Source organism: Miscanthus floridulus, chromosome 6 (genome assembly GCF_019320115.1).
Source record: "Miscanthus floridulus cultivar M001 chromosome 6, ASM1932011v1, whole genome shotgun sequence".
Classification (NCBI taxonomy): domain Eukaryota; kingdom Viridiplantae; phylum Streptophyta; class Magnoliopsida; order Poales; family Poaceae; genus Miscanthus; species Miscanthus floridulus.
In genome coordinates, this window is record NC_089585.1 from 142,254,689 (window position 1) to 142,315,636 (window position 60,948).

At 47.8% G+C, this 60,948-nt stretch overlaps 4 protein-coding genes across 6 annotated transcripts; 1 reads left to right on the forward strand and 3 right to left on the reverse strand.

Annotated features, from left to right (window-relative positions):
- Positions 1-7,115: 7,115 nt before the first annotated feature.
- LOC136459980 (uncharacterized) lies at positions 7,116-8,363 on the reverse strand. Its single transcript, XM_066459827.1, has one exon. It carries the CDS (start codon positions 8,114-8,116, stop codon positions 7,511-7,513), a length of 606 nt encoding a protein of 201 aa, XP_066315924.1. The 5' UTR covers positions 8,117-8,363; the 3' UTR covers positions 7,116-7,510.
- A 490-nt stretch (positions 8,364-8,853) lies between these two features.
- LOC136459981 (uncharacterized) lies at positions 8,854-10,923 on the reverse strand. Of its 2 annotated transcripts, XM_066459828.1 has the most exons (6): positions 10,552-10,922; positions 10,153-10,236; positions 9,972-10,011; positions 9,784-9,852; positions 9,478-9,587; positions 8,854-9,315 (listed from the first exon to the last, which is right to left on the reverse strand). In XM_066459828.1, the coding sequence occupies exons 1-6, from the start codon at positions 10,749-10,751 to the stop codon at positions 9,132-9,134; spliced, it is 687 nt and encodes a 228-aa protein (XP_066315925.1). In that variant the 5' UTR covers positions 10,752-10,922; the 3' UTR covers positions 8,854-9,131. The 2 variants fall into 2 exon arrangements, with proteins under 2 accessions (XP_066315925.1, XP_066315926.1); XM_066459829.1 differs by lacking the exon at positions 10,153-10,236 and having other exon boundaries at positions 10,552-10,923.
- Positions 10,924-20,374: 9,451 nt separating this feature from the next.
- LOC136461400 (ABC transporter D family member 1-like) lies at positions 20,375-37,983 on the forward strand. The gene is made up of 40 exons (XM_066460710.1): positions 20,375-21,759; positions 21,896-22,178; positions 22,563-22,787; positions 23,258-23,455; positions 23,632-24,086; positions 24,958-25,096; positions 25,174-25,252; positions 26,091-26,329; positions 26,463-26,767; positions 26,857-26,968; positions 27,056-27,220; positions 27,448-27,547; positions 27,674-27,782; positions 27,955-28,045; positions 28,676-28,800; positions 28,884-29,033; positions 29,126-29,198; positions 29,478-29,658; positions 29,785-29,943; positions 30,120-30,266; positions 30,361-30,564; positions 30,647-30,801; positions 30,915-30,967; positions 31,048-31,126; positions 31,259-31,339; positions 32,058-32,191; positions 32,289-32,439; positions 32,843-33,202; positions 33,300-33,506; positions 33,631-33,927; positions 34,029-34,196; positions 34,701-34,868; positions 34,988-35,068; positions 35,185-35,251; positions 35,473-35,570; positions 36,870-36,942; positions 37,035-37,105; positions 37,198-37,247; positions 37,337-37,449; positions 37,557-37,983. Exons 1-40 carry the CDS (start codon positions 21,698-21,700, stop codon positions 37,601-37,603), a joined length of 6,054 nt encoding a protein of 2,017 aa, XP_066316807.1. The 5' UTR covers positions 20,375-21,697; the 3' UTR covers positions 37,604-37,983.
- On the reverse strand, positions 31,907-32,912 carry LOC136457187 (ylmG homolog protein 1-1, chloroplastic-like). Of its 2 annotated transcripts, none has more exons than XM_066457230.1 (2): positions 32,732-32,912; positions 31,907-32,615 (listed from the first exon to the last, which is right to left on the reverse strand). In XM_066457230.1, exons 1-2 carry the CDS (start codon positions 32,855-32,857, stop codon positions 32,064-32,066), a joined length of 678 nt encoding a protein of 225 aa, XP_066313327.1. In that variant the 5' UTR covers positions 32,858-32,912; the 3' UTR covers positions 31,907-32,063. The 2 variants fall into 2 exon arrangements, with proteins under 2 accessions (XP_066313327.1, XP_066313325.1); XM_066457228.1 differs by having other exon boundaries at positions 31,907-32,618.
- Positions 37,984-60,948: the final 22,965 nt, after the last annotated feature.

Genomic DNA, 60,948 nt, shown 5'->3' on the forward strand with positions numbered 1-60,948 from the left:
GGTATAGCATTGAGATAGAAATGGAAATAGAAAAGGGGAAATAAACAGAAAGGCCAAAGCAGCCCAGCCAGCTCCGCGGCCTAGCCCCGCTCCCACGCGCGCACCGTTGCCAGCTCAGTAGTGGCCCACACCACGCCTGGCCACGTCGCGATGCACCATCGTCGTCTTCTCCCCTACCGCTAACAGCCCAGACCCGCCTGTCATCCCCAACCCCCGCCCTTCCTCTGCTTTTCCAAAAGCATAGCACCGGCGACCGGGGGGAATCTCGTGGTCCCTCGTACGCCCTGGCCGTCCACACCCCTAGCCATTGCGCTCCAATACGCGGATGCGCTCCACGATCGTAGCCCTAGTGTGCCTCGCCTCCCAGCCGGCGTCGCGACGTGCATGACATCGCCGCGGACCCACGCCCCCTGACACCGCCCGTCCTCGCCTTGACCACCAGGGATTCGAAATTGGAGGCGCCTGCGCCCACGCAACCACCACGTGCTCCCAAAACCCTAAGCCGGAGCCCTTGATCGCCCTCCACATACCCCCTCCCCTCCATCCACCATTCACTGGGCGCCATGGTCGAGCTCGGGCTATAGAAGCCCCGAGCCGATGCCCTAGAGCTTTTCTGTCCACCCCGCCGCCATTGGTGGCTTCACCAACCACGCGCTAAGACTGAGAATAGAAGGGACAAGGGAGGAGAAGGAAGGAGAAGGAGGGAGGGAGGAGCCCCGAGCCACCGGAGAGCCGCTAGAGCGGAGGACACCGCCCCGATCGGCTACACCAACATCACGGTTCTCCCTGCACCGCCCTGACTCGCCACGGCCTCGACTCACCACCACACCCCTAGCCTATCTACCCTACCACCGTCGGTGAGCACCCGAAGCCTCCATGCTCGCCGCCATGGACACACCATGCAGCGCGGCTGTGTTCTCCCCTTGGGAGGGCCAAAGGCCGACCTTTTTTGTTGTTGTGTTGCTCTGCACACACACACACACGCACACAAGCCAAGGCTTGGCCTTGCCGAGCCACTGGTGCTTGGGAACGCCGGCGCCAACACAGCGCATCTGCCGTGGTCGCCATGGTCGGCGTCCGCCGTGTCACCGCCTCGTTCCGGCCACCTCATGCTGGTAGAGTCAAGAGGGATGCCTCGGCAAGCTTCACCTCATCGAGGCACATGTCGTGCGCTAGATGGAAGAAGAAGAAGAGAAGCCCGGAGGGCCGCTGGTCATGTTCGCCTTGTAGGGCCGCCACGTGCCCATGTCACCGCCGTGTCGGGGATAATCCGGCCAACTCCGGCACCTCACGTGACGAGATTTGGACGTTGATGTTCGCCGTGACCCCGCACACCTCACCGTGTAGCTAGTTGAACGAAAAGCCCCTGCCTTGCCTTTTTGGCCGTAGCCGCAAGCTCGCTGGAGCTCTGTCGCGCACCTCGCCGCGGTGTGGACTCCGCCGCACTTTTTGGTCACCGCCGGTAGGCCGATCAGCTTCCCCACGACCCAATTGAAGGAAAAGAGCCACTTTTGGCTCTGATCGGGGCCACAGCCACCTCGCCGTAGCCCGCCATCGTCGTCGAGCCGCTGTCGTCGTGGCCAACCTCACCGGAGCCCCTAGAGCTTCATCTAGTGCCCTAGTCGTGCTCACTAGAGCACTAGGAAGCTGAAGGACCCTCGTGCGGAGCCTTGCCAAGCCCCAGACGCCTTCACCGCCGTTCCCGTGCTGTCATCCGCTGCCACGGCGTCCTTGCCGGCCACCTAGGACCCCAAGCCGTCGCCTTTAGCCCTTTGGCGAGTTCGTCGTGAGCCCACGAAGCCGTAGCGCCTTCTAGCAGCCCCGTCGAGTCACCCTAGCGCGACAACGTGCGAGCTCGCCGTTGGTGAGGAGCGCCGTCATGAGACAGAGAGAGAGAGAGTCGCTGCGCCGCTGCCGCCCCGTGCACCCGGCGCATCGTGAGCTAGAGAGAGGAGAGGGAGGAGTGGACAAGGTCCACCACAGACCGTGCCTACGTCCGTGGACCCGCACCGCGCTGCCCACCATGGACCAGCCCCATGGACCCGAGCCTAGCAGCAGCCCACTTGCACCATGTGGTCGCCTGCCTACGCGACATGTGTCCGGGCCAGGCCGACCCAACCCGGCCCAACTCGGCCCGTTATCTGGCCCGCTAAGCCCAGTCCGAGCCCGATCAATGCTGGCCGTTGACTCGATACCACCTATCAGTGGCTCGCGCCACTTCGACCAATCCCGTGCTGCCACGTTTCAAGCCCTGGATTTTCCATTTCTTTTCTTTTTGAAAATAAGATTTAAACTTCGAAAATTCATAGAAAATTCAAATGACTTCAGAAAAATATAAAACCAGAGTCGAAATTTTTTCTAAAAATGAACTCTACATCATAGGCTTATGTTTGAGTACATTTGGATCTTTTAAATTTCTATTGCTTCTTTACGATCATCTATAGGATTCGCTTATTACGGCTATATGTCTCATTTGACAGACCCAGAGGAGCCGCAGACTGACGACTGAGGAGCTTGGAGACGACCTACCAGGTGCCATGTCCCACCCAACCTCGTAGAATCCTATTAGACAAGCTATAATGTAGATGCTAGTGCTTTATTTTATGCAAATGATCTATGATAGGTTGCATGGTAGAATTGCTTGTGAGCCATTACCTTGTCGCAACCTATACCCCTGCACACCCGCTGTTAGGCTAGATGCTCGTTTACTTACTTGCTATTGCTTCTACTATGCATTATATCTGTGATGTGATGCTTGGTGGAGGGTTGTTTGTGAGTGGTTAAGGCACTTGGTGCCGATAATGTGGTAACAACCAGGGAGATCTTGACGTGAGTCTTGGGTGTGTGTTGAGGGTTGAGTCGATCAGGCAGGATCTTACGACGAGTCATTCGACGAGTCTTTTCGGAGGGTGCGACCTAGACATCCCCTATGAGAGGTACCTATGGCAGGTGCATGTGAGATAAGGAGATCCCAGGGTGGAGTGTCTTTGTGGGATGAAGCCCCGGGATGGAGGTTGTGAGGTTGAGATGGCGGACTAGAGGGAGGGTGAATAGTCCTTTCTAAAATTAATCGCGTCGACTAACCGAAACAAGTGCGGAATTAAAACTATCGGTCTAGCCAAGATTACACCCATTTATTTATGTTCTCTATCACCTTCCAAAGATACTAATTAAGCAACAAAGGTACCGGGCTAGCTAGAGCTTACCTAACCAATTCTAGAAGCAATGTCATACAAACCTATGCCACTAGTACTTCAAGCAACAAGGGAGCTCTTACACAAGCTAGTAAGCAAAAGCACAAAGCCACCTAAGCTCACTAGCAATACTCAATAACAAAGCAACCAATGCCAAATTAGATAGCGCAATTACTTAGCTACACAAACTAAGTAATGTGACTAGCAAGGTTACACAAACTAAATTAGCCACGTAAGAGAGCTACTTCTATGCTACACAAGCAAGAAGGTAACTAGTAAGCTATATAAGCTAACTAATTACAAGAGCAACTACACAAGCACAATGTATATGAAATATAAATATAAGCTTGTGAAAGGGGATTGCAAACCAACGGGAAGAACAAGGTTAACACGGTGATTTTTATCCCGAGGTTCACGTGCTTGCCAACACGCTAGTCCCCGTTGTGTCGACCGCTCACTTGGTGGTTCGGCGGCTAATTGGCATCACCCGCCAAGCCCGCACGTCGGGCACCGCAAGAACCTACCCCGAAAGTGAGGGTAGCTCAATGACACGCTCAACTAGAGTTGCTCTTCGTGGCTCCCGCGGGGCGAGCACAATGCCCCTCACAAAGCTCTTCTCCGGAGCACCGCATAAGCTTCTTGCGGGCTTCGACAGAGACCACCACCAAGCCATCTAGGAGGTGGCAACCTCCAAGAGTAACAAGCACCACCGACTTGCAACTTGATCACCTAGTGCCACTCGATGCAACCTCACAATGTAATCGCACTAGAATCGCTTTCTCACACAATCGGATGATCACTATCAAGCATATGTGAGATGGAGGGTTCCTAAGCACTCACAAGCAAGGACACAAAGTCCCCTGAGGTGCTCTCTCTTAGCCATGGCTGAGACCACCTTCTATTTATAGCCCCATGGGCTAAACTAGCCGTTACCCCTTCACTGGGCAAATTTCGGGACGACCGGACGCTCCGATCAGATCGACCGCACGCAGGACCTCAGCGTCCGGTCAACGGATGCTCGCCATGTGTCGCCTCCATTCAATCTCAGTCACTTGATCTCAACGGTCAAGTGATGACCGGACACAGCTGCTTAAACTGATCGGACGTAACACCCCCAACGTCTGGTCGTTTCCAGTAAGGTACCAGTCGCGACCGGACGCATCCGGTCGGTCACGATCGGACGCAGCGTCAGCATCTGGTCCTTGTCCAACTTTTCTGTGTCACCTACATCACTGTATGTCAGCCTAACCGGATGCACCTTGCCAGCGTCCGGTCACTTTCAGCGCCAGCGTCCGGTCGAAGACCGACGCCAGCACGCTCTTGGTCGCCACTGACCGGATGCAGGACCCCAGCATCTGGTCACCACATGACTAGCGTCCGGTCCACTCTGTGAGACCCTGTCTTTTCTGTATAGGGCGCCAGTGGCACCGTCGGACTGTCCGCACTCTACGGGCGGACACTCCGCCGGTGGAGTTTCGAACCCTTCTCACCTCCGTTCTATCGCCGAGTTGATCCACATCAACTCCAACTTCATCTCCTTTATAAATGTGCTAACACCACCAAGTGTACACCACTATGTGTATGTGTGTTAGCATTTTCATAATCATTTTTCAAAGGATTAGCCACTCAACTTGCCACGCCACTCAATCCTAGTGATGATGCAAAGTTAGATCACTCGAGTGGCACTAGATGACCGATATACAAACAAGTTTGCCCCTCTTGATAGTACGACCATCTATCCTAAACCCGGTCATCAACTTCTCTACACACCTATGACCGGTGAAATGAAATGCCCTAGGTTATACCTTTGCCTTGCGCATTCAATTCTATCTCCTCCAATATCGATGCAACACATGCACCAACATGATCAACAATGATATGATCCACTTCATATCATTACGTGATCATATTGGTTCATCGATCTTGACTTCACTTGTTTTTCACTGTTGCCTTCGTCCATCGGCGCCAAGTCTTGCTTAAGCTTCACCGCCACGTGGTCCATCTCTCTAAAGCCTCCGACTTACCCTTCACTTTTACAACCGATCCATCAAGCCAAGTCTTGTCTTGATCTTCTCCACCTTGATCACATGACTCAATATCATATCTCATGTGCAGTGAGCTCCTTCATCATCACATGTGTGAGCTTTGCAACATCTCCAAGCTATTTTCACCTTCACGGCATATGTTGCTCACACATATGTACTTATGGATTAATCACCTGTGTATCTCACATAAACACAATTAGTCCACCTAGGGTTGTCACTCAATTACCAAAACCAAACAAGGACCTTTCAATCTCCTTCTTTTTGGTAATTGATGACAACTCTATAAAGATATGAAAACTAAGCTCTTTTGGATTCATGTTGCTTGCCCAAGCAAGTTTGGTTCATGAAGATGGAGTCGATGCCCGCTGTCGTTCTACTTGATGTTGTTCTAGTTATTGCATGCTCTGAGTGATTCCGTCAAGTGACGATGTAATAATGAGTAAATCTTGCTATTTGTACTCTCTTTAAGATAGGTATTCAATGTATGACTATGATATCGACTATCAATGGATAATGTGATGGAATGATCGTCTAGGACTATCATGTTATACTTTGAATCTATGAATTTCCCTTTGAGGAAATCGGGATCGTTTAAGAACTATTTTTAGTTTAAGGTAGATAATTTCTCACCCGGCCTGAGAAAATCTCTGAACCTCATGCCCCGCCCACACACAGGGGCCCCGCTCGATGAGAGGGTCGATCCATTTTAAGGTTTTTTTTCATACCGCCGACCAAAAATTCGTCCGACCAAGGATTCGAACTCTAGTCACGAAGGACGTCATCCGAAGGCTTGACCAACTGGTCTAGCAACCATAGGCTTATAGTCCTAAATTTATATAAGTGCTCAAATGAATTTGCACCCGAGACACAATATCATATATACATGTGTGTATGTATGTGATGTGAACGTACACACTTAGGTTGGATAACGAGCTGGCTCGACTCGGCTCGTTCTGGCTCGTTAAGATAACGAGCTAGCTCGGCTCGGCTCGTTATCCTAACGAGCCAGAAAGCTAGCTCAGCTGGCTCGTTAAAAGCTCGAGCTGGCTCGTTAAGCTCGCGAGCCAGGTATAAAAAATACACAAAATATAATATTTGCATTTATCTAAAGTTTGAGAATAATAATAATATAAAAGAAATACATCTAGACTAGTTACCAGTCAATTTATAGGGTCTAGATCAGTTACCAGTCAATTGTAAAGTGCAAGATATGAAGTAATACAAAAACGAATATAAATTTTGATATTTTTTTTCCTAGAAGCTTGACTCGTTTAGTTCGCGAGCGGCTCGCGAGCTGGCTCGAGATGGCTCGTTATAGCTGACGAGCTAAAATTTTGGCTCGGCTCGGCTCGTTATCATAACGAGCCGAGCCGAGCCAAGTCGAGCCAGCCACGAGCTGTGCGAGCTAACGAGGTTCGAGTTTTTGTCCAGCCTTAGTACACACACGCTCGGAAGTGGGTCCAATGCCAAATGCATGGCCCGCACGCCAGGGAGCAGGAGTCATCTTGAGCGACCTGGTCACTCCATGAGGCATGCGTGAACTACTCAGCTCTCGAGTGAAGAAGAGGATTAAAGTGACCGCGGACCAGACCAGACCTGTGTGTGTTGCCTCAGTGTCTGTGAAAGCAAAAGGCCGGCCGGTCAACAAAGACTAGGTCTATCGACAAAGTGGAGTAAATACACTTAATTAGCTGCAAACCTACACGTCAATGCATTTGCTATGCTCGCCCAGTTAACTTTGACCGATGGCAACTTTGGAAGCAAATCGATCCGATCCACAGAAGGTGTGTGTGAGAGAGAGAGCAGCAGCAGCAGCAGCTAGCAGCCGGTGCTGGAATCTGAAGGAGACAGAGAGAAGGAAGTCAGGGAACAGACGAGAGAATTTCAGAGACGACAACAACAACAGAGATGTTGCTGCCTGCTGCCTGCTGGTCGACTTGTCTTGGCTTTTTATTATTGCAGAAAATGCATGGCTTGTTTGATTGCTCGCCAGATAACCCATAACCTTGCCTGACACAAGCAGCATTTCGATTGTGAATAGTGCTTGACAGTGGACTATAGCAGGAGCAAAACTAAGTTGGTAGCCTAAAGATGAAGATTAGAGCTAAATGGCAGCAACATCTTGTGAATTTGTGAGGCTGATCGCATCACGGTACAAAAAAAAAAAAAAATTTTAGCTGTATGCACCTACATGGCACCATGCGTGCTAATGGCGTCATCTAATCTAATTCTAATGTAACAAGGCACAGCGACAAACGAAGAAGGGCGACGTCAGTGGGTCAGTTGGATCGGAGCGGCGTACGCGGTGGCTCCGTTGTTGCCACCGTCGCCCGCACGCGGCGGCGACGTCGGCGGCGTGTAGAACGGCGTCTCCGTCTCTTGCCCGTCTCCGGCGCCCGCGGGCTCCTCCTCCTCCTCCTCGTCGTGCTCCTCGTAGATGGTGTAGAGCGCCCGCGAGACGGGGCCGCCGAACCACCGCTCCCGCCACGCCGCCACCTCCTCCTCCAGCACCGCCGTGGATGTGGACGACGGCGGCGGCGCGTGGCCGGCCGCCGCCACCGCGTCGGCCGGATACGGCGGGTCCGTCGGCGTCGTTCGGGAGCCCGGCGGCGCGGCGGCCGGCTCGACGCGCGCGCGGAGGCGGCGGTGGCGGCCCGAGCAGAGCAGCAGGAGGAGGGCGAGGTGGTGGCGCCAGCCCTTGGAGGTGGTGGTGGGCGCGCGGGGCGTCGAGAGCGGGAGCTCGGGCGCCGCGGGCCGCTTGATGATGCTGCTCCCCCGGCGGCGGCGGTCTCGGCAGAGGGCGAGGAAGAGGACGAGGGCGGCGGCCGCGGCGCCGGCGATGAGGAGGGCGAGCGCGGCGACCTCGAGGCGTCTCATCGACTGGAGTGGACTAGGGACTTAGGGAGGGAGGAGCGCGTGTGAGCGGTGGCTGCAGGGGCTGTGGGCTGTGGCTTGCCGATGCCGTTTCGCTCGGATGCAAAGTGGCCTCTCCTCTCCTCAAAGACAAGGCCCAGGCTTTAGCTTTGGCATCCCCAGTGCAACTGTGCAAATGTGCGGCACCAGCACTGCACCTTTGCTTTGCTTTCACTTGCTGCTGCTTCCTGCTTTGCTTTTACAACCAAGGAAGGAACAGAGAGAGAGAGAGGGAAGGCATGTGCTAGAAAGCAGCACTAAAATTAGGCGCTGTTCAAGATTCTCCGTCACATCAAATCTTGCGGCACATGCATGGAGCATTAAATATAGGTAAAAAGAATAACTAATTGCACAGTTTGCCCGTAATTGGCGAGACGAATCTTTTAAGCCTAAATAGTCCATAATTGGATAATTTTTGCTAAATACAAACGAAAGTGCTACAGTAGCCAGAAGCTAAAAAATTTCGCATCTAAACGGGGCCTTATCTGATCCGCGGAGACAAATACTGACGGTTGTGTTTTTTTTTTCTGTCAAAACAAAATCCCAAAACGAAAGGTAAAAAGCAATACTCTCCTAGAAATAGAGTTATCCCTCTCAGATGCTTCAGAAGTTGTGTCACTAAAGAACATGTACAGGATGCAAAAAAGAAAAAGAAAAAAAGAAAAGAAGTGAGCTAGGCACCACTATAGACAGAGATGACATAATTCATGGACCGGACGCTGAATAACCCATTGTACGCAGCCGTTACACTTTATAGTAAATTTGCGTTATCAGTCCAAAACTATAAAGTTGCATTGTGAATCAATATCTATTGTCTCCATTAACATGAACAGAAATACATTTTTTGGACTCGCAACACTTGTGGCAATAGCTAATAATAAGCACAGCCGAAATACACACTACTGGACTACTGGAGAGAGCAAGTAGTAGATCGATATATTATCTGATGATGATGAGAATAACGGATGGCAGTTACTAGCTAGTGCTGTGACGACTGTGAAGGAGGAGGAGGAGGAGGAGGGGGTTGGGCTGGTTTTGGGTCTTTGCCGAAGCCCATGAGGGCGTGGGTGAGCAGCATGGCGCCCCGTCGGCTGGCCTCCGCGAGTCGCCCCACCAGCGGCAGGCCCACCGTGTCCCTGTTCTTCAGAGGCTTCTTGTCCCACCTGCACCGTCGTTGTACAGTATCATCAGTTAGCAGATTCACTGCGTACAGTACGTATACATACATACATACAGATACAGTACGTGTCGAGAATATCAGGCCGGCAGCATGTATACAGGATACGAATGAATACGAGCGACGGACGACGAGGTACGTTACGTACCAGTCCTCGTGCTTGACCACCTTGCCGTTCTCCACCTGCAGCCTGATGAGCGTCGTCAGGTCCACCGCCTTGCCCAGCACCTTGTACTGCTGCTTGTTCTCGATCACCACCTGATCGATCATCGTGCATGACCATTTCAGTTCAGTTCATTTCAGCAAACACAGACACAGTACATGAACTGCACTGCAGTACTGAACTGAAGATGAAGAGCATCCAAGCTAGCTGTAGACGTGGACAGCGATCGGCAAGGGGGGTTGTTCCTTTCCGATCCAATTGACAGACAGCGTAGCAATAGCAATCGCATACCTCGGTCTTGCCCGGCCCCATCGGATTCTCTTGTACGGTGTACTCCGTGATCTTGGATTCCCCAAACACCTGCTCTTTCATGCATGTTTCGGTTGCAAAACAACCGTCGTCAGCAGTCAAAAATACAACGTTAGGATCATTAATTCCCACTCGTTAGGATCGGAGTAGTATCATTAGCTGCTGTTTACCTTTGGCAGCGTGTAGAATGCTGACTTGATCTGCTTAACCCTGTTTGTAGTACGCATGCAATGCAGCAACCACTATTAATTGAGAGAAATAAATACTAGACCTGATGATGAACACTACTACATGCTGATTGCTGAAGGTGCCTGCCAACGACGATGGCAGACAGGAGACTGGACGACGTACCCGTGAGCACGCATGAGCGGGTCCTCAAATGTCGCGTTTGGCGCGTACATCTCGAAGTCCCGTGCCGTCGCGCACGATCCATATCTTCACCAACGGCACACACACACACACACACACACACACACACACACACACACACACACACACACACACACACACACACACACACATATATATATATATATATATATATATATATATATATATATATATATATATATATATATATATATATATATATATATATATATATATATAATTATTTTCCCCCAAACCATATATATAAACAAATTAAAGAGGTGGAAAGAATTATTTCCTGACTAATACGTAACAATTAAAGAGCAGATCGAGCGAGCACGAGAAGAGAAGCAAGCAAAGGGTAATGATAAGCTAGCTTACATGTTGAGGAGGTGCGGCATGATGCGGTCGGCGACGCCGCCAGCGCCCGCCGGGGGCTGCGACTGTGGGGCCGCCTGCTTCTCCTGCGACCCCGCCATGTCCGCCGCCGTTGCCGTGGAGAACTCCGGCCTGTAGTGCAGCGGCAGTCGCGCGGCGGCAGCGGAGGAGGCGGCCGTGAAGCGAGGCAGAGGAGGTGGCATGCGACGGAGACGAGGCGAGGCGACAGGGCAATGGGAGTTGCCGATCCAGTTGGAGGAGGCTAGGCTAGCTAAGTAGGCGGACAACTGCAGTGGAGAACAAGAAAGAAGAAGAGTCGCAGCATCTCCAATTCTCCATGTCCATGGAAGAGTCAGAGAGTCGTCTGTCTCTGGCTCTCTGCAACTGCAAGGCAGGGCAGACTGCGTGCGCGGCAAAGGAAGGCGCTACGTCGTCGCCAATCTGGTGGCGGGAACGGCATCCACGACTATACTGGGATTTGGGCCAACCAGGCCTGTGTTGGTCTGGTGTTGGCTGGGCTGGGCTGGCCTGGCGAGGATCCCCCGAGAGCCAAGGCCCCCACAAACGAAGCGGGCTGCGGGCCGCTGCCCACGTGAAGTGAATCAGGTAGTAGAAACACAGCTTTGCCCTTGGCCCCTTGCCTTTTGTGTCGAGAAAACTCGTGCGCACTGCAATGCAACCGCAAAGCAATTTCGCCACACTCGCTACTACTAGCAGGAGAAGTATCGTATTTCGTGTGGACCGCCACCACGTCCCACCTCTTGTCCTCTCCCCTTCTGATTTTTTTTTCTTGCGAGATTCAGTTACGTACGCACATGCTCTGTATACATGAGTGCACACTAGTCCTCCAGGAACGCACGCACGCACATTCTACCCATATGAACAGCTCCAAAGAACTAAGTTGAACAGACAAATCTAATAAATAATAATAGTGGTCTGCGATCCGATTCCAGTGAACCTCCCAGATGCTAGCGACCGTTGCTCCTTCATCGATCCATGGCTGACTGTAACCGGCCATCCTGATACCCGAACTCAGAACCAACACACACACACTGGAATGTCCATTATCTGCTCTACTTCTCAGTATCCTTATATAGTGGCTGGAGATTAAATTCTGGCAAACCTCTAGCTGGTATCAGTGATAAGGCAATGGAGTGTCGAAGAAAAAAAAAATCTTTTCCCTTGATAGAGAACAATGGCTGTCTGCGTGTCTTTATGTGTAGATGCCTCTATTTTTTCTCGGCACTAACAGATGACAAGTGTTAGAATGAGTTTTTTACTCATCCCGTTAAAGAATCAAGATTGTGCGTGTTTTTACCGAAGCGTCGGAGAGGCTCTTAGAAATTTTGTGAAAGAAAAGACTTATAATGTAACTAAAGTTTTGTTTGCCAGCATATCAATCCGCTCCAATGCCTATCAACATACATAGATTGATGTGCAACCAAATAAGACCTAAAATGAATAGTTTAGAGCATCGGTCTCGCCCTCGTCACTGATCACTCTTGTGTCTCTACTGCTATTGCCTCGGCAACAAACTACTCCTAGTTTACTCCGGTCCAGTGGTGCCGCTCGAAGAGGACTCCCATCCTAATAGACTACTGGTAGATAGACAAGTACTCCGTACTGTATATATTATTATCATCACATAACATAACATAAAAAAACTTATGGATGGATACGAAGACGCCAAAGGTTTTCACGTGATTAGATTATATAAAGGATGATATATGATTAAACAAATCGGCTCGGAGCAGAGATGGGATTTGATTCTCATTCTCACTGGACTCGCTAGCAGTCTAGTACAAGTAGTCATACTGTCCTAGAAATAAGAGGGAATTTCTCGTGTGTCATTAAACAAGGTCGCAATATCTTGTATGTCTCTGAAAAAGTTCAGTGATCTTCAGCGTCACTGTTCCAACTTTTTTGTGCCGTCCATGCCACTGCCGTCGGTTGGAGCTCTAACGCCGTTAAACTGCAGGTGTGAAAAGACAAAAATATCCTTAAGTCTAAATATGTCATTAATTTTTTGAGCATCTTAACGACTTCAAATGAAAAAAACTTAAAACTAGAAAGTTGTAGATCTCGTCGAGATCTATAATTTTCATATAAAAATTATCTTCATTTAATTCCGCAAAAAAATATGATTTAATATGATTAATATATCTTAGAAAAATCATATCTTTTTTGCAAAATTAAATGAAGATAATTTTTATATAAAAATTATAGATCTCGAGGAGATCTACAACTTTTTAGTTTTGAGTTTTTTCATTTAAAGTCGTTAAGATGCTCAAAAAATTAATGACATATTTAGACTTAAGGATATTTTTGTCTTTTCACACCTGCACTTTGACGGCGTTAGAGCCCTGTAACACCCCGGTGTTACGCAAGCATTTAGGCACTGCAAATCATGAACATAATGCATCATCAAGCATCATAATCATACATGCATAATCATGTTAAATAATAACTGAAACAATGCTTTGAAACATATGAAACATGCTCGTGAAACATGTATGTTGCATTACTGTTTAAATGAACATGGGTCGTGTTTGTGCTTGTAATAATGTTTAACATGATTGTTTGGGAGTACAAATGACTTAGAAATGTTTCACATGCATTTTGGAGCAAGGTTGGTATTCAAATTTTCTCAAATTTTGCTTTTGAAAATAATCTTTCAAAATACAATTTTAAAATTAAATTGACCTTAATTTTGTAATTCAAAATCTAGTGGGAATTAGCGCTAGCTCCTTTTGACAAAGTTGTAGAGAATAAATTTTAGAGCAACTTTTATTTTTGGGCCAAAGTTTGAAACTGATTGAAATTGCTCAAATTTGCATTTGAATGTCATAGGAATAGAAAATAATTTGAAAATTTCGATTTGCTTCTTACCGGGCCGCCGCTCCGCTTCTGGCCCACTCGCGCAATCCGGCCCGCAGCGCCCGCGCTCCCGCGCCGCGCGCTTCGCTCTGGCCCAGCAGCAGCTTCGCCGGCCCAGGCCCACGCCGCGCCTCCCGCTCACCCGCGCCCGCGCTCCGACCGCGCCAGAGCACGCAAGCCGCGTGGCGGCCATACGCCGGCGAGCTCGCCGCGCGGCACCATCGGCCTGCTCCGTTCCGACCGGCCCCACCCCACCTTCAAGACCACTGTCCGAGCCTCCATCTCCTTTCTCGCGCTTTCTCCCAGTTTCCTCTCACGCGCCAGCAGCAGAGCACACGCTCGCCTCCGCCACCGCCGCGCTGCCTCGCCGGAGTCGGCTCGCCCGGCCACCATCGCTCGCCGTCGACCGCTCCATCTCGCCAGCAGCTCCGCCTCCACCTCGCGCACCCCGTGCTCGCGTCGGTTCGCCGTGGTAAGCCTTCACCGCTCGGGAATCGCTCGCCGGAGTGAGCTCCTCCTCGCCGGAATGCTCCGCTCCGTGGACCTCGCCCCTCCGTCCTCCTTCTCGCTCTCTTTTCTCGCGCATGAGCACCGCCCGAGCTCGGTGGAGCTCCCACGCCGCTCCCCGCGCCACCCCATGGCTGGAGACGCGCTCCTGCTGGAGAGTCGAGCCGCCGTGCTGCCATGCATGCCGGCGAGGTCGCCTCCGTGCACCTCTGGCCATGCCCGTAGCACTACCATGTCCGCCTTGGCACGGTGGTCACGATGGTGGTGACCTCATCGCCGGCAACCTTGCCGACGGTGAGATCTCGTCGGTCAACCGCGAGCCCTGCTCGGGTTTGACTGACCGGTGGGGTCAATTGACCCTCTGGGTCCCGCCTGCCTGTCACTCGGTGTGGGTGTGTGTGTTCAGATCCGGGTGGATCTAGCATTTTCGAGCCGGGATTTTCAGAAAGAATAAAAGAAAGGGTTTACAGATTTTGTTTAAATGCTTTGGAAATTTATAAATTGACAAATATTGCTCCAAATTTGATGAAACAAATTTTGCTGGATTTCTTGTGACTAGATCTATCTGTTAAAAATATTGCATGTCAAATTTGTGATACTTTTCTGTGTATCTTTATTTAAATTGAATAAATGCTTATTTCTTAGAAAATGTCTAGTAAATAGACTATACATCAGAAAAATATGATTCTAATTTGGTTGATCTATTCTTGAGATGTACTTTGTAGGAAAAATATATGTCATGCATGTTCTGTAGAGAAATATTGATGTGTAGTTCAAGTGCCTTTAATTGATGATTTTTGTTATTTTAATAGAGAGCAAAAATTGTATAAAACATGTGTATGATAATTTTTGTGTAGTGATTGTTTACTGTGTAGAACATAGGAAAAATACCAGATCTGTTGTTTGACACTTTTTATAGTACAAAGTATTTTCATGCTTAATTATCAACCATAGCTTGTCATTTTTGTGTAGGCTATTTTACTTATCCAAATGCCATGAAAATTTTATGGTAGTCTACTTAGAGTAGTACTATGCTACTGTAATTTTCTCAGATTTTTATGAGCACCAAAAATATATGTTGCTGTTGTAGCCCTAGTTTAAAATGAAATAAAATAATCTTCTTTAATGCATGTTTAGTTAATGATGTTTGCTTTGGTGTATCTTTGAAGCATCTTAACTTGCTGTGGTGACTTGGCATGTTAGTACGATGGTTGTAGTGGTAGTATAGTAGTACATATTCTTGGATGATGTTGGCTATCTTGTAGAAGAGCTTTACTTCTACTATGTCCAATAAAATTAAACATGTTCATCTACATTTCATGCATCATGATCATTACATGTCATCTCTCCGATGCACCTATGCATTAGCACTTATACATCTGCATCATACAGGATCATAGGAGAAGTTGCTAGTAGTAGTTCAGGAAGAGCAGACCGGGACAGATCCACAAGAAGTCCAGGCACAGGAGGTGCCAGAGGAAGAGGAGCAAGGAGAGGACTTGCCCGAGTGCATGGATCATCAACCTAGTTCGTTCGAGCGAGGCAAGCCCCGGAGCATTCTAAGTCTCCTACTTTATAAAAGCAATTCTTTCTATATATGAGTTTATATATTGTTGCATTAAGTTGTAGGAGTTGATTGAAACCGTTGCTGCATTTATTACTATCATTGCCTACTTTATTACCTTATTACCCTGTTAGGTCAGAATTGAATAACTGCTTAGTCTTGCTTAGATCGGTAGCGATCGGTGATTTCCGGTCACCTACACTTATATGTGGTTATTGGAAGAATTTAGCTATGGAAAGAATGATATCCTAAAATTAACCATGTGTGATGGATAATTGGAGACCGGACGAAAAAAGTTGGAGGCAACCAGATAGGGTTCTGGGGTGCTGTTAGTTTTTCGTCTGTGTCGATTAAGGACCGATCATTGCTCGTCCCTCTTGTCATGTTGAACACATGCCTCACATTTAGCTGGCCGAATAAAGTACCTTTCGACCGCGAAGCTAGTGATACTATTCGAGCCGGAATAAACTCGGATTGGTAGACTGGTGCTGAAGGGGGTATGACGGGGACACAAAGAGTGAGTCCAAGGTGCGTCCTGGCTGTCGGGCGGTCCCTGGGTAGTGCGGTCCCTGACTGTTATCCCGCGGCTACTTGGAAAGTGTCATTGGTGATCTTTAGCTCACTTGATCGGTGAGTGTGGTTTGTATGAGGAATAATTCACCAGCTGGTTAGGAATCGATTCGAATCGCCATCGCTCCTGGATAGTGAGCACTTGACTCGAGCTACAACATCGTAGTAATTATGATGGAACACTGATGGTTATCTGGATGGTATGGGATATGCTAAATCTAAGTTGATAACTGGATGTTATTGGTTAATCAAGTGATTGCTATATTATAGGTGATTACCTAGATGGATAGGTCATAATAAAGATGATGCAAAGTACTTAAAATGGTTTCTTCATGATAGCTTACGCTTTTCGCAAACCAGTTAGCTAGCCCACTAACGAAAGCCTTGCATAATCCTTGGTGTCGCTTTATTTTGGTTTAAGATGGGTAAGTCTAGCTGAGTACCTTCTCGTACTCAGGGCGTTGTTCTCATTGTTGTTGCAGATGGTCAAATGTACTACGGCTATTGCATCAACTGTCTGTACCCGGCGATGGGTGACAACTAGGACCAAGGGCAATGGTCACTCCGTATCTCTCATCTGATGCTTTTGTTGGAGATGACTACCTACTGGCACTGTATCTGAACCAAAAGTGTGTGTGTGGCTTTAAAACTATTTACTTCCGCTATTTAAGTTTGAACTTGGGTTGTAATAACTTTATGTTCTAAACTCTGATGTATCCAACTGTCATTGCGAATTTTATGTAACATGTGACGATAATTGCTAAACTTGTACGATCTTGGTTTGTATGTCGATTGGTTTGAAATCCTTCGTGGTTTCACGGACTACCGAGTTATACGGGCTTAAGTTTGCTAAATTATCTGCTTCGACAGAAGATTTCCTTACTTAATCTCGTATAATTGGTCGATTCTGTTACAAGCCTAAACTGATGGCAGTAGCATGGAGGGCACAAAAAAGTTGGAGCTGTGGCGCTGAAGACCGCTGAACTTTTTTAGGGACACATATGACATTGCGATCTTTTTTAATGGCACACAAGGAATTCCCCTTAGAAATAAAGATATAGTATATATATAATATATAGAGTTAAATGCACCAGCAGCCCTCGAACTTGTAAGCGTGTGTCACATAGGTCCATAAACTTGGAAAATGCATTTCTAAGTCCCTAAACTTATTGACTGGTTCACCATAGGTCCATACCAGCCATGCTGGCATTTTTATCTGACGTGGCATGCACTGTAGCGCTGACTGTGTCTGCCACTTTGCATTTCACCCCTCATCTATCTTAGCCTTGTTCATTTGCATAAAAGAAAAGGCTACACTCAATGGTGCCGCCCTCGCTCTGGCCATGTGAGTAGGCGATCGTGGCCACACAGCCAACGCCGACCATGTTGCCCGTGCTAACAAGTAGCATCGCCTGAGTGGCTACATGCAGCCTTGTCGATGGCTATGACATGGCCTTCTTTGTCTCACTGTCTGCGCTGCCGTAGGGCCACTCGTGCTGCCACCCCATGCGCTACACGCATCTTGACGAACGCCGCCCCTCCACGGCTATGGTTGTCGTCGCCTTGTTGGTTGCACTGCCAAGAAAGTGAAGAGGGCGGACCACCTCCCTTCTCCTGCCAGCACGCGAACATGGACAGAGAAGGCGCTCGGTCGCTGAGTTGATGTAGGAGCGAAGGCCATGCTACATCCACAACGAAAGGTACTCGTCCATTGGTCCACAGGGGCTGCTCACGAAGGCTATAGGCTGTGCGCGGTGCTAGCTAGTAGCACAGGCTGTAGAATGGTCGGCGCTGGCTGTGAGACCACGGTCATTGGCTCGCGAGACTAGAAGTCCTAGAAGCCCTAGAATCTGACCGACGTGAGGTGGAAGAAGACCACGTCGACGGCGCGCTCGCTGAGTTCTGGCTTGGCCGCTTGGTGGCCTGGTGGGTATGCGTATGGGTATTGGGCTTAGGGGCTTTCTTCTGTCTTGGCAGGCCAACCCCATAAGGCCTTAGCTGTGGCATCGCGCAGAGCTCCCCTAACTCCAAGGTGTTGCGGGCACGGGCCGGCTTGGTCGCTGTGGCTAGCTGCGCCGGCACGCCGGCTCCCTCTGGCCCTAGTTCTCCTCTTCTGTCGCCTCCCGCCCTACGTGAACAGTGGCTCCACCCCTCGCTGGCCATCGGGCATCGGCTCGCCCCCTCCCGATCTCCTGTGTAGCCTACGCATAGCCGGCGGATAGCGGTCAGGACTCAGGACAGGGGCCAACCGACCAGGGTGCTGCCCACTAGCTACGGTGCTGTCAGGCAAAGGAGTAGACGGCGGAGACTGCCGCTGCCATGTTGCTCGTGCGTGTAGCGGGGCAGGACGGCCGCCGGCACAAAAACAGACGAACAATGGGGCACAGGCTAGAAGGGAGACGAACAGGATGCTGCCGCTACACCGCTATGCCAGCGTGCTGCTGCGGCGCTGGCGCGCTATGCATAGGAAGCAGGATTGACGATCAGGAATATTCCTGTGACCTATGACCCCGATGGCGCCAGCGCTGGCGAGGCGGATCGGGGCTGAAGCATAGAGGAGGAAGGTCGGGCGCACGAGTACGACCTTTTTTTATACAAATGAATGAGGCTAAGATAGATGCGGAGTTAAATATAAAGTGGCGAACACAGTCAGCGCTACATTGGCGTGCCACGTTTGATAAAAATGCCAGCATGGCTGGTATGGACCTGTGATGAACCAGTTAACAAGTTTAGGGACTTAGAAATACATTTTCTAAGTTATGGACCTATGTGACACACGCTTACAAATTCGAAGGTCGCTGGTGCATTTAACTCTAATATATACACACATAGATTATTTTTTTTATAAGGTACATAGGTCCGACTACTCAAGTGACTTCAACTCCAATTTCTCTAGCTTTTCGGCTGAAATCCTGACAAGCTCTAGCTCATAAAATGGTTCCACGAAGAAGCTGCATAGCTAATAAACTGTTTTTTTTACTACTAGGAAGGTGAAGCAACTTAAATATGTGTTTTTTTTTCAGTTCTTTGACTTGTTATGTGGAGCCATTTGCAAAAGAAGCCCTATCAAATGCTAGGATAATCACAACGTGACATCAACAGTGATTTGGTTTGGTCCTGTCTCCCATGGTTTTCTTTGCCGGAGCTTTTTGTCGAGTTTCAGTTCTACCTTCTTTATCTTTTTTAAAGCCTATTTAGGTCAGCTAGAACTAGTTATTAGTTGGAGCTTAGTCTAAATTAGCTGGGTTGACCGGCTAGTTGAGCATTTCCAAGAGTACCCAATAATCCTTTTCAATCCATGATTTTTGGGAAGGATGAAAAAAAAAATCCATCTCTAACAACTCATAAACTCATCTCCCAATCCTTTGGCATTTTGGAAAAAAAACCCTTTCGCGTAAAGATCTGCGGACTCTAGGTCGCGCGTATTTTCTTTCCCGTGCGTATAGGTTGGCCAATCTAAAGGCGAAAGGGCGTAAGAAAAAATAAAGAATAGAAAATGGCCCCTGATGCAAATGTACTAGAGATGAAGAATATATAAAAGTGGTTACGATAATTTAGAAATAGTATACGATGTAAAATTATCTTCTATATATTTTAGGAGTAGATTATTGGATACTCTTGGAGATGATCTTCTTTATTCTTTTTAATATTTTTTTAGGAGTTACAAAACTCTATGTTTTTTTGAAGAAAATATTGCGTACTCTTAGAGATGCCCAGTTGTAAGTTTGGCTAACATATTAAACTTCAGTTAGGATAGACCACAGCCAATTCGGACTACAAACTAGATGACTAATAATTAGTCGTATGCATCTAAATATAGTCTGAGTCGAGTTTTATAAAAAGCTACTTAGAAACGGTTCTTAAAGACAAATTCGAAGCTAATTTTTTTTTGTTAAAATAGAGTGTTTTAGCTTTTCAAGGCTTTCACATGCAGTGCAGGGGTGAGGGAGACCGACCGTGGGGATGAGGAGGGAGACCGACCGTGGGGATGAGGACCTGACCGGCTCTGACTGACCCCAACTAACCAATCCGCTGTGTGTGTTGCGTGTTCACACAGCACTTGCACACACATGTCGTACCGGTGCGGGACGGGACACGGAATCGCTTCTCTTTCTCCGCCCTTCTCCCCGTCGCCGACTCTCTCTCCGCCCTTCTCTTATTCTTCTCCTCTCTTATTACCTGTGAGTATTTTTTGTATATTTATTTATATCCGCCTCCTCAATTTTTCGTTCTCTCTCTCTGCGCTTCTTCGTCTCCTCGTGCGGTGGCGGCCACCGGCGATCCCCGATCGGCGACACTCAGGTACCCACCCGCCCGACCCGCCGCTCTTCCAGTCCCACCGATTTCTGCTGCTCCGCTCGAATTCGATCGCCTCCCATCCTGCCGGTGGCGCTGGTTCCGATTGAGCCTGTGCACGCGCCCGTCTCGCGGGTCGCCGCCCCCCTCGCTTTTCGTATCTACTACTACTAGTACTTCCTGCCTGTGCCGCTAGCGAAAAGCGGCTTTGCTTCCCTTTTTGGGGGACGGGCGGGGAATTTTTATCTCAGCCCTGCCTGTATGCTTGCTTTGCTACGGCGCCATTGCTGACGGCTGACCCCCTGTGGTGCTCTCCAACAGTTTCAGCTCGTACTATGCCTGCCTCGCGTCGCCTCAACTAGAGCACTCTCATGCCAACCGAATTAATTCTGTTCACCTCCAACTGATTACTGCTGGAATAGTGGGGGCTACTTGGAGCAGGGGCGCAGTTACTGCTCCCCCAAACCCTTCACTTCTGCTTCTGCTGCATACTAGTTGTTGGGTGGGCGCTCCACTGCGAATCTTATTTATGCAGTATTGCTTGCTGCAAACCGTGGTGCCGCATAGATCCTACCCTACCAATGTGTTATGTATGAGATATGGCTTCATGTCGACACAAGGGTCCCGTTCTATCACTGTTCTTGTACCATGTTTTTTTACGGACCACTCCGTGCTATTGCTGCAGCTGGATGTTCCATTGGCAGACTGGCTGCTCATGCAGTTGGTAGGTGGGAGGCAAGGTCAATCTCCTCCTCCACCTCCTCCATGTGTTTGTGCTGATGCTGATTCTGCTAACGTGATAAGCGTGACCCGGTTTCTGTTGTCAGACCGGAGGCTCAAAGTTCTACCACTCAGCTTAACAAGGTGGTTTATAGTTGGCTAGTGGTTATTAGTTGTAGCGTAGTAGCGTTGATTTATGCGGACCAAGAGCACTGGAAAGTACCATGACCTCAACTACCAGCCTGCTGGTCATGGCAGTGCTCTTTTAGATCCTCCAATGGCCTGCTGGTCACGTCACATCCTTCGCACTCCTGACACAGGAACCGATCTCTCTCATTGCTACTGTCCCCTTATCTTTGCTATTTTGTTAACTTATTATAACTGCTAGTGATTTTATTTCCATACCTTTCCTGAACAGCATTGTGGCGTTGCATATTGAATTGCCATGTAACAGTCGTCTCTTCCATATTCTGTCCATTGTGCTTGCGCGGTAGCAGTAGACAATCTTGCTTCTCTGTGTTTTGTTTGTCTCTAGTTGATCATTCAGATGCCTGTACAGCTCAGCTGTTCTAGCTAGCTGTATATATCTGGTCGAAGAGGGCCAATCTAGCAACAATGTCATCGCTTCAGTTATTGCAACTAACAGAGCGCGGGCGCAACCTTTTGTCTTCAAGAAGGTATGCTGTTGAGCTGATCCAGCAGTACTTTTTTTAAAAGATTGGTGAGTTGACCCCTATACAACTGATACAACTAACCCGTGTTTCTTCTTCTTCTTCTTCTTCTTCTTCTTCTTTTTTCTTTCTATTTTTACAGGAGAACAATTGCAATTGTTTCTGGGGCAGTACTTGCTGGTGGAACTTTGGCATATGCTCAGTCAGGTCGATGGAAAAAGCATCAGGAAGTAAATTCTTGCAGTGATGCAAACTCACATAGCAGTAATAACAGAAGAACTAGTCAGAACGGAATTGATGGTAAATTGGTGAAAACAAGGAAAAAGAAAAGTGGACTGAAGTCCTTACATTTCCTGGCTGCTATTTTACTTAAGAAGATTGGCCCAAATGGAACGAATTACCTTATTGGCTTGATATTAACAGCAGTAAGTTATACAGTGTCCATCATTGTGTTCGTTTGAGTTAATTTGTCATGTTGATATTATAATGCTCTGCATATCAAATCATGCATGCAATCTATGTGCTATTTTGAAAGTTTCCATTGTTTTAGCATGTTTTTGTTATCATTATTTGCATTTGTACTTGTATGTTAAGTCTTAAAATCTTAATCATATTTGAGTATGTATTTCCTGTTTTCTCACCAACTATGTTGTACATTTTTCCTTACCATCATGTGTACAATGTGACTTCGTATCTGCTAGTCTAGCAGTCTAGCTACATGTAAATCAAAGAACTTTATTATGCATACTTGCCTACATATCGTTCTAAAGCAGTAAGAATGTAAGATGATGCATCCTATCTTTTTGCAGGTCTTGCGTACAGCTGTTGGCCACAGATTAGCAAAAGTACAAGGGTATTTATTCAAATCTGCATTCCTTCGGCGTATTCCGACCTTTACACGTCTCATTATTGAAAATCTTCTTCTATGCTTTCTCCAATCCATGTTATATCAGACGTCAAAGTACTTAACAGGGTCCTTAGGCTTGCGCTTCAAGAAAATCTTGACAGATCTTGTCCATGCTGATTATTTTGAGGTATGTTGGGTTATAAAGTTGGACCTCCCAATCCTATGCATTCTTTGTTCCTTGCGATTTCAAATTTTACCCACAGAACAGTGAAATAACTCACCTTTTCTCTGGTCTGGAGTTTAGTAACCCTGGAAAAATTATGTGGCGCTGTGTTTGAGTGATCACATAGGATTGATTGGTTCATCAATGATTGGATCATCCCAGCATTTCTCATTTTTCTACTAGCCTTATGCTTCATGATGAAATGATGGACCAACCCATCATGTTTCCCAACAAAACAAGTTAGATTCCTAGCTAGGTCTGATGAACTAAAGATTGTCAAGTTCTGGAAAATAAATACATGATAATGATCGTTTTATCTCTCTGCACTTTTCATTCTGCGTGTTTATCAGATTCTCCCCCACCCCGCCCTCCTTGCAGGATCATAGTGAATCTTCTATGATCAATTGAGTTGATTTTTTTTTCCTTATGTTCAGAACATGGTGTACTACAAGATCTCACATGTTGATCATCGGATCTCAAACCCAGAGCAAAGGATTGCAAGTGACATACCAAAGTTCTGCTCAGAATTAAGTGACCTTGTACAGGATGATCTGGCTGCGATTGTAGAAGGGTTAATATACATCTGGCGCCTCTGCTCTTATGCAAGTCCAAAATATGTATTATGGATTCTGGTAATTCTTCTTTAGATCAACTGTTGCTCTTTATTAACTGCAAAAATGATGCAGCACTTACTGTTAGAACATAAAGTTGATCTAGTTTGCTTCTTCATATTTTTAGAAAAAAATGTTCTTATTTTACAAATGACTGTTCCTTCTTAGTTACATTCTTAACAAGTGTGTGCTTTCAGGCATATGTTATAGGCGCTGGTGGTACAATTAGAAAATTTTCTCCTGCTTTTGGCAAACTGAAGTCTACAGAACAACAGCTAGAGGGGGAATATCGCCAACTCCATTCACGATTGAGAACCCATGCTGAGAGTGTGGCGTTTTATGGTGGTGAGAACAGAGAAGCATCACATATTAAGCAGCGGTTCCGGGCACTTGTTAAACACTTGAATGTTGTTCTTCATGAAAACTGGTGGTTTGGCATGATTCAAGATTTTCTTTTGAAGTATCTTGGCGCCACTGTGGGAGTTATCCTAATTATTGAACCTTTCTTTGCGGGGAATCTTAAACCTGAATCATCCACCTTAGGACGGGCAGAGATGTTGAGCAATCTCCGATACCACACCAGCGTGATAATATCACTATTTCAATCTCTTGGAACCCTTTCTATTGGTTCAAGGCGCTTAAATATTCTCAGGTAACTGCTGAATCCGTTGTGTCAAATACTGATGCAACCTGTAGGTTAAGTACACACTGATAAAGTAATCTAACCTGTATCCTGTCAATTACATACCTAAAGTGGATCCTGAAAAGTTCAGCTGCAAATGAAATATGTTGCTTGTAAAATTGAGCAATTTGCTCTATAAGTATTCACTTTCACTTCCTGAGAACTGTATTGGTAATTCATGTTAAAAAAACAAAATCAACCAACCTAGGAGGAACTAGACGACTTTCTAAATAAGAATATGCACCCAAATTTGAGTCAAAGAGCACTTGAACCGTGTATGCTCAACCAACTGAACTGTAAATTCATGTGGGATTCTCAATTGGGAAATTATTTCCTTGGAGTAGGTTACTCCCATGTGTATATATCTAGATTTAGGGCGTATATGGCCCGACGAAGTGTATGTAGACGAAGTATATCATCATACTAGACCATCTAGAGTATTATACTATTATGTATGCCAAGTATGCAAGTATACTTAGAGTATATGGTTATACTTATTTTATATACTACTGTCATAGTATTAAATAATATATTAAAAAATATGGGCTCTTTTGAAAAATTTTCACATAGTAAAGATTTGGAGTATCTTAATATGAGTATATCAACATACTCAAACTAACAAATGAGTATGTACACATACGCAACGTGATTTAGTGATCATGGGAGTAACTACTCCCGGGAGTATAAAAAATGCACCCTTCTCAATTTATGATATTATATATGCTGTTAGTCCGACTTCGGGTTCATCATGCTGTGAGGATTATTTAATGTCTTTCTAGTATGTACAAGCTTCAAATTTCAAATGGTAGTATTTGATGGTGATTGACTATTTTTTGTGCAGTGGCTATGCTAATCGTATTCATGAATTACTGGATGTCTCGCGTGAGCTATCTAGTGGCCGTGATAGATTGATTACTCAAAATTCCTCTAATGGAAATTATATCAGCGAGGCAAATTATATAGAGTTTTCAGGTGTTAAGGTAATAATATAGCAGTCATTTTCTATTTGTCTACCCTATCACCCTATGTGAAGATTCTAAAAAATAATTTGTCACAGGTGGTGACACCTTCTGGGAATGTCTTGGTTGATAATTTGAACCTTCATTTGGAGTCAGGCTCTAATCTGTTGATCACTGGTAATCCTCTATTTTCTTGCTCCCATTAAATCTAGACCTGTGTTAGTTATTTGAACGCTTGCTCTAAAGGAAACTGAATCAATTATTGAGTATTTGAATGTTCAAACTGCAATGCAAGAAGGAATGAGTATTTGAATGCTTGCTCTTCTGTCTGGAATTGCCTGATCTGTGGCTACAGAAAAAAGCAATTTGTATCTGTCTAACTTCAATGCTTGTGTCTTACTATTCAAATTTAGACGTTTCTTGTTTTTCCTGTTATCAGGGCAAGAGCTCTGCCATTCTTGCCCAGCACTTGCTGCATTGCTACACTAGCATCAGAGAAGAAAGCAAGATACTATAGGTTGCAGCACCTGGAGAAATAACCAAACAAAAGAAGCTAACCTGTAGAGAAGGCCTTGCAGCAACAGGAGGTGCAGGCAGCCTGCGTTATATATTTCTTCTGAATATTATTGGTGTTCTTTCTGCCTGTTTTAGTACCCTTAGATATCCTCTTCAGCTTAAAGGGCAATTAAAACCATTAAACCAAGCCAGTGTAGGCTGTTTTCCCAGATGCATTGAGCTTGCTTGCGTGGTTGATTGATTCTACTGATGATCAGTCTTGCATAAATTTTTCTTAATCATTTGTTCGGCTTACATAGCAACAATAATCATCTGCTTAATCTTAAAAAAGAAAGAAAGCTAATCTCCTTGAATGTGGGGAAGGTCTGTCAAGTAGGCTTTCTTTCTTGACGTTTTATGTGTATGCCTAATTCTGTTTTATATCTATGTGCTTTTGCTTTATGGAAATTGCAGCCATGGGAGATTAATTTTATGATGTGCCTTAACTTCTATATTTCAGGTCCCAATGGTAGTGGAAAAAGCTCCCTTTTTCGTGTTCTTGGTGGTCTGTGGCCGATGGTATCTGGTCATATTGTCAAACCTGGTGTTGGTTCCAATCTCAACAAGGAAATATTTTATGTGCCCCAGAGACCATATACAGCAGTCGGAACACTTCGCGACCAGTTAATCTATCCGCTCACAGCAGACCAAGAGATTGAACCACTCAGCTATGGTGGCATGGTGGATCTTCTAAAGAATGTAATAACAATCATATCTGTGTAGTTCATAAATTAGCCTCTCAAAAAGCATTTACCATCATCTTTTCATTGTTTTTGCAAGCAACTGAAAGGTAATAAGCTAGGCAATCCTTAATGTTGCCTGTTGGTTTCAGGTTGATCTGGAATACTTGCTAGAACGCTATCCTCTTGACAAGGAAGTTAACTGGGGTGATGAATTGTCTCTTGGTGAGCAGCAAAGATTAGGAATGGCTAGACTGTTTTATCATAAGCCAAAGTTTGCTATCCTGGATGAATGCACTAGTGCTGTGACAACTGATATGGAAGAGCGCTTCTGCAAAAGGGTTCGAGCAATGGGCACATCATGCATAACAATATCTCACCGTCCAGCATTAGTTGCATTTCATGAAATTGTTTTGTCCTTAGATGGTGAAGGAGGCTGGAATATTCAGGACAACAGGTTACAGAAAATATACTTCTCTTTCTTTTTTTATTCTGAATTTTTTGAGCACTGACAAAACAATGTTGAAATTGATTTTATTCTTTTAGAAATGGTTCTTCCTTCTCTCCTGAAGTTGAGTTTGATGTGCTGAAGTCATCAGAAACTGATCGCAAGTCTGATGCACTTACTGTTCAAAGGGCTTTCATCACCAGCACAAAGGTACTTATGTTTTCAGAATATCACCTCTTACCTCTATGAATTAATATTTGGATCATCTTCTATCTTTAACTGGGTTCTGTTTCCTAGGGCAATGCATCAATGAAGTCCAAGAAGCAGTCCTATTCAACAGAGGTCATAGCATCTTCCCCCAGTATGGAGATAGAACATACAGTACGATCACCTATTGTCAAACAATTGCAATGCTCTCCAAGACCTTTGCCTGTCAGAGTTGCTGCAATGTCTCAAATACTGGTACGCAGTTGTATTTGATAATCCAATCCATCTTAGTGTTAGTATATGTTCTGCTTCTTACTATTCATTGACTTCTTTCCTCTTGGACTTGATATTACATGTGTTTTTTGAAGATACCAGAAGCTTAAATCTTAAATTGGATTAATATAAACATACCATGAATCTGGGAAACTGGGATGTTATAAGTTCTTTAGTTCTAATACTGTTCCCAAATATTGGATTGCCAGGTTCCAAAGCTATTTGATAAGCAAGGAGGTCAGCTGCTTGCAGTGGCACTGCTTGTATTCTCCCGCACTTGGATTTCAGATCGTATAGCTTCATTGAATGGTATGATGTTTGATAAGCAAGTAGGCAGTTGCTTGCATTGCCACCGTTTGTATTCTCTTTGCTAAGACAAACGAACTGATAGCTGCACTGTATATATACGAATACTAATATATTTGATTGTGACAGGAACAAGTGTCAAGTATGTCTTGGAGCAGGACAAAGCTGCCTTCATTCGTTTGGCTGGCATCAGTGTGCTGCAAAGCGCAGCAAATTCCATTGTGTCACCCTCACTGAGGTAATTTTTGGTTCCACTCATTTGAAGTATTTTATAGATACTAAATTTGGTTCCTCATAGAATCTTCACTGCATGAATCCAGCTATCATTCTTCCACGCATACGAAACTGCTTGTGAAATTAACTGGTTTTTATAATCGGTTCCATGATCTGATTAATTGATTTCTTTACAGAAATCTTACTTCAAGAATTGCCCTTGGATGGCGGATTCGCATGACCAACCATCTGCTTCAATATTATTTGAAAAGAAATGCTTTTTACAAGGTGAGCTATTCTCCCATTGAATACTCACCCGAGCTTTTATTGCACTATATGTGCCTGTGTTTTTTCCCTTTATTGTTTGTACTTTTCCATGACATGCATACAGTCATCTATACATCATGTATCAATTTGGATGAGCAAGCGTTTGATACTGGCATAGAATTCTGGCTATCTTCAAATTATGTTTGGTTGTTCATGTGCTTCTAATTTGAGCTTATCACATGTGTGTCTATATGCATTGTACAACCTCAGTCTGGTACTATCTTGTTTTTGTCCCATGTGTATATCTGGAGTAATTGAATAAACAGGGTCTTGAGAATGTGACAGTCTGACACTGTCGTATTTTTATTCTGCATTTGGCACTTAGTACCTGATTAATCTGTTTGTAAACACTTCTTGAGCTGTTTACTTTGCTGGAAGTTGATACTGAAAATATATGGTGAGCCAATTCAAGGGCATGGTACTGAGTTTTGTACATCGACCAGGTCGTTTTATATTTATAAGTTGACTGTATATTTGATAGCTGAAGTTTGCATTGGTCATCGTAATTGAAATTTTGGTAGATTTTGCATTGTGTGGAGCGTAATGTATATGTTTTCCACGAGAACTGAGCACTTCTAGCTTATCTTACAGGTATTCAACATCGCGGGTATGAGTATGGATGCAGACCAAAGAATGACACATGATGTAGAGAAGTTGACCAATGATCTTGCTGGCTTGCTTACCGGTATGGTGAAGCCACTGGTTGATATTATTTGGTGAGTCTCTCTCATGATCTCATAGTTTTGGCATGTGTTTCGTAAACTGAGCTTTTGTTTCTAACCCTATTGGAATTCACCAGGTTTACATGGAGAATGAAGCTTTTATCCGGGCGAAGAGGGGTTGCTATACTGTATGCTTACATGTTCCTAGGTCTTGGTTTTCTAAGAGCTGTGTCCCCTGACTTTGGTGATCTTGCAAACCAAGAACAAGAACTTGAAGGCACATTCAGGTTAGTAATAGATACTTCGTCAAGCGCTGGCAAAGTTTGCTTGCTTATCTTCTGAAAAGCTTTAATTTGTTGGCCCTGTAACCTTTATTAAGGTTCATGCACTCAAGATTGCGGACGCATGCTGAGTCAATAGCCTTCTTTGGTGGTGGATCAAGGGAGAAAGCTGTAAGTTTCTCCGTACTACATGAATGCTGCTCAAAATTATTACATGTCTGTATTGTGTCGCCCCTGAACATTGTGTTGTCTGGTAGTTTATGATACTTTCTTTAATCACTCTTTAAGGTTTAAAATCCCAAATACCAAGTGTTGTATATGTAGTTAATTCACAAGTTTTTCTGTTGTTTAAATCATAATGCTAAATAATACATTTTTGCATTATTTATTTTGTTGTGTTAAAATTTTGTGCCCTCACATTCCACTTTTCCCCTCCCAAAAAAAAAACAGATGATTGACGCAAAATTCACGACATTGCTCAACCACTCGAAGGTTCTATTGAGAAAAAAGTGGCTTTATGGTATTTTTGATGATTTTGTGACGAAACAGCTTCCTCATAATGTGACATGGGGGCTGAGTATGTTATATGCTTTGGAGCACAAGGGAGACCGAGCTTTGACTTCAACTCAAGGTTGACATTAATCTTGAAAGTTCCATTATTATTAAAAACAAAATCTTGGCAGTACTTCCATTTTTTGTGTGGTGTTCCTTTTGGCATAGAGTTTTAAAAGTATGCTCTCGTGTTTTCGAATTACAGGAGATTTGGCACATGCTCTGAGGTTCTTGGCATCTGTGGTCTCACAAAGCTTCATAGCGTTTGGTGATATTCTTGAGTTACACAAGAAGTTCCTTGAACTCTCTGGTGGTATTAATAGAATATTTGAGCTTGAGGAGCTTCTACAGGCATCACAAAGCAGTAAGTGTCAATTCATACTGAAATTTAGTGGTGGTAGTAGTAGTAGTAGGCAGTGGTATGGCAGGTTGATTGTAACTGAATATTTGTAGTTCACAAATGATAAATTTGGATTTATATCTCTCTCTTTTGATGTTATCACTTGCTTGAACCTGAATATGGTACTGCTGTTCATCTAGATCCTGTCGTGCCTTCTGATGCTATAAATGCCACTTCCGAAGAAATAATTTCCTTCCGTGGCGTGGATATTGTAACACCATCACAAAAGCTATTGGCTAGCCAATTGTCTTGTGATGTATCTCAAGGGAAAAGCCTTCTTGTGACTGGTATATCATGTTGCAGCTTTTGTCTGATTTAAATTTAGCACTGTATTGACATTGTTTCTCTAATCTCTATTATGTTTTTTATTCCTTGATGAAGGTCCAAATGGTAGCGGAAAGAGTTCCATTTTTAGGGTGCTTCAAGGTTTGTGGCCCATTGCTTCCGGTAGTCTTACCAAGCCATCAGAAGGAATTTTTAATGTTCCTCAACGTCCATATACTTGTCTTGGAACCTTGAGGGATCAGATCATATACCCTCTCTCACATGAGGAGGCAAAGTTGAAGATGCTGTCATACGAAACAAGTTGGTGCCACCTATCTTTCTTTCTTGCTGTTGTTACTTTGAACTTTGTATAGTTTAACGCTGTATATTTACGTTGATGTAGGTGACAGGTCTACAGCTTCCAAGATGTTGGATGATCACCTGAAGACGATTCTAGAGAATGTTCGCTTGGTGTATCTTCTAGAAAGAGAAGGTTGGGATGCTACTCCTAACTGGGAAGATATTCTATCCTTGGGAGAACAGCAGAGGCTGGGGATGGTCAGTGTGATTAAGACCTATATAATTTTAAGCTGTATTTATTATTGACTTAAACAAATGAATATCTCTAGCTTTGTGCTTGTGCTAAGTGGGAGGAACTGCTTTGTTTTCAGGCTCGTCTGTTCTTTCACTGTCCTAAATATGGCATCCTCGACGAATGCACCAAGTATGTCTTAATGTTTTTCATATTTTCGTTTGAATTCTTGACCACACAGTGTGCGGTACTTAGAAAGCTACTCTTTGCAGTGCCACAAGTGTGGACGTTGAGGAGCATCTGTACAGGCTAGCAACCAACATGGGCATAACAGTGATCACATCCTCACAGGTAAGTATTCATCATACTCTTCTTATTTCTAGCCGGCAGTTCCCTTGCTGTAGCCCCTCGCAGTTTAAATCTTTCCTGCCCATTTGTTGAATACGTATGACTGAGTCCCTCTGTTTGCTTATTTGTTTGCAGAGGCCTGCTCTGATTCCCTTCCATTCCTTGGAACTGAAACTCATTGATGGCGAAGGAAAGTGGGAGCTTTGTTCCATCCACCAATAACCAATGCCATCAGCTGACTTTCATCGTTAGTTACCTGTCAGCTGTACAAAGTACTGTTGTCACCAATTTATGCTTCATCAGTGGAGGCAATTACAAGTTGCAAAGCACATGAAGAGACTCGTCCACTCGGGGTGCAGAGTGTGTGACGGAGCCTTACTTTTTGTTGAAGATTTTTCTCTCTTTTTTTTTTCTCCCCCTTTGAAATTTTTTGCGATACGGAAGGGAGGAAGGAAATATACACCAGTCAGTGTTAGGAGGAAAGGTTATAGATGGGGACTTTGGAGCTGCAGGCTTCAGTGGGATAGCATAGTACATAGTCCTGGCATGGTATGTCAGCCTGATTGATTTTTATACGAGATACACAGAATAAGTTGGCCGTAGTGACTGAAATCAAATGGTGGCGTGTGGAAATATTTATGATCTGTATCAAAATGGACAAGGCACGAAGTGTGCCTTTGTAAATGATAACTAATTTATAGGAAATTAATCTCTCTCTCTCTCTCTCTCAAATCATACGTTGTCCATATAGTTTGATGTGAAGCTGCAAACCATAGTACTCTGTTGATGCAGAGCCGTCTAGTTTTGCGGTGATTGCCTCTTCTCAGATATATATAAAATGATGCGCGCTATTGTTACAATGGACGACACGATCGATGAATCGGAGAAAGCAAAATGCAGTGCGTGCTAGTGCTGCTGCGAGTGCAAAATGCAGTGGTCGCTAGCGCTGCTGCGAGAGCAGGACGAGCAGGCCCTGTGGCCCGACGAGGATCTCGCTGAGGAAGCTGACGAGGCCGAACCAGACGACGGGCGTGACGTCGACGCCGCCGAGCGGCGGGATGACCCTTCGTGTGACGGCGAGGAACGGCTCCGTGGGCGCGTACGCCACCACGTAGGGGAAATCGGTGACGGGGAGCCTCGGGTACCACGACATGACGATCCGCAGGATGAAGAGGAAGCCGAACGCCGACAGCACCGGCCCCGCCACGCCCGCCACCGCCTTCGCCGTCGCCGGGTCCAGGTCGCCCAGCACCGCCGCCGCGCGGTACAGGGTGTCCAGCGACGACGGCGACAGCGGTCCTGATTCCACCGCCCCGGTGGCTGATAAAGCGTGACATGGCAGCGCTGCCGTGCAGCTGCTCGTCGTCGTCGCCGCGGCCACGGCGGCGGCGGCGAGCAGGCTGCCGCGAGCTCCCGCCGTCGTTGCCTGCTTGCTGCACGCTAGGTGATCGACCGGGGCATCGACGTTGCCTCTTTCTGAGCGGGTGCCGAGCTGCTGCTTTGCACAAGACAAGAAATGGACGTCGGTATGGAAGAATCATGAGAACGAAGAAGAGAGCGTGTTGGGCATGGATCGAACTCGCAGGACAGGAATTAAGAGCAAGCGACCTTGGGGGTGGTGGTGGCAGCGACGACGAGGCACCTCCACCTCCTAGCGGATCCTCTGGCGGAGAAGATAGAAGAGGCGGTCCTGGACATGGTAGGCTTGGGAGCCACTAGCAAGGACGCCTCCATGAGAGGCAATGGAGGAAGCAGTGGCTGAAGCTCCTGCCACTGCCTCTGCCTCTGCCTCTGCTTCTGCTCGGCCTTGTCTTCGTTTGGATAAGGCTCCTGCCACAAGAAGGGCGCGCCAAACGGGTGCTCTTTGTACTGGGCCGAAAAGCCCAGCCTAATAGAAGAAGGAGAAGGCTCATTAGGAGAAAAAAAAACCCAAAGCCAACCCTACGGCCCAACAATCCAAACACCAACCACTTCGCCTTTCCGAGACCCCCCCGGAGTTGGGGCGAAACTCCACCGATGGCGATGCTCTCCAGGATGCTGCCGCGGCTGCGCTCCTCCGCCACGCGCGTCCTCCGCAAGGTAAGCCACCCTCCGGTTCTCCTCTCTCTGTCGCCTGTTACCTGCCACCGATGCCTCTTCACTAACGCTTCGCCGCTCCCGTCCCATCGCGCTGCAGGTGTGCGGACTGGAACCCGCGGCGGCGGCGGCGGCGGCGGCGCGACGGCTCTCCGCCGCTGAAGCCTTCGCCGAGTGTGAGGGCTCACTCCTGCGCCCTCTCCCCGGTCTGGACCTCCCGCCGTGCCTCCCCGACAACCTGAGCCGCAGCCCCACCCGGGTCACCACGCTCCCTAATGGCCTCCGCGTCGCCTCCGAGGATGTCCCAGTAATGCACAGCACACAGTCGCTGTGTTGCCCAAAAATACCTTTTTTTTTCCTCCCGCTGTTCCTTCTATTTTCTCCAGTGCGGGTTGATTCTGAAGCTGCTTTGCGGAGCTCGTCTCCGGCAGGGTCCTTCAGCGTGCATCGGTTTCTTTGTCAACTCCGGCTCCGTCTACGAGTCCGGGGAGACCACCGGCGTCTCGCACATGCTAGAGAGGATGGCCTTCAAGGACACCAAGCACCGGAGCCACCTCAACATCGTGCGCGAGCTCGAGCTTGCTGGGGCCAACGTCGGCGCCTCTGCCTCCAGGGAGCAGATGGTCTACAGCTATGACACGCTCAAGGGATACATGCCAGAGGCTCTCGAGATCCTCATCGACTGCATGCGCAACCCACTCTTCCTCCAGGAAGAAGTCGAACGGCAGGTGACGCGTGATGGACTGGACTCCTTCCTCAGTGGAAGTGGATGCTCTCTCGTGGTGCTTTACTGTTTTGTAACTGACTCACCGTCGGGTTGTTTTGTCAGCTGGTCCTTGCTCGAGAAGAGGTCCAGGAGCTGCAGAAGAACCCTGAGAAGTTTCTTCATGAACAGCTTAACCTTGTTGGATTTTCGGGTGCTCTTGCGAATCCGCTAATAGCTCCTGAGGATGCCCTTGCGAGAATTAATGATAAAATTATTCAAAAGTTCTATCATGTAAGGTCCTTTTTTTTCTTTATTCATTTGATTTCTGCATTCCTCGTAAGAATCGACTTACTGCTAATAAGTACATAGTTTGAAGTGACCACACCTCAGCAGTATCATATTAAACTAGGCAGCACAGAACATATATATATTTAAGTTATGGTAGGTACTTTGTCATTTAGGTTCATAACTTAATATTATCAGTTCACAAATACTTCATAACGGTTCTTCAAGTTGTCTAATTTAATGCTGGAATGCATTTCTTGCTACTATCAGGTAACACACAAGAACTTATCAGCACTGAAGTAGTTAGTATGCGGTGACTGTAATTGTAGATAAGACTAAGAGAATGCTGCAACCATTTGATGCTAATGTGTTATTGCTCATGATACCATAGATAAGCCAAAATTACTAGCACGTCTTTGATCTCATATTGTTATTTTCCTGTTTTCTTTCCAAAATTTGATGAAGCATTATTATACAAAAAGATTGAGAATAATGCTATGTATGTAACAGGAAAATTTTACTGCTGATCGTGTGGTTCTAGCAGCATCAGGTGTTGATCACGAACACTTGCTAGGCTATGCAGATCTTTTGTTGAAAGATTGGCACAAGGGGACCCCAATGGAAAAGCCAAAGTCTACATATGTTGGTGGAGATTCCAGACACAGAGCAGATTCAGATGTAATATGATCTTTCCACTCTATATGGGCTATGTATACCCTTTTTTCATTTGGTGTTTTCCTTTTGTTCTACTTCGATGTACTGGATATAGTCTTTGCTCATCTCGCTGTCTTATGCAGATGACACATGTTGCATTAGCTTTTGAAGTTCCAGGGGGCTGGCTTCAAGAGAGAGACACTACAATTATGACTGTCATACAGGTGGAGCTAATGATTCCGAGTTTTCTAGTAACTAGCTCTAGCTGGGGGTACATTGATCTCAACTTCCTATCTAATTGTTAATCCATGAATGTCCATACAATAATTACATTTGGCAGACTTTAATGGGTGGTGGTGGTTCATTCTCCTCTGGTGGTCCTGGAAAAGGGATGCATTCACGGCTTTGTAAGTCCTGAACACTTGATGATTGTTCAACTCTTTGGATGGCTCTAGAAAATGTACTTAGATTGCGTAAAATCTCAAAAACTGTGCTACACTTTAGAATTATGTCGCATGCTGCATTATCTATATTTTTGTTTCTTTGTTTTGCCGTATTAGAGACTTAGTTTTTTTGGTGGGTGAAATATTTCTGATGAAGGCTATGCTCAATTGTTGTTTCTTTGCAGATCTACGTGTCCTAAATAAATATAACTCTGTTGAGTCTTTTTCTGCATTTAGTAATGTATATGACAGCAGTGGCCTCTTTGGTATCTACTTAACCACGGTGAGCTAATCTTTTCTTGCATGGTTCTGTGTCTCATATGTTTTCTTAATTAAACTTGTTTCTTCTTTCAACTGAAGAAATTTGTTTTGTATGATCGTGTTCCATGATTATGAATTTTTGAGTGGGATTAAGGCTAGGGATGAAAATGGAAATGGAGCATTTCATTTACCAGGAACTGTTTCCGTAAAAATGATATCGTTTATGACCACTTCAGACCATAACCGTATTTAAATTTTTGATCTTCTAATTTCTTTTAGCACCGTATATAGTTAAAAGGAAAAAGTCCAAATTACTCCCCTCAAGTTTGGCATATGTCCATATTGCCCCGTGAACTTACATTTGGTTCAATTTACTCCCTCCAACTGTTTCAGTTGGTCTAGTTTACCCCTTAACATGATTTCTTATTTTTGTTTTTCCACGTATTAGTTGAGTCTTAATATCAACTTTTGTGATATGATAGAGAACATCATAAGTTATGTTAGAAAAATATATCTTAACTTTTTGCCACTATTTTGATAGCTTAGGAAATTTAATAATAAATTAACGCTAGAGATACAATATCGTATAAAACATAATGATGAAAAATTCATAGTGCATTTTTCTAACACAAAATACAATGACCTCTATCACCTCACAAAATTTGAAACTAAAATATAATTTGTACATAGAGAAACAAAAAAGAAAAATCTCTTTAAGGTGTTGGTTGGACCAACTTAAATAGTTGGAGGGAGTAAATTGAACCAAATGTTAGTTTGGGGGGTTATTTGGACATAGGACAAACTTGGAGAGAGTAATATACTAATATGGACTTTTTCCTAGTTAAAATGAAAACATGGTGAGCTTCCGACCAACCGGGGAATCGTTTCCGTATAGAAAATATCTTTACCGACCATTTTCATCCCTAATTAAGGCCAGCTCTTTCATCCTGCTTTTATCCCTACACAACTTCCAGTGGGCACTAGTTGGTCTTGATGTATCTTTGCTGTCCAGTGTCTTCCTGCTAGTGTTAGGATGGCCCATCAGCCTATAGAAAATGCACAATATGAATAAGAACAGTAGTCATCTGTTGCCCTACTACTATTTAACATGGTGGGTATACCTGTTTAGCTTTCTCACTGAAAAGTACTGCTGGAGATACGTTTCACATCTTAGAGGAGTCAACTGTAACATGAACAACAACGGTTTGGTTCATGCAGCAACTATGCTTTTGTTGCACTTGCACATGACAGATTTACCTTTTCTTCTTTGTACGGGGCTCTGACACGTGTATTATTTTTTTGCCTATTTTGACTAGTCCAGCCATCAGATTTTGTGGCAAAGGCTGTTGATATCGCAATAAGTGAATTAATTGCTGTTGCAACTCCTGGAGAAGGTATGAATGATGCCCTACTTGGTTCAAAAGCTTGGCTAATGGCTATTCATTTTGACTGCCTGTTCTAAAACTTGTGGTCTGTGTGTGCTCAGTGACAGAGGTTGAACTGCAACGAGCTAAAAACTCAACGATTTCATCTGTATTAATGAATCTTGAATCTAGGGTAATCATGAATCCCTGGTCTGTTTCCTGTTTCCTGTTTCCTGTCAGGTATTTCTTAATAAGACTTGTCATTCTCTGTTAACATTACTGCAGGTGGTTGTTGCAGAAGATATTGGAAGGCAGCTGTTATCTTATGGTTGCAGGTAAGTCTGTATGCTAGGTACTTCAGTGTTAATTGCGCTTGTGTATTAAACTATTGATCCTTTTTTCTGCTTTGCTGCCATAACAACAGGAAGTCTATTGACTACTTCCTTCAATGTATGGAAGAAATTACTCTAGATGATGTTGCAACATTTGCCAGGAAGATGCTAGCTTCGCAACCCACAATGGTTAGCTGGGGAAATGGTACGTTTGTTATTACTCTCATCCTAGGTTTGAAGTGTAGTTGATCTATTAACTTGAGCATGCAGCTTACGACTTAATGCGATTTCCTTGCCTTACCCTTGTTGCAGTTGACAAAGTTCCTCCATATGAATTTATTTGCAAGCGGCTACGATAGTACCCCTACACAATGACCTCTGGTGGACTTGAAGGATCCTTTCGTGGAAAACTAAACAATCACTTGCATGAAGTGCCCTAGCTCAGAAACTGCTTTTCTTTCGGACTGCAATTTAGTGAGCTTATGATTTCAGCAGCTACGTTCAGTTGTAACTGTTCAAACAGCACATAGTAAATGAGAGAGGCTGACGAAAGGGCAAAAAATCAAAGTTCCTTTGCAAAAATCAACCATTCCTCCATGGCTCATTTGAGCTTTATTGTCGTGTTGAGCGTTTTTATGTCCATTTTCTGCGATTATGGATAGCAGGAGTGTTCTGTTGCCCTAAATTTCCTGTACAAACGGCTTTTGGAGTATTGAATCATTGATGGGTGATAAACTAATACCGTGTTTGGTTTGGGGAACAGAGTGATCTATTCCTCTCTTTTTTATTTGTTTTTTATATATAGAATGGAATGATGCGTCCATCATCTTATTTCTCTTCTAATACTCCATTTCAAATTACAAGATATTTTGACCTTTCTACATATTCATTTATATATATCTAGACATAGCGTATATATAAGTGAATCGGGAGGACAAGTGTCGCGTCCGGATGCCCATGGCTGCTCTGTTTCCCGTGTGTAGGAGCGGACGACATGGACCTCAACTTGCTGCGGGGCCACCACCTCCGCGGGCATTTCGCTCGTGGACATACGTGTCATCGCGCTCGTTGAGCTCGATCTGCCACGTTGAGAGGGAGGGAAGGGAGGGGAGGGAGAGGAGAGGGCGCCGCGGCAAGCCCGACGGCTGGCCGATGTCCGGCAGTCACCGGCACTATTGCAATATGTGCAACACCTTGATCTACTTTTGAAACATCCAGATATAACACTTGTAACATACATCTGAATACAGATGAAATACTTGAAACTGTTGTGAAACGACGCCAGTACACCAACAGGCGTCCTTCTATAGATGATCTCATCCGCCCGTACGGATCCGTACAAGCAGTTAGGATTAGAGATTAGATTAGTAGTTAACTGTGTCACCGAAGAGGCGTGTCTCTTGGTTACGAGATGTAACTTCTCCCATCGGTCCTTCACATGTATATATTCTATGAGATCAATGAAACACAACAGTGGTTTTCCAAATCTTTTGTTCATTTATATTCACATTCAACACGTTATGAGCACTGCTCGTGAACAGAGAAGTAGAACGACGAACGAGAGGCAACGAATGCCTCTGAACAAACCACGGTAAGCACCATGGCCAAGATCAACTTAACGTCCCATCTTGTTCGTGGTTTGCTCTTTCGCCCTTCGTAGCGTCGGTGGAGTTCGCCGTGGCTCGATCCGCCACCACGGCCACCATGGACAGCGCTGCAGCATCTTCGAGCGCCTTGGGCCTCGTGTTCGCCGCAACGCTGGCAATGGAGGCCATGGTCCTTTTGGCCGCCTCTTCGACTCTGTTGTTCGTGGCCTCCATGCCAATGCAGTTCCTCGCCGCCGATGGACTCCTATTCGTGGCCGCCATGCTTCTCCTCCGCGCGATCTTCGTCTACAGAGCCAGCCACCATCTCCTCGCCTTGGCTTGGACGGTGCTGGCCCCAGCAACGTCGAACCGCGTGCTGTTGAAGCCCTGGCGCCACCAGTTGTCGAAGCCCCGGCGCCGCCCGTCGCTGTTCCCGCCTACATCCCCATGGAGCCGATGTCGTCGGCACCTGCACCAAATCGCTACTGGTGTGACTTTTGCAAGGAATACACGCTGATGCCACACATGTTGGAGTACAACTACTCATTGCCATCGCCCACGCCGGTCCCGGAGACTCAAGTGGCGGCTGGCAGAAGCATCCCCGGCGATGCCCTCGATCCTTGGTACTTCAACACCATCGCCGCGCCGATGCTTCAGGATGTGAAGGTCGAGGACGAGATGGACATCGCTGCCCCCGGCATCGGCAACCTCTTCAATCCCGACGACACGCTCGCAACCCGGTCCGGCGTCACGCCGTACTTCTTCCTAGACGTGGCCGGCCCCTCGGCTCCTCCTCCGGCGACGACCCCGGCACTGGCTTCTTCGCTCACGGCACGCGCGGAAGCCGCTGCACGCATGAAGGCAAAGGCCCTCCTGGGTCCTCCTTCGGCCAAGACGCTGCTGACCCCGACGCTCCAGCGCCTCCTCAGCCGCAAGACGACGGCAGTGGATAGGCGCCCCGGCCTCCGTCGCACCGGCACCTAGAACCCGGTGGATCTCGGCCTCTCAAGCGCGGAGGTGCTGAACATGGCCATCGGTTGCAGCGGCTTCTACTCCCCCGACGAGGGGGAGTCTTCCTTGACCTGAAGATGGCGAGCACGGGTGGCGCAGTGGAGAGGAGCAGCGAGGTGATTTTTGCGGCGGGGCGGTCAAGAGTGGCGGCGGCTTCCTAGTGTGCAGCGGCGTGGGCAGTTAGGGTTGGAGCCCCTGCTGCCTGCCCAATCTGCCTCTATAGGCCGTGAAGTCGGCCCAATGGCTTGCACCCTTATCTCCCTCCCTGTTGTTCACTGCACGCCCAATGGCCGAGCCATGCTGGGCCCAAAATGAACGTGGATTCATTTCCAATTCCTATAGCCGGCTGGCTCATTACCTTTTTCTATTTTATTTAATATTTTCAGCATTAATTCATATAAAACTCTGTTAGTCTCTTATAATTATGTGCTATAAAATTAAGTACTCTTATGTTTAGTCGCTGACTTTAACTATAGTTGTACTTGTGATATTTTATCATTATAAAATATCTATTTATGATATTATTCAAAGTATTTGTCCCCGTATGTATGGCAAATCCAATAAATAATATCCTTGTTATTACGACCGTGATCTTGTAAATTATTTATTCATTTATCACTTTTGCAATCGATAATTTTATTTAAGCCCCTTTTATGCTTTTTGACTTTAAAGCACTACGCGCTTAAATGATGGATGCGACATTTTATGTGTATTTTCTCATCAATTGTATAACGCGTATGTTCTATATTTGTTTGTTGGCCGTACATAAGGTAGCACCATAGTTGCTACCGTGGGATCTACACTAAGTAAACACTTAGTGACTATCCTCAACGTGCGTACCCAACATCACAAATTAGAACATTTGGTCTACATCTTTTCACAAAGATGACTACCAATAATTCGCATTCCTGTTGGCCATACACAAGGTAGCACTATAGTTGCTACTTCGGGATCTATATTAAGTAAACACTTAGTGACTATCCTCAACGTACGTACCCAATTCGTTTGTGAACTACCTAAGGTCTACATCAATATATGATGACTACCTTAAGACGCGTTCATATACAACTTGCATAAATTACTTGGTGTCGGTGTAGAAAGTGACCAACATGTAAATATTTGTAGTTTTACCGTATGTTGTGATCGGATGTGGCATAGCACTCAATAACACAGGGTTTATACTGGTTCAGGCAACGTGCCCTACGTCTAGTTTGAGTCGGTCGGTGACTTTATTCCTGAGCCCAGGTGCTCGAAGTTTGTTGTGGGGTTATAAACGGAAGGGAGAAAGATGGGGGGGTGCAAGAGGTCCGGTCGGACTCTAGACCGAAGGGCCGAGAGCGACGGGAGCTCCTACGTGCGCTAAGTATTCGAGCGAGTGCTCTATGTTTTTTAGATTGATCTTCAATGTGTCCTTGGAGTTGTCGTCTGTGGATTGAGCGTCTCCGAGTCGTCTTTCTTATTAGGAGAGAGTGCATCCCCTTTTATAGATGAAGGAGACGGCCTTACAAGCGAGAGAGAGTACGTCTACTAAGTCTTGTTGCTCACGCCGTCGGGTACAAGATGATTGTAGGCGCCAACAATATTGTTTTAATGTTAGATGCACGTGGGAGGTTTCGTCGTCTTTTTCTGGTATGGCAGACGCCGACGCCTACCATACTGTTGATGCCTAGAGGCATGTGGGTTTTACCGTGTTTGCCTGGTATGGGAGTTAAGGTCGCCCACAACACTGTAGGGCAAACGTCGACGCCCACAATACTGCTGGGGCTCTGACATGCCTGGAGGGTGGTAGGGCACCCTTCTGACATGCCCCGTCGATACTGTGCTGCAGGTGTATAGGGTACGGTCCTTGGTATTGCGGTTGACTTGAGCGCCCTACCTTTCTTGCTCCGCTCGTTTCCTAAGATCTCACCGAGCGGGCGTCCCTGGTCGGTTGGTCCCAGTTGGCTCTGACTATGCCGGTCAGAGAAAAGCTGTAAGCGTCGGCCAATCCTTTCGGTTGGAGAGGTGGGCCGAGTTGGAAGCAGCGTCGGAGTCGGAGGCGGGCTGGCCAGGCCTTCCAGTCGAAGGGTCGGGCCAGAGTCAGAAACGAGCGTCGTTCCTCCTTGGCCAGGCCTTCCGGCTGAAGAACGGCTTGGCGGCTGAAGGGCAAGGGTGAAGGGCAAGCGACGGCTTGACGGCTAAAGAACCTAGCTAGGGTGAAGAAGGAAGTACTTACATTTAGTTGAGGTACTAATCAAGCTATGATGGTCATGTTAATGTGAAGGATCAAATCACTATTGGAGTGTTTGATGGAAGTGACTTGATACATTTGGGATTATTCAAGAATTTGATGAATGGAATCAAGTCACGTGCTCAAGATGGCTATGCTCAAGTGAAAAAGATAAAAGTTGACATGTTGGCACCCTCACTTGATGAAGATTGGAATACACGGCTTTAGTTGAAAGAGATCTACTCAAAAGGTTTAAATTCGTTATACTTTTAAATTTGAGTTAATAGGAATGTCGTACTATTAAGAGGGATGCATCATGTTGATAGATAATGTTTCGTAAGTGCTCAAGCCAACCCATGTGAGTTTTGAGTATTTGAGAGACAAAAGAGCTAACCTATGTTTTGCTGTTCTGGCATATTGATACCAGACGTGTTTGGTATGTGTCCAGCCACGATAAAATTCTTGTTGTTCTCGAGTTGGTTCGTCGGGAGTTCTGATGTGAGTCAGAAGTTCCGATGGTCGGGAGTTCTGAAAATGGCCGGGAGTTCCGACGTCTCACGCTTAACTGACTTAGATGGTTCACTGTCCTGGTCATACCGGACGTGTCCGGTATGGACGACCAGAGGCCAACGACTAGTTTTCAAATGCCTTGAGGATCGGGAGTTCCGACGTGAGTCGGGAGTTCCGACGGTCAAAAGTTCAGGCATGCGTCGGGAGTTCCGACACCTCACAAACTTCAACTCAGTTACTTAGTTTTTAAATATGCTGAGGGTTGGGAGTTCCGACGGTCGGGAGTTTCGGCATTCATCGGGAGTTCTGACGTCTCACATTGTCACTGTAACTTAGTTACCGTTGGGGCAGTGTAAGTCATACCGGACGTGTCCGGTATGCATACTGGACGTGTCTGGTATGGCAACGGCTATAAAACGACTAGTTTTTCCAAGGGGGCTATAAATACCCCCAAGCCTCCACCTTTGGAGGCTGCTGATTCTGCTGATACACATACACGTTTTTTAGCCTTGCCAACTCTCCCAACCCTCTCTTAGTGAGTGATTGATCAAATTTGCCAAATCAAATTGTGGGTTGAGTGAAATTCAAAAAGAGAGCAATCCAACCACTTGAGCACTTGTGCATATTGTCAATCTCGCGATTCACATTTGTTACTCTTGGACTCTTTGGTCCTAGACAGTTAGGCATTGCTGGAGAGCACCCGAGAGATTCTGGTGTGCCACGGAAAGTTTGTAACGGTCGATTCCGCCGCCTCGGAATCAACTAGTGGAAGGAGGAAAATGAGTTAGAAAAGACTCCAGCTAGAGTGACCTTCGTGGTACCCTCTAGGTCTGACCTTCGCTGGGTCACCCGTAGCCCCCTCAATGGAGAGTAGGACTCGAACGAGTCCGAACTTTGGTAAAACAAATATCCTGTCTTAATTTGTATTTTATTTGACATTTGTATTGCTCCAGCTCTTGTGTAGGTTCTTTGTGTTTATTGTCATCTCTGGTAGGTACCTGCAGTTTGGTTTGAAGATAGAAATCGAAAGGAGCAAGTTCAGGGCTGCTCTGCAGAAATCGTGTATACCGGACATGTCTGATATTCATACCGGACATGTCCGGTATTAGAGCTCCGTGCTGAATATTATTTGATCTCTGTTCTAACTTTGTGTTGCAGGGTTGTAGCTTCTAGATATATTTTTTATACCCTGTTTACTCTGTGGCTAACTTGTGAGGGGTGGTATTACTCTTAATTTGGAGTTTCCATTTTGGAAACTCTCTTTTCTAATTGTTTTCGCATTTAAAGGTGTTAATTTTTAGAAACACCTATTCAACCCCCTCTAGACGGCATCCTAGGTCCTTTCAGCGGGCTGGAGTCTAAAGCAAGCGTCGTTCCTCCTTAGCCAGGCCTTTCGGTTGGAGAGGCGGGCTAGAGTTGGAAGCGAGCCAGGATCGCCCTTCTGGCCTATTGTGAGGTTTTTTGGGCCGTCCTAAGAGTTGTGCGTTGTCGGGTTCATAAATCTAGGGTCCCTCGGGGACCGGCTTCTGCGCCAAGGCTCAGCCCAAAAGTCTAAAAACAACAGGGAAAGGGGGCGGTCCAGCAACCAACTGGGAGGCCAGGCCCAAGAAGAGCAACGCCCGCTCTTTGGCTGCTTCGACCCACCTGTCCGACCGGAGCGCTCGATTCGGGCTACAGCCGTCTCTGGGCGACCTCCGACCGGAAGGCTTGCCCCAAGCCCTACTTCCTACTCTGACCCCATGTCCCTCCGACCGGGGCTCGTAGGAACCCTGCTCACCGCTCTTCTCCGACCGATGCACTCAGAGACGACTGGAGCCCTCCGACCGAGGATGCCCTGTTCGGTAGGAACCAGAAGACGTGCGGAGAAAGGCAAGGCAAGGCTCACAAGTCAAAATCACTGCACCAGGGACCATACCCTGCATGAAATAGTACTCTGTAGACACCCTGACACAAACAGTATTGTAGGCGCCAACATCTCCCTCCATAGTTTTGTAGGGGCCGCTAAAACTCCCATACGATAAGACCCTCCACGTGTCACTGGACAATCGATAGCGGTATGGGCACCAGGATTTACCGTACCGGGTAAACATAGCAGGACTCCTCACATGCCTCTAGGCATCAAACAGTATTTACAGGTACCGACATCCATCCTTCCTGAAGAAGATATCACGACCTCCCATATGCGTCTGACATTCTACAGCAACATCAACAGTGTTGTGGACACCTACCATTATCCAATCCTCATCAGCGTGGGCAACAAGGCTTAAAAACATTCATACCCTCTCACCTGTAAAGCCATCCCCTTCATCTATAAAAGGAGATGCGCTCCCTCCAGCAGAAGGAGGGAGTCAAGTAGATCAGAGTTCCTTAGATCGATAGCTCACAACCACAGAACCGCGAGGTTCAGACCTCAAGCCCCAGCTTGGACACTTAGCTTAGAGCGAAGTTCCTGTCACTCTTGGCCCTTCCGGTTGGAGCCGACCGGACCTCTTGTACACCCCCTCTTTCTCTCTCTTGTTTGTAACCCCACTACAGACTTTGAGCACCTGGGCTCAGGAATAAAAGTCACCGACCGACCTTGACTGGACGTAGGACATGTTGCCCAAACCAGTATAAATCCCATGTCATTGAGTGCTAGGCCACCTCTGATCACAACATATAGCAAAACTACAAATATTCACTAGTTGGTCACATTCTGCACCGACAGTTGGCGCCGTCCGTGGGGAAGACGCTGTACGTTCAACACTCTTTTGGTCATCGGATGGCCCATTCTTTCGCCACCCCCGCCGTGGTGGGCACGGGCGATACGATTCGCTTTGGCTCGTTGGAGTTCCCCACACCCTCGCCCATCGGGATGTGGGTTCCACCCGTCTTTGAGCCATCCCAGGCCTTCCTCTTCAGAAGCCTAGACTTCATCGCCGACCGACTCGGCGTACTCCACCTCCACGAGGAGACTCGCGACCCGGCACCCATCGGGGAGACATCCTCCATCGACTCCAGGACACGTGACTTCGACGGCGCGACATCTGCGCTTCATTCCGAGCAAACTCTTTGCTCAAACCCCGCTGTAAGTAATATGCATACAACTACTCGCTCTTTATTTACTATCTCTCACCAATCAACTAGAGGGAATGTACCGCCCATGCCACAAGCATCGTACGATCGGTTCCCCTATGGCCTCGCGTCCTCCATGGACGCATACGCTCGGGGGCTCCGAAGGATGCTGGCACCATCCCCCCTCACGTCCGAGTTTGTGGGAATGGCTGGCTGTGTTCCTGCCATTTCCCACGAACTCCCGGATGGTGAGGGCGAGACCGATAGCTCCAGCATCGGTGATGTGGTGCCCCGTCACTGTCCATCCCAGGAGTGCGCCATGGCGGACGCCCTGGGACAGCCACCGATGGTTGTAGAGTCTGTGCAAACCCACACCCCTCCGGACCCGCGTGCGGGGGCCCTCACGTCTGGGCAAGCACACGCCGAGGAATTACGACAACGACGGCACCGCCTGCACCAGCGCCATCAGTACAACCTGTTGCGCCCCATGCACATGGCCCGGTGGGTGGCGCCTGGGGTCACACCCGTCAGGTCCAACACGACATCATGAGCGAGGGGAACGATCTTCCTCAATTTGCCCGGGCCGGCTAGAACATCACCGCTGTGGCAATGCTTCTGCGCAGCGTTCCCGAGCCTGCCGACCCCTAGGAGCAGGCAGTCTACCGGAACCTCCAGGTTCTAGTAGAAGCCGCGGCCATCCAACAGGCGGAAAGCTCCATGTCGTGACTCCGACCCGCGCCCTCTCTCCCCACCGGGGGGACGAGGACGCATCAGACGGATTGCTCCATTCACTCGCCGCCACAGCCGTTAGGCCCGGCTCGGGGTACGGCAGTCGCGCCATGGTCCAACCTGGCACCCGCTCCACGCCAACCACCGATACATGAGCGGTCCGATCCACGCCAGGACGCCCGCAGCATCATCGACAACCGGTGTCAGGCTCGACACGATAACAACATCCATTGTATGGTAGCAGGCGACACGGACCCCGGCCAAACCATCGAGGGATGTGGTGAAACGTGCCCCAGGCGCGACCGGCGGCCAGACGACCAGAGCCCTAGCCCTGAGGGCCCGGGGCCATGGGCCTTTAGCCGGCGTATCCGGAGAGCACCATTCCCGCAGCATTTCCGGCCGCCCACCAACATCACCAAATACACTGGGGAGACCAACCCAGGCATTTGGCTCAAAGACTTTCAGCTCGCCTATCAGGACGGAGGAGTGGATGATGACTATTTCATCATCCAATACCTTCCCATTTGCATGGGGGGAACATGTTTGGGCATGGCTCGAATTCCTTCCACACAACAGCATCCGCGACTGGACGGACCTCAAGAGGGTCTTCGTCGGGAATTTCCAGGGGACGTATGTCCACCCAGGAAACTCCTGGGACCTCAAGAGCTATCACTAGGAGCCCAACGAGTCCCTACGGGATTACATCCGTAAGTTCTCCCAATGATGCAACTCCCTCCCTGATGTCATCGACGCAGACGTTATTAGCGCGTTCCTCTCCGAGACGAACTGCGAATCCTTGATCCACAAGCTTGGCTACTTGAAACCCCATACCACCCGCGACCTGCTCGACGTCGCCACCAACCACGCCTCTGGCGAGGAGGCGGTCGAAGTAGTCTTCAGTGGAGGCCGGGACAAGCTCAGAGCCAAGCACACGGATCTGGACAAAGGCCCCTCAACGCAGAGGGGCAAGAAAAACAAAAAAGATCAACGCCAATCAGACAGCCCTGCGCTGGTCGCCACGACCAATCGCACGGCCAAGCAGCCCCCACAGGGGCTGCCTAACCACTTCAACAAGCTCATGGATGGTCCATGCCCAACCATGCTTACCCCATCAAACACCTCTACAAGGAGTGCGAGCTCCTCAAACGTTTCCTCCGACAGGCCGGCGGGCCAAAGGAGGGAGATGACAAGGAGCCGGTAGCCAAGAAGGGAGGTGCGGCAGGCAAGGACGGAGACGGCTTCCCTGAACCCGAAGAGTGCATCATGATCTTCGGTGGGTCTGATGCCATCTAGACTAAACACCAGCATAAGGTACGCTACAGGGAGGCATGCACCGCCGAGACAGCCATCCCCTCCTTCCTTAGCTGGTCGGAATCCCCGATCACTTTTGATCAGAGGGACCATCCCTCCTACGTCGTAAGACCGGGACGCTACACGCTTGTCATCAACCCCATCGTCCACAAGAAGCGCCTCACCAAGGTGCTGATGGACTGGGGTAGCGGCCTCAACATCCTATACATCGACACCCTCGATGCCATGCGCATCCCCCGATCGGAGCTCCGCCTGATGGGCTCTCCCTTCCACAGGGTAATCCTGGGAGCATAGGCATACCCGCTCGGATAGATCGATCTACCCGTCACGTTCGGTAGCCGAGCCAACTTCCATTCGGAGGTCCTCACCTTTGAAGTGGTGGACTTTCCAGGGTCCTACCACGCCATCTTGGGGCGGCCATGCTACGCAAGATTCATGGCAATCCCTAACTACACCTACCTCAAGCTGAAGATGTCGGGACCAAACAACGTCATCACCGTGGGTAGCGCCTTCTCGCACGGCTTAGAGTGCGACCGCGAGCACAATGAGCTCACCACCGCGATCATCAACTCATCCAAGCTCCTGCAACTCAGGGAGTCGTCAACCCCGGTAGTCCTAGACTGCAACAAACTAACCTCCTCGATGTCCTTCCGCCTGCTCAAGGAAACCATGGCGGTGGGTATCGATCCCACCGACCCAGCCAAGACGGTGCGATTCGGAACCCTGCTCCCGGCCCAATAGGAATGCGAGCTCGTCGACCTCCTGCGCGACAATCGTGATGTCTTCGCATGGCAGCCTTCTGACATGCTGGGGATACCACGGGAGGTCGCCGAGCATGCACTATACCTTATCCCAGGCACAAAGCCTGCTAAACAACGCCTGTGTCATTTCGACGACGAGAGGCGCAGGGCCATAGGTGAAGAGATCGCCAAGCTCCTGGCAGCCAGATTCATCAGGGAGTTTTTTTTACTCCGACTGGCTCGCCAATCCCGTCCTTGTCAGGAAAAAGACTGGGATGGAGAATGTGCGTTGATTATACTGGACTCAACAAGGCATGTCCAAAGGATCACTTTCCCTTGCCGCGCATAGACCAGATAATCGACTCCACTTCGGGTTGCGAGATCCTCTCCTTTCTGGACGCCTACTTAGGCTATCACCAGATCGCGATGAAAGAGTCCGATCAACTCGCAACCTCGTTCATCACCCCGTATGGTTCGTACTGTTATGTAACCATGCCTTTTGGCTTGAAGAACGCTGGTGCCACCTACCAAAGGTGCATGCAGCAATGCTTCGCCGACCAAATCAACCCGCCCGATCATCCTGATCAGGCCGAACGGCCAAAACCAACAATCGCCGTCTATGTCGATGACGTAGTGGTCAAAATGGCTCGAGCATGCGATCTGATCGCAAACTTAGCCGCAACGTTTGCGAACCTCCGAAGGTTCAACATCAAGCTGAATCCCAAAAAATGTGTTTTCGGGGTTCCAAAGGGAAAGCTGCTCGGATACATCGTATCCAAGCGTGGCATTGAGGCCAACCCCAAAAAGACTGCAGCCATCTCCAACATGGGTCCCATACGCAACGTCAAAGGTGTGCAGAGGCTCACCGGCTACCTGACTGCCCTAAGCCGCTTCATCTCCCGGCTCAGAGAATGGGGGATGCCACTCTACAAGCTCCTAAAAAAGACGGACGCCTTCATCTAGACTGAGGAAGCCCAGCAGGCTCTCGAAAGCCTCAAAACGTCCCTGACATCAGCCCCAATCCTCGTCGCTCCCAAATGGAGAGAACCCCTCCTTCTTTACGTCACGGCAAGTAACCACATGGTGAGCACCGCCCTGGTCGTCGAAAGGGAGGAACTGGGACACTAGCTAAAGGTACAGCGACCCGTATACTTTGTTGGAGAAGTACTTACCGACCCCAAGGTCCGGTGCCCTTAGGTACAGAAACTCCTATACGCCGTACTAATGGCGGCCAGGAAGCTCCTACACTACTTCACCGACCACGAAGTCACAGTCGTCACTTCATACCCGCTCGAAGACATCATTCGTAACCGCGACGCCGCGGGACGAATCTCCAAGTGGGCACTCGAACTCATGGGCCATGACATCAGATATAGCCCTGTACCACTATTAAGTCTTAGACCCTCACAGATTTTGTCGTCGAATGGATGGAGGTCTAGCTGTCGACCCCGGATATCACACACGAGTACTGGACAATGTACTTCGATGGGTCCGTAATGGCACCCGACTCAAGGGCCGGAGTGGTTCTGATCTCCCCGGACGGGAGTAGGCTCCGCTATGCCATCCGCCTCCACTTCTCGGCTTTAAACAATGCCGCAGAATACGAGGCCCTTATCAACAGGCTCCGCATCGCCGTCGAGCTCGGAGCTACGTGACTCTACATCCGCGGTGACTCGGAACTAGTCATTGATCAGGTCATGAAGGTGTCCTCCTGCAAAAGCCTCCTCATGACAGCATACTGCCAAGAGGTGCGTAAGCTCGAGGACAAATTCTAGGGGATCGAACTGCATCACGTCCCTCGTAGGGACAACGATGCCATCGATTTCCTCGCAAAATTGGCCGCCAGGCGGGATCCATCCCCAAGCGGGGTCTTCATCAACGACATCCACGAGCTGTCCATCCACATCCGGGAAGGTCCGACCTAGACACACCGCGACGCCCCGCCGACGCCCAGCCAGCGCCCGGGGACTTCGACCCCAGTACCTCTACGTCACCCGTGAACGTCGACGTACTAACACTCGATCAAACCAACTGGCGAGTACCGCTACTCGCCTGCCTCCTTGAGGAGGTTCTCCCGCCTGAAAGAACTGAAGCCTGATGGATCGCTCGACGCGCAAAGATCTTCATCGCGCTCGGTGACGAGCTCTACAAACGGAGTCCATCAGGAGTACTCATGAGGTGTATCCCCACCGAACAAGGGAGGCAGCGTCTCCTCGAGGTCCATGCTAGCATTTGCGGGCATCACGTGGCCCCAAGATCGCTGGTCGAAAAAGCCTTCCGCCAAGGTTTTACTAGCCAACCGCACTAAGAGATGCAGAGGAGGTCGTCCATAGGTGTGAAGGATGCCAGTTCTACGCTCGGCAATCCCATTTGACAGCACAAGAGCTCCAAACCATCCCCATCACCTGGGCGTTCGTGGTCTGGGGTCTCGACATGGTAGGACTCCTCAAAAAGGCCCCAGGCAGTTTCACTCACCTACTCGTAGCAGTAGACAAATTCACCAAGTGGATAGAGGCCAAACCCATCACCAACATCCGGTCGGAGGAGGCAGTCAAATTCTTCCTCAACATCATCTACCGGTTTGGTGTTCCTAACTGTATCATCATTGACCACGGGACTAACTTCACCGGAAAAAAGTTCCTAGACTTCAGCGACGGATACGGTATCAGGATCGACTGGGCTTGGGTCGGTCATCCACGAACTAACAGTTAGGTTGAACGTGCCAATGGCATGGTCCTCCAAGGACTTAAGTCACGCATCTTCAACTGACTCAATAAGTACGCTGGGCGTTGGGTAGCAGAGGTTCCAGTGATCCTCTAGAGCCTAAGAACGACCCCAAACCGATCCACGGGATTCACAACCTTCTTCCTGGCCTATGGAGCTGAGGCAGTGTTGCCCTTCGACCTCGACCACGGCGCACCAAGAATAAAGGCTTTCGACCGCGACCGAGCCATGGAGGCTCAACAAGATGTAGTTGACCTACTCGAAGAGGCCCACGAAACGACCATCATTCGCTCCGCTCGCTACCAACAAACCCTCCGTAGGTACCATGAAAGGAAGGTTAGGGGAAGGGTACTCGAAGTCGGCGATCTTGTGCTCTGGAGGACCCAATCAATGAAGGAAAAGCACAAGCTCTCTCCACCATGGGAGGGGCCCTATACGGTGATCGAAGTAATTCAACCGGGCACCTACCGACTGGAGGACAACAACGGCAACGCTATCACCAACACTTGGAACATTGAACAGCTACGTCGTTTTCCCCTAAATATGGTCTAAACCGCCTTTTAGTTAAAACATGCTCCCGTAAGAGCACCCCTGCCCAAAACACTTTTAGCCTGGGCCGCTCGAGGGTCCCATAAGGGTACAATATTGTATATTACCTCTTTTTTCTTTTGTGTCATCACATAATAAACAAACTTTGTCCCTGAACGGAAACACATTCCATGTCCTTGACTACCCTACGTAACTCTGTTCTTACTCCTAACCGAACGCACCTCGCCTTTCCCTATGGACGCGAGCAGTCGAGCCCCGCGGGCCACGCCCTGAACTCCCAAGGTCGCACCCTATGGGACAAACGGGTAGGTACGAGAGGGAAAGGATAAGAACGAAGGTTACGCTAGGATATAAATAGGGAAAGGATATCGTGTTTCTATCACAAGGACAATGCGGATGTATTCATTAAATACAAAAGACTGTTCACACGAGGACTCGCCCACAAACTTAACTTTTACATTTTCTACTACTGCAAATACCACTACGACCGCCAGGGATCCGCTAAGTTCCGCTCCCTCGGCTTTGGCAAACGGATACCTCAAGGGAATCACACCCATAGATGCTCAGTAGAAGAACATGGAGCTCCTGACCTTCTCATGCAGACGAGGTAGCTACCCAGGTAAGGAAGCGAAGGGGCGCCCCATGTAGGCCACGCCGACTCCATCACAAACGACGAGCATGGGTCCCGGTCGAACATTTCCGACTAAAGCTCTCCGAACCCCGTCACCCAGGTCGTCAAGGTTCCGGTCGGACATTTCCGACCGAAGCTTTCCAAAACCCCATCACTCAGGCCATCAAGGTGAGCATGTGTTCATTAAATACAAAAACTATTCACACAAGGACTCACCCACGATTAACAAGCGCAGGTCCCGGTCGGACATTTCTGACTGAGGCTCTCTGAGCCCCGTCACTCCAGTTGTCAAGGTAAATACTATCAAACCCCCTCTATTTCATTACAATCATTTCATACATCCATACGCGCATTTCATTCCATATGCCCACGCCTCCCGAACGATTTGGGCCCTGAATCGCCCGGGGGCTCAGGAACTAACCATCGCACGTGCAGCGAAATGCACCAGAATGCTCTGTGTTGCGTCACAAAGCGGCGGTTGCCTCATTTGACATGAGCAAACAACAGAGCCAGGGGAGAAAACCATAGATGAGCACCGTGCGGCCTTCGCCTGGTCTGGCAAACCGGGTCATCTCAACCTTCTCGTTCGATCCTGAACCTCTCGCCAAGCCCACAGAATCTCCATCGAGGGGAGGCCATTAGGCCACCCAGGTCAGTCTTCGGAATGACCTAGGCATCTGCTGGGTTGCAGGTAAAGGAGTAGTGGAATGTCATAAGAGGGCTATGCCGACCCTGTCACGAACGATGGACCTAGATTTCACTCGATCACACCTGTTAGCGAGCTCACCGAGCTAGTCTTCGAGCCTGAGCGATCAGGACAAGCGACGAAACTCAGCCCCTCCAATTATGAGGAACTGGATGGGGTAACGCAAAACAACTCACATCGACCCCCACGAAGGCCCGACAAGGCTCGGGGGCTCAAATGCCAAAAACCTTGGGACCGCGACTCTGAACTCGTGTCGATAGGATCTACGACATCCGGCTACGGCTTGGGACCACGACTCCGAACTCGTGTCGACAGGATCTACGACATCCGGCTACGGCTTGGGACCACGACTCTGAACTCGCGTAACAGCTCCGCTTCCGACTGTACTACAAAAAAAATCTGGGGACCGTGACTCCGAACTCGCGTAACAACTTCACTTCCGACTGTGCTACATAAAAAATCTGGGGACCGTGACTCCGAACTCGCGTAACAGCTTCACTTCCGACTGTGCTACATAAAAAATCTAGGGACCGCGACTTCGAACTCGCGTAACAGCTTCACTTCCGACTGCACTCAAAAAAAACCCTGGCCAGGGACCACAACTCCAAACTCACATGAAAACTAACTAAACTAACTACCTCGGCTGCCCAGGCCGCACCGACACGAGGGACCACAACTCCGAACTCGTGTGAAAACTAACTAAACTAACTACCTCAGGCTGCGCCAAGACCAAGGAACCACGGCGCGCACCCACGCCAGGATAAGTGAGCTCTCACATCCAAAACTAACTTCCTCGCTCGATCCATGGCACGCATTGGCACCGGGATCAATAAGTTCTGTTTCAATCCAATCTTCACGCCCAAAAACGCCTCGGTTGCACAAATGTCACCTTGGTTGACAAAATTCCGTCTCAGACTAAAAACACGCACACACGTCCGCTAAAACAAAACCCCCCAGATGGTGCCGCCCGAACCGCCCGGGGGCTTGGGGGCTACACCCATGGGTGCGCTCGCGCGCACCCATCGACAAGACAAAAATCCCCTGAACGATTATACCCGAATCACCCGAAGGCTCGGGGGCTCCTATCGGGTTCATAAACCCAGGGTCCCTCGGGGACCGGCTTCTGCACCAAGGCTCGGCCTAAGAGTCTAAAAACAATAGGGAAAGGGGGCAGTCCAGCAACCAACTGGGAGGCCAAGCCCAAGAAGAGCAATGCCCGCTCTTTGGCTGCTTCGGCCCACCTGTCCGACCGGAGCGCTCGATTCGGGCTACAGCCGTCTCTGGGCGACCTCCGACCAGAAGGCTTGCCCCAAGCCCTACTTCCGACTCCGACCCCATGTCCCTCCGACCGGAGCTCGTAGGAACCCTACTCACAGCTCTTCTCTGACCGGCGCACTCAGAGCCGACTGGAGCCCTCCGACCAGGGATGCCCCGTTCGGTAGGAACCAGAAGACGTGCGGAGAATGGCAAGGCAAGGCTCACAAGTCAAAATCACTGCACCAGGGACCATACCCTGCATGAAATAGTACTCTGCAGCCACCCTAACACAAACAGTATTATAGGCGCCGACATCTCCCTCCATAGTTTTGTAGGGGCCGCTAAAACTCCCATACGGTAAGACCCTCCGCGTGTCTCTGGACAATCGATGGCGGTATGGGCACTAGGATTTACCGTACCGGGTAAACATAGCAGGACTCCTCACATGCCTCTAGGCATTGAATAGTATTTATAGGTACCGACGTCCATCCTTCTTGAAGAAGATAGCACGACCTCCCGTATGCGTCTGACATTCTACAGCGACATCAACAGTGTTGTGGACACCTACCATTATCCAATCCTCATCAGCGTGGGCAACAAGGCTTAAAAACATCCGCACCCTCTCACCTGTAAAGCCATCACCTTCGTCTATAAAAGGGGATGCGCTCCCTCCAGCAGAAGAAGGGAGTCAAGTAGATCAGAGTTCCTTAGATCGATAGCTCACAACCATAGAACCACGAGGTTCAGACCTCAAGCCCTCGCTTGAACGCTTAGCTCATAGTGAAATTCCTGTCACTCTTGGCCCTTCCGGTCGAAGACGACCGGACCTCTTGTACACCCCCTCTTTCTCTCTCTTGTTTGTAACCCCACTGCAGACTTCGAGCACCTGGGCTCAGGAATAAAAGTCACCGACCGACCCTGACTGGACGTAGGGCACATTGCCCGAACCAGTATAAATCTCGTGTCATTGAGTACTAGGCCACCTCCGATCGCAACGTACAGCAAAACTACAAATATTCACTAGTTGGTCACATTCTGCACCGACATGCGTCGTTTGCAACGTCATCTGTTGGGCCGAGCTTTTGCTAGGAAGTAGGTCCATGAGGGACCCTGGGGTTATGAACCTGACAGGAGCCCCCGAGCCCCCTAGGCGATTTTGGTAGAATCATCTGGGGGATTTTTGTCATGATGGCGGGTGCGCGTGAGCACGCGGGTGTAGCCCTCGAGCCCTCGGGCGATTTGGTAGAATCATCTGGTGGTTTTTTCGTGTTACCAGTGGGGGAATTTTTTGTTTTCAACAGCGGGTGCGTGTCACACGCACCCGCGGGTGTAGCCCCTGAGCCCCTGGGCGATTCGGGCAGAATCGCCTAGGGGGTTTTGTTAGCGGGCATGAGTGTGTGCACCTTGGTGGGCGCAGCCTCTTTTTCTAGTTTCTGACCCATCGTTTCTAGGAGCGTGATCCCAGGCGTTTTAGTCATGGTCGAGGGACTGGGTGAGATGGAGTCATCAATCAGGGCGTCGCGCGCGCTGAGGGTTCGGGTGAGTGTCGATGCAGGACCCACAGGATACCCCGCAAGGGAGAGAGAAGATCTAGTCCAACTCGGATTCTTCCCATGTGATCTTAGTAGTAGTACTATTCAGTAATCCTACTAGGATCTCTCATTGTAAACCGACTAGGACTCTGGCCTCCTGACTATATAAAGGAGGACAGGGCTCCTAGGAGATAACAGGACAACAATTGTATGACACTTCATAATCAATCCAACGTAGAGGCTAACGCCGATAGGACGTAGGGCTGTTACTCGACCATAGTCGAGGGCCTGAACCAGGATAAATCGACTGTCTCTTGCGTTCACCATCGAGTTCCGCATACGCTGAAGCCCAAACATACTGCCTCAGGGACCCCCGTGGCAGGCTATCGGTGGTCAAACATCGACAGTTGGCGCGCCAGGTAGGGGCTTTCGGCGACTTTGCATCCGAGAGCTCAGTGGACCTCAATAACATGATCTTCCCGACAAGATCAACTTTTATCTTCGGCTCATGGATCTACGAGGCGGACAACTACGGCAAGCTTCAAGGCCATCTCCTCAAAGATCCGGATCATCATGGAGAATTTCCTATTTCAACAACTACGACGGATCAGCTCACCAGAAGATTCGCGCAGCTCATAATATCCGATTCAAATCAGATTTCACGGCTACGCGCATCCGACTCGAATTCAAGTTCCGTGTCCAAGGTGAAGTTTTATCCGAGTTCTTTCAAGAAACCGAGTTCTTTTTCAGCAGGATTCTAGAACACAACCCAAAACAACTCGGATTACATTCAGAGTTCTTTCAAGAAGTCGAATTCTTTTCCGTTTGGGCTCGACAACATGGCAAAATCCTATCAGGGATAGTTCGAAAGATCCTTCAGTCCAATGCTTGGGATACCACTGACAGGAGCCTAGGAGGGTCTCGTGCTAACGATAACATCGCAAGACTATATCATCCACTGGCCAGGTTCCGTTCCTGAAGATAGCGGAACCCAACTAGTCGGCACAACAACAACAACAACTATTCTACCTTACCAAGAAGGAGACTCGATCTACGACATTGAGGCATCTACTGAAGTCATCAGCAACTCCGACAGTATGAAAACTAACACCAATAACAGAACGGCTCACGCACGGGAAGTACTCATGGTTCGACATCCTCGGTCACCATTAAATCCCCCAGAAGCACCCGATGTCAGGTCATCAGATGAATCAGAATCCAACATATCACCCTTTGCCCAGGGCTACGATGGAGAAACCGAGAGTCAGAAACAAGCTAGAGAAAGAAAAAACAAGTTGAAGCAAGGGCGCCAACACCGTGCTAGGCAGCGCAGGGAAGCCTGGATCAGATATGAGTCAGAGTTGGCTGAATACGACAGAAGAAAATCACAACGAGAAGTCGAAGGAAGACGCACGGCAAATACGCCTTACGATAAGATTCGAGAAGCATCAGAAGAACTCAGGGCAACCTCATATCCCGGTGAGAAGTATGAACAGCTCCAAGACTTGCTCCGGTCGACGGTCCCAAGAACGCATGAAGAGAGAGCCCAATCAAGACTACCCGCCAGATCAACAACCCATAGGCAAGAAGATCAAAATCAAAGGAAGTCCGCTTTCGAAAGACTTGGGCCAGGTGGAAGTCATAACGGAGAAAGTAGGAAGGAACATAATCAAGGCCACCAATTTGAACAACAAAGAAGGACCAGGAGTAGGGTGCCTACCCAGACAGCTTCGCAGAATTATTCCCATCAAAACAACAGTTGGCCAGAAGGAGGTGCCGAATCTGAATTCAAAGAAGCCGGAACACACGACAGATTCCCCTGTTTCGTGAACAGGCTTGCATCGGTACGATTACCCCACAAGTTCAAACCGTCTAACCACTCTAAGTATGATGGCAAAACCGAACCAAGGCAATGGCTCAGAATATATTCACAATCAATTGAACTAGTTGGAGGAGACGACGATATCAAGACCCTGTTCTTTCCCATGGCACTAGAAGCCATACCCCTCCAATGGTTCGACAAATTAAATCCAGGATCTATCAGAAATTGGGAGGACTTGCAAAGAGCTTTTTGTGAAAATTTCGCAGGAATCATTACACACCCAATCACTCATGCAGAACTAAAAGGACTCAAGCAAAAGGGAGGCGAAAGTCTCAGAAATTACTATCGATGATTCGGCGAACTACGGGCTCAAGTGCATGACATCACCGAACGAGAAGTAATTGAAGCTTTCTCTCACGGAATCATGGCTAGGTGGCAATTTCAAGACTTTTGCAAAGAAAATCCAAGAAACAATGAAGAGTTCAGACGAACAGTAGAAAAGATGATTACTGCAAAAGAAAAAATACGAGAGAGGTTCCCGGATAGAAGCAACCAGGACAACCCGGACAAGCAAAATCATCGAAATAGCAGACATCAAGAAAGAAAACGTAGACCAGACAATACCGTGGCAATGGCCGACAAATCAAAGAAGTTTTCCAAACCCAGAAGATATGATGACATTGAAAACATACGTTGCCCATTGCACCCTAATGGGAGGCACACCATCGGAAATTGCTACACTTTCAATGATCGATACACAAGAAAAGATAGTAAGGAGAACACCAAAGAGGACAATCAGAAAAAAGATGAAGACAACCACGAGGACAAAGGATTCCAAAAACCCAGGGGAACGGTAGCAGTGATCTTCTCAGGGGCTCCAGATTGCAGAAGCAAACATCAAGAAAAACTAGCACTACGGACTATCATGACAGCAGAACCGGCTACACCAAGATATCTCAATTGGTCACAGTATCCTATCCAATTTACCAGAGAAGACCAATGGACTAGCGTGGGAAACGCAGGCCATTATCCACTGGTTCTAGATCCAACTATTGCTGGTATGACTGTCACCAAAGTACTAATCGACGGGGGAGCCGAACTCAACATCATCTTTTCAGAAACACTAAGGAAGATGGGACTACAACTCGCCGGGATGATCACACCAACAAGCACACCTTTTTACGGAATAGTACCCGGCAAAGCAGCCATGCCGCTCGGACAAATTACTTTACCCGTTACTTTTGAAACTCCTTCGAACTACCGAACAGAGTTTATCAAATTTGAGGTCGCAGACTTCGATTCGTCATATCATGCAATCCTCGGATGCCCAGCACTGGCAAAATTCATGGCAATACCACATTATCCGTACTTACTGCTTAAGATGCCAGGACCCAACGATATCCGTTCTCTTCGAAGGGATTTGAAGCGTGCTTTTGACTGCGACGTTCAGGCAATCCAAATTGCAGCCAAAGCACAAGCCGACAATGGAAGAAAAGAAATAGCCACAATTGCTGCAGAGATGAGCCAAGAAGAATTAGAAATACCGGCTAAAAAGCCCAGCATCATCACACCACCAAAAGAAGCCGACGTCAAGCAAATCGACTTGGGCACTGGCGATACCTCCAAGACAGCAACCATCAGTGCTCACCTCTCGGCAAAATAGGAACTCACGCTCACCAACTTTCTTTGGGACAACAAAGATATCTTCGCTTGGAAGCCGACCGACATGCCAGGTGTCCCAAGAGAGTTGGCTGAGCACAGAATTGATGTTAATGAAAGCTCCAAGCCTGTAAAGCAATGGCTACGACGATTCTCACCCAACAAAAAGGCAGCGATTAAAAAGGAAATCACAAAACTGATGGCAGCCGGATTCATCAGAGAAATCCTTCATCCAGACTGGCTAGCAAACCCGGTCCTTGTGTAGAAGAAGAACACGGACGAGTGGCGCATGTGCGTTGACTACACAGATCTCAACAAACATTGCCCAAAAGATCCGTTCGGGCTACCACGCATTGACCAGATAGTCGACTCAACAGCAGGGTCTGCACTATTATCCTTTCTCGATTGCTATTCAGGGTATCACCAGATCGCATTAAAAGAACAAGACCAGAGTAAGACGTCTTTCATTACTCCATTCGGTGCTTACTGTTACAAGACCATATCGTTTGGACTAAAGAACGCTGGCGCCACATACCAAAGAGCTATCCAAACTTGCCTTGGGGATCAAATCGGCGAAAATGTGGAGGCATACGTGGATGATGTAGTGGTGAAAACAAAGAACCCAGACACTCTGATTGAAGATTTAAAGCAAACCTTCGAAAACTTGAAGAGATGGAGATGGAAGTTGAACCCAAATAAATGTGTATTCGGAGTTCCCTCAGGACAACTACTCGAATTTTTGGTCAGTCAGCGCGGGATTGAAGCCAGCACCAAGCAAATTCGAGCTATAACAGAAATGGGCCCGCCTAGAAGTATCAAAGATGTGCATAAACTAACAGGATGCATGGCGGCCCTCAACCGTTTCATATCAAGACTCGGCGAAAAGGGGTTACCTTTCTTTAAACTACTAAAGAAGACAGACAAGTTTGAGTGGACAAAAGAGGCCGACGAAGCTTTCAAGAAACTTAAGGCATACCTCACATCCTCACCAATTCTCACACCCCCAAGGAAAGACGAAGATATGATGCTATACATTGCGGCGACTACTGCTGTGGTCAGCACGGCAATAGTCGTAGAAAGAGAAGAAGAAGGACGCGTGTATAAAGTACAACGACCCGTACACTACATCAGCGAAGTATTATCTGAATCAAAAACACGGTACCCGCATGTACAAAAACTACTCTACGCCCTATTGATCACTTCACGCAAGCTTCGCCACTATTTTGAAAGCCACCAGATCATAGTGGTGACAGACTTCCCGCTCGGAGACATCTTACACAACAGAGATGCGACGGGACGCATATCAAAGTGGGCAGTTGAACTCGGAGCTCTTAACATCGATTTCACCCCGCGGAAAGCAATCAAATCTCAAGCCCTTGCCGATTTTGTGGCCGAATGGACAGAGATTCAACAGCCTTTATCAGATACAATCCTTGACCACTGGAAGATGTACTTTGATGGGTCACTCAAACTAGGCGGAGCCGGTGCAGGCGTTCTCCTCATTTCTCCAGAAGGAAAACAACTCAAGTACGTCCTTCAGATATTATGGCAAGCTACAAATAACGAAGCAGAATATGAAGCCCTCATCCACGGGCTACGAGTGGCAATTACCCTCGGAATAAAGAGATTACTCGTATACGGCGATTCAGCAGTAGTCATCAACCAAGTCAACAA

Excerpts from the sequence above, each read along its gene's own strand:
- LOC136459981 (XM_066459828.1), bottom strand. The coding sequence starts at position 10,751 with ATGCCACCTCCTCTGCCTCGCTTCACGGCCGCCTCCTCCGCTGCCGCC. Across the intron at positions 10,012-10,152 it reads CCGCTCATGCGTGCTCACGG|GGTTAAGCAGATCAAGTCAG; the intron begins GTACGTCGTCCA and ends TACTACAAACAG. Across the intron at positions 9,588-9,783 it reads TGGGGCCGGGCAAGACCGAG|GTGGTGATCGAGAACAAGCA; the intron begins GTATGCGATTGC and ends ATGATCGATCAG.
- LOC136457187 (XM_066457228.1), bottom strand. The coding sequence starts at position 32,857 with ATGGAGGCGTCCTTGCTAGTGGCTCCCAAGCCTACCATGTCCAGGACC. Across the intron at positions 32,619-32,731 it reads CTGCCACCACCACCCCCAAG|CAGCTCGGCACCCGCTCAGA; the intron begins GTCGCTTGCTCT and ends TGTGCAAAGCAG.
- LOC136459980 (XM_066459827.1), bottom strand. The coding sequence starts at position 8,116 with ATGAGACGCCTCGAGGTCGCCGCGCTCGCCCTCCTCATCGCCGGCGCC.
- LOC136461400 (XM_066460710.1), top strand. The coding sequence starts at position 21,698 with ATGTCATCGCTTCAGTTATTGCAACTAACAGAGCGCGGGCGCAACCTT. Across the intron at positions 25,097-25,173 it reads TAGAGTTTTCAGGTGTTAAG|GTGGTGACACCTTCTGGGAA; the intron begins GTAATAATATAG and ends AATTTGTCACAG. Across the intron at positions 29,944-30,119 it reads TCTACAGGCATCACAAAGCA|ATCCTGTCGTGCCTTCTGAT; the intron begins GTAAGTGTCAAT and ends CTGTTCATCTAG.